This window comes from Lolium perenne, chromosome 1, assembly GCF_019359855.2.
Source record: "Lolium perenne isolate Kyuss_39 chromosome 1, Kyuss_2.0, whole genome shotgun sequence".
NCBI lineage: Eukaryota > Viridiplantae > Streptophyta > Magnoliopsida > Poales > Poaceae > Lolium > Lolium perenne.
In genome coordinates, this window is record NC_067244.2 from 193212722 (window position 1) to 193284810 (window position 72089).

The window sequence follows — 72089 nt, forward strand, 5'->3', positions numbered from 1 at the left end:
GTGAAGCCTTAAACAAGGAGAGACCTTGCTCTGATACCAATTCAAAGATCGAGATGTCGCCTAGAGGGGGGGTGAATAGGCAATTACAAACTCTTGCGGATTTTGTCTTGTAAGAATGCGGAATTAAACTATCGTTTAGTTTACAAGCACAAACCCTAAATATGCTAAGCTCAACTAAGTGTAACAATAGCAACTAGAGCTAAGCAAGATAGGCACAAGATATATGTAGCACAAGTGATAGCAAGATATATATATATACTTCAAGCACGATGGCTATCACAAGGAAAGAGAGCTCGGGTATAGAAATAACCGAGGCACGCGGAGACGAGGATGTATTCCCGTGTTCCCTTGCTTTGCAACAAGGTACGTCACGTTTGGAGGAGTGGAGGTCCCACGAAGGATTCCCCGCGCCACGAAGGCTCACCCTATTCTCCGAACCACACCCACGAAGGATAATGGCCCTTTCCTTATGGTTAGCTTTTCCTCCGCTCCGGAGATGGCAAGCTCCACAACCACTTCACAAGCTCCACGAAGGAGAAGCCCGGGCCCCTTCACAATCTTCCACGAAGAGATCACCGGGACACCAACCAAGCCAACTAGGAGGTCACCCTCCAAGAGTAACAAGCTCACGGTCTCTCACTCGAACAAATCGTGGTGGAGAGCTCAACACTATGCAATGATGCAAAGCAAGAACACCGGAGGTGTTCAAGTCCTTCACACTCAAATCCCACCAAAGCAACGAATGCTAGGATGAGATTGGAGAGGAAGAACAAGGGGGAAAGTCAACCAAAGACTCCAAGATCTAGATCCCAAGAGATTCCCTCACTTAGAGAAGAAACGGTTTGGTGGAAGTGTAGATCTAGATCTCCTCTCTCAAATCCTCAAATATGAGCAAGAACGGTTGGAGGAATTAAGGGGGAGAGCAAGTTCTTCAAATAGCAACAATGGAGGTGAGAGAATAGGAAGAACTAGTTGCTCAAGGTGGAAGAAGAGCTATTTATAGCATGGGAGCAAATAAAACTGTTGGGGGGAAAAAGACAAGAAAAACGGGCAAAAAACAGCTCTAAAAAGTGGCCCAGCCGGCTGCCAGGCCGGCCGGATTTGGCGCTGAGGCGGCCGGTGGCCCGTCCGGCCGGACCTGCCCAGCAGCCGGGCGAGGCGCGCGCGCGGCGGCGGATAAGGAACCGGCGCCCGGTCCGGTTCAAAAGCCGGCTGGGCCGGGTGGTGGCCGGCCGGCCCGGTGGGAGACCGGCTCGGGCCGGGGGAGGCTGCCAGCCCATCGGATGCGGCCCCGGATGGCACAAGCCTCCAGGCCGGTTTTGGCCGGGTGGGCCGGCGCGCGGCCCGGCAGGCCGGGCGGCCGGCCGGCAGCCTCTCCCCCTTTTTCTTTTTTTCTTTTCTTTTCTTTTTATTCTTTTCCCTTTTTATCTTTTCTTTAATAACAAATGCTCCCGAACTCCGAATCGCATGAAACCAATTTTGTTTGGAAGATAACAACGAATGCTATCTAATAGAAAGTGAAAACCCAAGAATATGTAGGAGGGGATTTTATCATGAATATAAAAGGTACAACCTTATATCATGAATAACCGGTAAAATCACCCAACCTCGAAAACGCAATAGAAGATGCATGTGAACTCCGTTTTCGATGAACTTGGGCTTGTTGTAAAGCTAGCAACAAGCTCAAGAACCTCACATAGAGAAACACCAAGAAGCAATAAGGATATGCAAAGTATGCAAAGGGTTGAGCTCCCTAAGACGATGTGATCAAGTTACCCAACCGAAAGCCCCTCTTAATAGTGCGGCTATCTATCCTATAATCCGGTCTCCCAACATCCACCTTGAGACCGGTAAAAAGAAAACCTAGCAAGGCCATACCTTTTCCTTGCGCATCCCGCTTGATCTTGATGATAACTCTTCAAGTTTCACTCAAGCCGGAATGCCTCTCTTGACCAATGTTGCTTCGTGACGACTCACAAATGCTCCCCCATACACTATGATGGGAAAGCTCCATTGATGCACATCTTCACAAGTCCATTATCATCAAATGGACGGCAAGCTTCAAGTATGTGATTCACTTGAGACGCTCATCTTGAACTTGCCCAACTCAACCTTGTATCTTCACATACTCACATAAGATAGAGCATGGCTAATATTGAGTCCCACATAAGAACTCCATCTTCATTTCTTCTTATTGATCATATCACATATATATATCTTCATACCGATGATCTTGATGCCAATACACAAGATATACCTTTATCTTCATGGCATCCATACTTGAATCCAACACATGGAGAGCAAGTAGTACCTATGGAATATTCCTTCATATAAACTCAATGAAAACATTAGTCCATAGGGGTTGTCATTAATTACCAAAACCACACATAGGGGCAATGTACCCTTACAGTAGCAATGATATTAGTATGAACGCTTTGAACACCATTGTTGCTAATGATATGGAAAATTCTAAGCTTGGGGAAGCTGATTTTGATGAGCATGATATTTTTAGTCCCCCAAGCATTGAGGAGAAAATTTACTTTGATGATACTTTGCCTCCTATTTATGATGATTATAATGATAGTGGTCTTTTGGTGCCGCCTACTCTGGAGAGTACATTTTATGATGATTATACTATGCCTCCTACACTTGATGAGAATAATAATGATAGCTACTTTGTTGAATTTGCTGCCACTACAACTAATAAAATTGATTATGCTTATGTGGAGAGTAATAATTTTATGCATGAGACTCATGATAAGAATGCTTTATGTGATAGTTATATTGTTGAGTTTGCTCATGATGCTACTGGATATTATTATGAGAGAGGAAAATATGGTTGTAGAAATTTTCATGTTACTAAAACACCTCTCTTTTTGCTGAAAATCTTGAAGCTGCACTTGTTTTATCTTTCTATGCTTGTTGCATTATGCTTCATGAATTTGTTTATTTACAAGATTCCTTTTCATAGGAAGCATGTTAGACTTAAATTTGTTTCATGCTTGCTTTTTGATGCTCTCTTTTGCTTCAACTCTTGTTATTTGCGAGTGCATCATTAAAATTGCTGAGCCCATCTTAATGGCTATAAAGAAAGCACTTCTTGGGAGATAACCCATGTTTTTATTTTGCTACAGTACTTTTGTTTTATATTTGTGTCTTGGAAGTTGTTACTACTGTAGCAATCTCTGCTTATCTTTATTTTATTGCATTGTTGTGCCAAGTGAAGTCTTTGATAGAAAGGTTGATACTAGATTTGGATTACTACGTAGAAACAGATTTCTGTCTGTCACGAATTTGGGCAGGGTTCTCTGTAGGTAACTCAGAAAAATCTGCCAATTTTTGTGTGTGATCCTCAGATATGTACACAACTTTCATTAAGTTTGAGCATTTTCATCTGAGCTAGTCTGGTGCCTCTAAAAAATTCGTCTTTGCGGACTGTTCTGCTTTGACAGATTCTGCCTTTTATTTCGCATTGCCTCTTTTGCTATGTTGAATGGATTTCTTTGTTCCATTAACTTTCAGAAGCTTTGAGAAATGTCCAGAAGTATTAAGAATGATTGTGTCACCTCTGAACATGTGAATTTTTGATTATGCACTAACCCTCTAATGAGTTTGCTTTGAGTTTGGTGTGGAGGAAGTTTTCAAGGGTCAAGAGAGGAGGATGATATATGATCAAGAAGAGTGAAAAGTCTAAGCTTGGGGATGCCCCCGTGGTTCATCCCTGCATATTTCAAGAAGACTCAAGCATCTAAGCTTGGGGATGCCCAAGGCATCCCCTTCTTCATCAACAATTTATCAGGCTCCTTCTCTTGAAACTATATTTTTATTCGGTCACATCTTATGTACTTTACTTGGAGTGTCTGTGTGCTTTTATTTTCGTTTTTGTTATTTGCATTCTCTGAATAAATGCTTGTGTGGGAGAGAGACACGCTCCGCTGGTTCATATGAACACATGTGTTCTTAGCTTTTAATATTCATGGCGAAGGTTGAAACTGCTTCGTTAATTGTTATATGGTTGGAAACAGAAAATGCTACATGCGGTAATTGGTATGATGTCTTGAATAACTTGATACTTGGCAATTGTTGTGCTCATATGGATCATGTTTAAGCTCTTGCATCATGTAGTTTGCACCTATTAATGAAGAACTACATAGAGCTGGTTAAAATTTGGTTTGCATGATTGGTCTCTCTAAGGTCTAGATATTTTCTAGTAAAGTGTTTGAACAACAAGGAAGACAATGTAGAGTCTTATAATGCTTGCAATATGTTCTTATGTAAGTTTTGCTGTACTAGTTCATACTTGTGTTTACTTCAAACAACCTTGCTAGCCTAAGCCTTGTATTGAGAGGGATTACTTCTCATGCATCCTAAAACCTTGAGCCAAAAACTATGCCATTTGTGTCCACCATACCTACCTACTACATGCTATTTATCTGCCATTCCAAAGTAAATTGATTGAGTGCTACCTTTAAATTTATATCCTTTGTCTTTGCAATATATAGCTCATGGGAAAATAGCCTAAAAACTATTGTGGTATTGAATATGTACTTATGTATCTTATTTCTTATTAAGTTGCTTGTTGAGCGATAACCATGTTCCTGAGGACGCCATCAACTATCTTTGTTGAATATCATGTGAGTTGCTATGCATGTTCGTCTTATCTGAAGTAAGGGTGATTTATCATGAGTTGAATGGTTTGAGTATGCATATTGTTAGAGAAGAACATTGGGCCGCTAACTAAAGCCATGATCCATGGTAGAAGTTTCAGTTTTGGACAACAATCCTCAGTCTCTTATGAGAATATTATTTGTTGTTGAATGCTTATGCATTAAAGAGGAGTCCATTATCTGTTGTCTATGTTGTCCCGGTATGGATGTCTAAGTTGAGAATAATCAAAAGCGAGAAATCCAATGCGAGCTTTCTCCTTAGACCTTTGTACAAAGGCATAGAGGTACCCCTTTGTGATACTTGGTTAAAACATATGTATTGCGATGATAATCCATGTAAATCCAAGCTAATTAGGACAAGGTGCGGGCACTATTGGTAATCTATGCATGAGGCTTGCAACTTGTAGGATATAATTTACATAATACATATGCTTTATTACTACCGTTGACAAAATTGTTTCTTGTTTTCAAAATAAAAGCTCTAGCACAAATATAGCAATCAATGCTTCCCTCTGCGAAGGGCCATTCTTCTACTTTTATGTTGAGTCAGTTTACCTATTTCCTTCTATCCTAGAAGCAAACACTTGTGTTAACTATGCATTGACTCTTACATACTTGTATATTGCACTTATTATATTACTTTGCATTGACAACTATCCATGAGATATGCATGTTGAAAGTTGAAAGCAACCGCTGAAACTTAATCTTCCTTTGTGTTGCTTCAATGCCTTTACTAAGAATTTATTGCTTTATGAGTTAACTCTTATGCAAGACTTATTGATGCTTGTCTTAAAAGTACTATTCATGAAAAGTCTTTGCTATATGGTTCATTTGTTTACTCATTGTCTTTACCATTGCTTAGAATCGCTGCATTCATCTCATATGCTTTACAATAGTATGATCAAGATTATGTTGGTAGCATGTCACTTCAGAGATTATTCTTTTATCGTTTACCTAGTCGAGGACGAGTAGGAACTAAGCTTGGGGATGCTGATACGTCTCCAACGTATCTATAATTTCTGATGTTCCATGTTTATTTTATGACAATACCTACATGTTTTGTTCACACTTTATGATGATTTTATGCATTTTCCGGAACTAACCTATTGACGAGATGCCGAAGTGCCAGTCCTGTTTTCTGCTGTTTTTGGTTTCAGAAATCCTAGTAAGGAAATATTCTCGTAATTGGACGAAATCAACGCCCAGTATCTTATAATTCCACGAAGCTTCCAGAACACCCGAGAGGGACCAGAGGAGAGCCACAGGCCCACCACACAGGTGCCCGGTGCGGCCCAGGGGGGCGCCCCCTATTGTGTGGCGCCCCCGTCAGCCCTCCGACTCCGCCTCTTCGCCTATAAGAAGCCCCCTGACCTAAATCTTCGATACGAATAAGCCACGGTACGAGAAATCTTCCAGAGCCGCCGCCATCGCGAAGCCAAGATCTGGGGGACAGAAGTCTCTGTTCCGGCACGCCGCCGGGACAGGGAAGTGCCCCCGGAAGGCATCTCCATCGACACCACCGCCATCTTCATCACCGCTGCTGTCTCCCATGAAGAGGGAGTAGTTCTCCCTCGAGGCTAAGGGCTGTACCGGTAGCTATGTGGTTAATCTCTCTCCTATGTACTTCAATACAATGATCTCATGAGCTATCTTACATGATTGAGATTCATATGAGTTTTGTATCACTATTCATCTATGTGCTACTCTAGTGATGTTATTAAAGTACTCTATTCCTCCTCCATAATGTAATGTTGACAGTGTGTGCATCATGAAGTACTTGGTGTAGTTTATGATTGTGATCTCTTGTAGATTATGAAGTTAACTATTACTATGATGGTATTGATGTGATCTATTCCTCCTTTCATAGTATGATGGTGACAGTGTGCATGCTATGTTAGTACTTGGTATAATTGCAATGATCTATCATGCACTCTAAGGTTATTTAAATATGAATATCGAATGTTGTGGAGCTTGTTAACTCCGGCATTGAGGTGCTCTTGTAGCCCTACACAATTAGTGGTGTTCATCATCCAACAAGAGAGTGTAGAGTGTAGCATTTATCTATTTATTCTGTTATGTGATCAATGTTGAGAGTGTCCACTAGTGAAAGTATGATCCCTAGGCCTTGTTTTCAAATACTGCAATCATCGCTTATTTACTGTTTTACTGCATCTCTACTTCCTGCAATATCTCCCACGTCAACTGCATGCCAGCAAGTATTTTCTGGCGCCGTTACTACTGCTCATATTCATTCGTATCACTTGCATTTTACTATCTCTTCACCGAACTAGTGCACCTATACATCTGACAAGTGTATTAGGTGTGTTGGGGACACAAGAGACTTCTTGCATTGTGATTGCAGGGTTGCTCGAGAGGGATATCTTTGACCTCTTCCTCCCTGAGTTCGATAAACCTTGGGTGATCCACTTAAGGGAAAACTTGCTGCTGTTCTACAAACCTCTGCTCTTGGAGGCCCAACACTGTCTACAGAAAAAGAAGCGTGAGTAGAGATCAGAGCGCTCCCCAAAAACCTGATTTCCCCTCACCCGTACAGGTTGACGAAGAAGCAGGGTTCCGGAGGCCTACTGTCCCGGCAGTCGGTGCACGCCGACGGACGGGATGAGGAAGACGAAGGCGGCAGCGCAATGAACTGGAAACAGGTAGTCGCGAATGCGTCTGGTAGATGCGGCTAGGGTTGTGCAGGATCTTATGTAGTGCGGTTCGGGAAGGTCGTGGGGTGCAGCCCACGTCCGAGTCGGCACAGCCACGATCCAGAAAAAATCGGAAGACAAAACGGCTGAGTAACGCGTCCGTTAATGACTCAAAATTGATTACACAACTAATTTCCCAAATAGCAAAAATATAAGCTCGGCTCGGCGAGATTCCCGCAACCCACGGCGCGTCATGACGAGGCGAGGCGGGCGGCGGAGGAGGAGTGCGCGAGGGTTCTCTCTCTTCTCACTCACTTACTAGGAACAACCCACCTTATATACCACTCCAACTCTCTCCCAACTAGCAATGTGGGACTAAACTTTAGCCCCCACTAGTGCTGCCACTGATTTTTGGAATGGGCCATGTGAGTTTCAGAATTTGATAATGGGCCATGTGCCAAAGGCCAAATGCACAAAATTCCAGCAATCCCCCACAAACTCTCATTGGAACATTTCATCAATAAGTTTCCAGAACATTGTTTTATATACCGGTATGTCATGGAGACTGTTAAGTTGAACTTGCACTTACAAGTTTTCTGCGCACTAGCTTCATACAAAGCCTAGACCGATACTAGGTTGCCGCGAGACTTCCTCGCGGTTTGGAGCTTATACGTCATACTCCAGGGCCTTTCATGAGTTTACTAGAGAGCACCCAACTCCCATAGATCGCGACATTTAACAATCAGACTCATATAGGTGTGTTCTTCAAAAGATCTTCTGCAGGACAACATCTCTGCTAATATAAGCCACTTACAACACATTAAGATAATTATCAACCTGCCATGCAGATTAGGAGAGTATTGCATCTTATGGAGTGGTAAAATTTCTATAGGGATATATACTCTCCTCCCAGGTGACCAACAGATTGTCTCCCAACTCTAATTCACGGGATCTCTGATCACATAGAGTGGGTTACCACCATGGGCAACTCATAGTGTGGGTCTCATACCCATCTCCCTCGATGCATTTTCTATCACATTTCGTGATAATCCCTTTGTGAAGGGGTCTTCCAGGTTTCTAGACGTATGGATATAATCTAACGCTATAACTCCGGAGTTTCTCATTTTCCTGACAGTTTTCAGTCTCCTCTTCACATGCCTTGATGACTTCATATTACCCTTAGAACTGTTTACTTTGACGATCACAGTTTGATTATCACAATTCATAGGAATAGCGGGTATTAGTTTCTCAACCACAGGTAGGTCCATCAAGAGCTCACGAAGCCACTCTACCTGAACAATGGTTGTGTCTAATATTGTGAGTTCTGCTTCCATAGTTGACCTCGTAATGATGGTCTGCTTGCAAGACTTCCAGGAAACAGCGCCACCTCCAAGTGTAAACAAATAACCACTTGTGGCCTTAGTCTCATCAGCATCAGATATCCAATTTGCATCATTATAACCCTCAAGTACCCTTGGATACCTAGTATAGTGAATGCCATAACTCGCAATGCCTTTCAAATAGCGCAAAACTCTCTCAAGAGCATGCCAATGAACATCTTCGGGTCTAGACACAAAACGGCTGAGTTTACTTACAACAAAGGATATGTCAGGCCTCGTGGCGCTGGCTAAATACATAAGTGAGCCAATGATTTTCGAATATCACAATTGATCTCTAGCAATTCTTTTATTCTTACGAATTATCACACTAGGATCATAAGGCGTTGGAGAAGATTTGCAGTCGCTATACCCGAAGCGACTCGGGATCTTTTCCACATTGTGCGACTGAAGCAATGTAATCCCGCCATCGTCATCCTTCAGCAGCTTGATGTTTAAGATCACATCAACTACTCCCAAGTCCTTCATCTTAAAACAATGAGATAGGAACTCCTTGACCTCCTTAATCACAGTAAGGTTGGTCCCAAATATCAACATGCCATCGACATAGAGACAAAGAATAACTCCCTTGCCCCCACCATGGTGATAGTATACACACTTGTCAGCTTTGTTTACAACAAAGCCTTCAGCGGTCAAAGTTCTTTCAAACTTCTCATGCCACTGCTTAGGCGCTTGCTTAAGCCCATAGAAAGACTTCAGTAATTTACACACCTTTCCTTCCTGACCATCTACTACAAATCCATCAGGCTGCTCCATATAAATTTCCTTTTCAAGCTCTCCATTTAGGAAAGCAGTCTTAACATCCATTTGATGAACGAGAAGACCATGTGAGGCAGCCAAGGATAGTAGCACTCTAATGGTGGTCAATCTGGCAACAGGTGAGTATGTATCAAAGAAATCTTCACCTTCTTTCTGGGTATAACCCTTGGCCACAAGACGTGCCCTGTACTTTTCAATAGTACCATCAGGCCTAAGCATTTCTTGAACACCCACTTACATCCTACAGGCTTGCACCCATAAGGACGATCAGTAATTTCCCAAGTTCCATTAGCTAAGATGGAATCCATCTCGCTACGGATAGCTTCCTTCCAGTAGTCGGCATCCCGAGATGCATAAGCTTCTGAAATAGAAGTGTGAGTGTCATCCTCGAGGTACACAATGAAATCATGTCCAAAGGACTTTGCAGTCCTCTGTCTCTTGCTCATTTTGGGAGCTTCATTGTCATCCTCCACAGGATTATCAAAGTGTTCTATAGCCATGGTAGGTTCAGGAAATAATTCATGCGTAGATGAACCGGGCATCTCCTGAATTGATGAGCTAGACGTTTCTTTCATAGGATAGATGTCCTCAAAGAAAATCGCATCATTCGACTCCATAACTGTACCAACATGCATGTCGGATACCTCAGATTTTACTATCCAAAATCTGTAGCCAATGCTATGAAATGCATATCCCAGAAGAACACAATCCAGGGTTTTTGGTCCAAGCTTGCGCTTCTTGGGTATCGGCACGTTTACTTTCGCCATACAGCCCCAAGTTCGTAGGTAAGAGAGTTTCAACCTTTTCCTTTCCCATTCCTCAAAAGGGCTAATGATTTTGTTCTTTGTGGAGACACTGTTTAGGACATGACATGCAGTCAATATCGCCTCCCCCCACCATGCCTTGGATAGACCCGATGTATTTAACATGGCGTTAACCAAATCAGTTAGAGTACGGTTCTTTCTTTCGGCCACCCCATTTGACTGAGGTGAGTAGGTAGGCGTCCTCTCATGGATAATACCGTGTTCCACACAGAAAGAATCAAACTCGTTGGAGAAATACTCTCCACCACGATCAGACCTTAGCCGCTTGATCTTTCGATCAAGTTGGTTTTCTGCTTCAACTTTAAAGATTTTAAAGTGATTGAGAGCTTCATCTTTAGATTTCAGGAGGTACACATAACAATATCGAGTAGATTCATCAATTAGGGTCATGAAATATCTTTTCCCTCCTTTTGTCAATTCACCATTCATTTCACAAAGATCCGAATGTATAAGCTCCAGTGGTGCCAAGTCTCTTGCCTCCGTAGTCTTGTGAGACTTACGTGGTTGCTTAGCTTGCACGCATACTTGACACTTGGATTTCTTGACAATAGCAAATTTCGGAATTATATTCATATTCGCTAGCCGCGCCATGCACCCAAAATTAATATGACAAAGTCGTGAATGACAAATATCGGACTCACTATCATTGCAAACATGATTAATAATTTGAGTACATAAGTCTGACAAAGATAAGCGGAACAAGCCTCCGCACACATAACCCTTTCCAACAAATTGTCCACATTTGGAAATTACAACTTTATTGGACTCAAAAACCAACTTAAAACCATCTCGACATAAAAGCGATCCGCTAACGATATTCTTATTAATGGAGGGAATGTGCTGCACATTCTTCAGCTGGATGGTCTTTTCCGAAGTAAACTTCAGATCCACCGTACCAACACCACGAACAGAAGCACGTGGACCGTTTCCCATCAACACGGAGGAAGTCCTTGCGACCTGATAAGAAGAAAACATAGAGACATCAGAACATACATGTGTATTGGCTTTGGTGTCTATCCACCAATCAGGAGAATTACATACTGAAAGGACAGTAGGAGAAATACCATACCCAACGTCCTTCATCTCAGTATCAATGCCAATAACAACATTTGCGGACTTGCCGCTGTTCTCACGCCGATCATGGCGTTCTGGGCAATCAGGAGCCCAATGTCCAGGAGCGCCACAAACATGGCAGTTCCCTTTCTTCTTATAAGGAGTCTTCCTCTTGAAGTTGGTTGAGTTGGAGGCCTTGTTCTTAACGTCAAACTTTCCTTTTCCATTGTTCTTATTCTTAGACTTGTGAGATTGGAAGTTCTTCTTCTGTACCACATTGGCACTAGAACCTCCCTCAAAACTACGAGTGCATGTGTCCTTTGCTCTCGCATTCTCTTCCACATGAAGCGAGCCAATGAGATCCGAAACAAAAAACCCTTGTCTCTTATGTTTCAGAGAAGTAGCAAAGTTCCTCCACGAGGGAGGAAGCTTGGCAATAATGCCACCGGCCACAAATTTGTCCGGTAAGGTACACTTAAACTGCTCGAGTTCTTTGGCAAGGGACTGAATCTCACGAGCCTGCTCAACCACGGAGCGCTCATCAGTCATCCTTTAGTCATAGTATTGCTCCATGACATACAATTCAGTGTCAGCGTCCAAGACCCCAAATTTGGCCTCGAGCGCATCCCACGCAACTTTACCATGGTCGAAAGCCATGTACGGGTCAACAACGTTGTCCCCAAGAATGTTGAACAAGGCCGCCTTAAACATGGCGTCGACCTTCCCAAACTTTCCCTGCTCCTCTGCAGAGAGAGACCCCTCAGGTCTAGCATCTATGGCGCTAAAACAGCCTAGGTTTGTAAAACCATAGAACTGTCTTTGTGCGCCACCTCTTGTAATGCATACCATCAGAGAGGGGAGGTCGAGTAGCGGCAGCAATGCTGCTTGAATTGATTTGCCTATAATCAGGTTTTTGGATTGTTGAATGTATAAAAAAATATCCATATGAAATAATCCGTACAAGTAATTGATAAATCATGACTACGAAAACAACAAATAAACTGATTGTGTAGACTAGTAAGGTAGATAAACATATCACATCTAAACAAGACAAACTGATCGTATCTACCACAGAAACTAGAAAAAAAATCTAACAGAAACTGAAAGAGAAACAACAAGATCACATACTTCGCAGCAGCGTCGTTGTCGCCCATGTTGAGGTTGCCGAAGAAGTCGTTGAGGTCCGGGAAGAAGTTGTCGGTGTGGAGGAACTCGTCGTCCGATGACGACATCGTGATGCCAGTAGTCGCGCCGGAGCGCTCCCCAAAAACCTGATTGTCCCTCACCCGTACAGGTTGACGAGAAGCAGGGTTCCGGAGGCCTACTGTCCCGGCAGTCGGTGCACGCCGATGGACGGGATGAAGAAGACAAAGGCGGCATCGCAATGAACTGGAAACAAGTAGTCGCGAATGCGTCTGGTAGATGCGGCTAGGGTTGCGCATGATCTTATGTAGTGCGGTTCAGGAAGGTCGTGGGGCGCAGCCCACGTCCGAGCCGGCACAGTCACGATCCAGAAAAAACCGGAAGACAAAACGGCTGAGTAACGCGTCCGTTAATGACTCAAAATTGATTACACAATTAATTTCCTAAACAGCAAAAAGATAAGCTCGGCTCGGCGAGATTTCTGCAACCCACGACGCGTCGTGACGTGTCGTGACGTGTCGTGACGAGGTGTGGCGAGGCGTGGCGAGGCGGGCGGCGGAGGAGGAGGAGTGCGCGAGGGCTCTCTCTCTCTCTCTTCTCACTCATTTACTAGGACTAGAACTTGGTAAAGCACCAAGCTAGAGAACAAATTCCTACTCTCGCGGCATCATATTACAAAGTGCTTCGCATCGGCAAGGCTCCACAAAGAGACCTCCTCTTTGATCTTCATGACAAGCATGTTTGCGGTTGACAAAATATTCCTAAATACTCGAGCAATACGATCCTTCCAAATCTCCCATGAAACAAGCATCGCTAAGGAGGCTATGGCCTTCCCATGCTGGCTTATTTTTTTAATCACGTCCCGCCACCATTTTTTGATGGAGTGAAGAGCGGTCCAATCTTGGGGTTGAATGTCAAGAAGACCGAGCCATGACTTCAAGCTTTCCCAAATGGGCCGAGTGAACCGGCAATGGAATAGTAGGTGTGCAGCCGATTCTTGCACTTGGTTGAAAAGTTCAAAATTTTCACAATTTGGCCGACCTCTCTTTTGTAGACGATCCGCCGTCCAAACATAGTTTTGAAGAACAAGCAATGCAAAGATCTTACACTTGGGGGAGCCCAAGGTCTCCATACTAAAGTAGTCACTGGGGAGGAGGTGTGTCCTAAGAATTGCATAGCCGAGTATTAACCGTCTTTGCCAAACTTCCAAGAAATAGAATCATCTGTGTCATGGTTTAGTGTCATGGTGTAGGTGCACACCTTGTAGCTTCTCCCATATATTGTATAATTGGGAAATGTGATCCACCGTAAGCCCTTCTTGGGTATTAATTTGGGACATCCAATAGTCATCATTCAAAGCTTTTTTCATAGAGCATCTTCTTTTCCTTGCAATATTGTATATAAAAGGAGGGCAGTAGGGTAGCAATGTCTCTTTAGGCTCGGGAGAAGGAGGAGAAAAGAGTTGGATCGGAGGCGTTGGAAGAGGGAGTCTATGTTGAATATATAAGCAAATATCCATATTAAATAATTCGTACAAGTAATTGATAAATCATGACTACGAAAACAACAAATAAACTAATCGTGTAGACTAGTAAGGTAGATGGACATATCACATCTAAACAAGACAAACTGGTCGCATCTACCACAGAAACTAGAAAAAGAAACTCTAACAGAAACTGAAAGAGAAACGACAAGATCACATACTTCGTAGCAGCGTCGTTGTCGCCCATGTTGAGGTTGCCGAAGAAGTCGTTGAGGTCCGGGAAGAAGTTGTCGGTGTGGTGGAACTCGTCGTCCGATGACGATGTCGTGATGCCAGTAGTCGCGCCGGAGCGCTCCCCAAAAACCTGATTTCCCCTCACCCGTACAGGTTGACGAGAAGCAGGGTTCCGGAGGCCTACTGTCCCGGCAGTCGGTGCACGCCGACGGACGGGATGAGGAAGACGAAGGCGGCAGCGCAATGAACTGGAAACATGTAGTCGCGAATGCGTCTGGTAGATGCGGCTAGGGTTGCGCAGGGTCTTATGTAGTGCGGTTCGGGAAGGTCGTGGGGCGCAGCCCACGTCCGAGTCGGCGCAGCCACGATCCAGAAATATCAGAAGACAAAACGGTTGAGTAACGCGTCCGTTAATGACTCAAAATTGATTACACAATTAATTTCCCAAACAACAAAAAGATAAGCTCGGCTCGGCGAGATTCCCGCAACCTGCGGCGCGTCGTGACGAGGCGTGGCGTGGCGAAGCGGGCGGCGGAGGAGGAGGAGTGTGCGATGGCTCTCTCTCTCTTCTCACTCACTTACTAGGAATAGAACAATCCACCTTATATACCACTCCAACTCTCTCCCAACTAGCAATGTAGGACTAAACTTTAGCCCCACTAGTGTTGCCACTGATTTTTGAAATGGGCCATGTGAGTTTCAGAATTTGATAATGGGCCATGGGCCAAAGGCCAAATGCACAAAATTCCAGCAATCTCAGCTCCCTGTGTAAGATGTTCATCATCAACAAAGAAAATTCATACGAGCAGGACGTATGGGTTTTAGCATTCGTGCGCGCTGAGCGAGGGTAAATTTTTATGTCTCTGTGTTGTGCTTGATCTTGCGTGCTCTTCCCGGCGCCCTCCCGCCGAACCAAAAAGGGTTGTAAATCCCCGGTGTCCACAGTCTCATGGACGTGACATTACCCAAAGATCATTTATGTGTGTTGAAAAATGTCCGTGCCCAAACATCACTTATGGGTGCCCAAAGTAAAAAAACATGTGTTTTTAAACCCTAAACCAAGTCGTGTTGTAACTATAGATAGATTTCTTCCATTTCCTTCTCAATATATTTCTATCCACCCCACCAATTATTAGCGTAGCCCTTCACGCCACCGACCCACACGGTCTTGAGTTCGGGTCCCATCCACACCCCACCTTTTTTTTGTTCATTTTTCACCCTTCTCATTTTCCCACCAAAACTAACCGAATGAGCCTAATTAGATGGAGTTGGCCCATTAGTCAAGTCGACACTCGGCTCTCAGCTCTGAGATAGGCCACAATGAAACCCCTTTTTTAACGGAAAGGCAGAGCACAACTGCATTTCACTGATCAAAGTTTCCAAATTTCTCATTTCTTTCAACCTTTTTTCATACAATTTCAAGCTTACAAATTCCTCCCAAATTCACACCTTTCCATACAATTTCAACATTACACCCAATGCGATTATCATACATACAAGACATGCCCAAATGTAATTGAAAAATTGTGATTGATCTTGAGCTTCCTAATCTTCTGGTTCAACTTCCTTAGCTCAACAACTACCTGTCTATCAATGTGTGATATGTCCTCCATCTCTTCTGCCGGAGCTCGCACTGCGGCTGCTGTCGTCTGTGGCGGGATGGGAAACCATTTTTCGTGCTCTTCTAGCAGTTCATTCATCAGCATTCGGGCGAGATCACTCGAGCCAAAGGAAGAAACATTTTACCTACATGAACGCAAAACAGATCATCGTATTTCTCAAGGATCCCGATTATGAAATAGTAAATTGCCCCGATTCTTACCCCCTTATCGTTGCACACGTAGAATGGACGGTTGCAGTTCTTCAGTGTGCATGAAATCCTCTGAACAACGTCCGCCCAGCACCGCAGACAGAGGAAAATTTTGGGCATGGGAGCCGCCTGTCAGGCACACATCCCCCAAATATACATCTTCTCCCAAAACCCCGTCCCCTCCGCCGCTCATTTCTCCCGCCCGCCGCTCCATCTCCCATCTAGCCTCCAACCCAAAAAAAAACCTCGCCACCGCGCCATGCCACTGAAGAGAAAGGCTCCGGCGAAGGCGCCGACGAAGCCGCGCACCATCGCGCCAAAGGAGAAGCCGATGAACATGTGGCCGGAGGAGTGGGACAAGGAGATGGAATGCCGCTCCTTCATACCGGCTGACCGCAGAAGGCGGCGCATCGCCGCTATCGACCCAGTGAAAGCGGCGGCCACTGCGAAAGCGTGGCTCAGCTTGGGCGGCGGCCTTAGCAACATCTCGAGCTCACCGTCGTCACCGGGTTACTACGCGGGGTACAACGCGGATGGGCCATCGACCTCGCAGATGCGGCTTTCACAGGTGGACAGCCGCGCCCGCTACTCGCCCGAGTACGGAGATAGCGACATGACGGTCGACCACAATGCACCGTTCTTGCCGGATTCAACGGCGAGGGGCAGCGACACCTTTCGCTTCCCCAACCTGAACTCGTCTCCTGACCTGCGCCGCACCAAGGGCCACGTGACAGATGGCACCAGCCTTCCCTGCCACCTCGTCCCCGACGACGGCAGGAGCACCCACCAAGTGTACGGCAAAGCGTCCGGCGTGTCCATGGGCGAGGATAAGGTGTGTTTCCTTACTTTTTATGTGTCATGTGCATCGTAGACACCGGCGGCGACTGAACGTAGGTAACTTGTTGCGTAGATTGCCGCCGGGGAGGAGATCCATATCTTGTTTTGCATCATGTATTGTTAGATGCTCCAAGCCCTCGACATGTACAAGTTTAACCAAGATGTCAAAGACTTCCCCTTCATGCATTGCTACAACAAGCTACAAGGTTGCAAGAAATGGGATGACCTCCTCCACACTCTAATGAAGGACGGGGAAGATGGGCCGGTCGATCCAGCCGACTGATGTCTACGGGTACTTCTATTCTTGTAGACAGTGTTGGGCCTCCAAGAGCAGAGGTTTGTAGAACAGCAGCAAGTTTCCCTTAAGTGGATCACCCAAGGTTTATCGAACTCAGGGAGGAAGAGGTCAAAGATATCCCTCTCATGCAACCCTGCAACCACAAAGCAAGAAGTCTCTTGTGTCCCCAACACACCTAATAGGTGCACTAGTTCAGCGAAGAGATAGTGAAATACAGGTGGTATGAATAAGTATGAGCAGTAGTAACGGCGCCAGAAAAGTGCTTGCTGATGTGTAGTTGACGAGGGAGGAAATGGTGGTAATATTGCGGACAGTACAGATGCAGTAGAACAGTAAACAAGCAGCGATAACAGTATTGGAAATAAGGCCTAGGGATCATACTTTCACTAGTGAACACTCTCAACATTGATCACATAACAGAATAAATAAATAGATGCTAGACTCTACACTCTCTTGTTGGAGGATGAACACCACTAACTGTGTAGGATTACACGAACCCTCAATGCCGGAGTTAACAAGCTCCACAATATTCGATATTCATGTTTAAATAACCTTAGAGTGCATGACAGATCAACATAACCAAACCAAGTACTAACATAGCATGCACACTGTCACCTTCACGCTACGAAAGGAGGCATAGATCACATCAATACTATCATAGCAATAATTAACTTCATAATCTACAAGAGATTACAATCATAATCTACGCCAAGTACTACACGATGCACACACTGTCACCATTACACCGTGTAGGAGGAATAAACTACTTTAATAACATCACTAGAGTAGCACACAGATAAATTGTGATACAAAACACATTGCAATCATAAAGGGATATAAATAAGCACTTCACTATGCTCTTCATAACAGTGAATAAGTATTCTGTGAAATATAGCCTAAGAGACCCACACAGTGCACACACTGTCACCTTTACACACGTGGGACAAGGAGTCTCCGGAGATCACATAAGTAAAATCCACTTGACTAGCATAATGACATCTAGATTACAAGCATCATCATATGAATCTCAATCATGTAAGGAAGCTCATGAGATTATTGTATTGAAGTACATAGGGAGAGAGATTAACCACATAGCTACCGGTACAGCCCTTAGCCTCGATGGAGAACTACTCCCTCCTCATGGGAGACAGCAGCGTTGATGAAGATGGCGGTGGTGTCGATGGAGGAGCCTTCCGGGGGCACTTCCCCGTCCCGGCGGCGTGCCGGAACAGAGACTCCTGTCCCCCAGATCTTGGCTTCGCGATGGCGGCGCCTCTGAATGGTTTCTCGTACCGTGGCTTTTCTGTATCGATGTTTTAGGTCAGGGACCTTTAAATAGGCGAAGAGGCAGAGTCGGAAGGGCGACGAGGCGGTGACACACTAGGGGGCTCGGCCAAGGCCTGGGCCGCGCCACCCCGGCGTCTGGTGGCCCAGTGGCCCCCCTCTGGCCTCTCTCGGGTGTTCTGAAAGCTTCATGTGATTCTAAGATGCTGGGCGTTGATTTCGTCCAATTTCGAGAATATTTCCTTACTAGGATTTCTGAAACCAAAAACAGCAGAAAACAGCAACTGGCCCTTCGGCATCTCGTCAATAGGTTAGTTCCGGAAAACGCATAAATATGACATAAAGTATGCATAAAACATGTAGATATCATCAATAATGTGGCATGGAACATAAGAAATTATCGATACGTCGGAGACGTATCAACATCCCCAAGCTTAGTTTCTGCTCGTCCCGAGCAGGTAAACGATAACAAAGATAATTTCTGGAGTGACATGCCATCATAACCTTGATCATACTATTGTAAGCATATGTAATGAATGCAGCGATCAAAGCAATGGTAAATGACATGAGTAAACAAATGAATCATAAAGCAAAGACTTTTCATGAATAGTACTTTCAAGACAAGCATCAATAAGTCTTGCATAAGAGTTAACTCATAAAGCAATAATTCAAAGTAAAGGTATTGAAGCAACACAAAGGAAGATTAAGTTTCAGCGGTTGCTTTCAACTTGTAACATGTATATCTCATGGATAGTTGTCAATGTAAAGTAATATAACAAGTGCAAATATGCAAGTATGTAGGAATCAATGCACAGTTCACACAAGTGTTTGCTTCTTGAGGTGGAGAGAAATAGGTGAACTGACTCAACATAAAAGTAAAAGAATGGCCCTTCGCAGAGGGAATCATTGATTGCTATATTTGTGCTAGAGCTTTGATTTTGAAAACATAAAGAGAGCATAAAAGTAAAATTTTGAGAGGTGTTTGTTGTTGTCAACGAATGGTAGTGGGCACTCTAACCTGCTTGCCAGGCAAACCTTCAAAGAGCGGCTCCCATGAATTATTTTTATTTTTGGGTGGCACTCCTTCCAACCTTTCTTTCACAAACCATGGCTAACCGAATCCTCGGGTGCCTGCCAACAATCTCATACCATGAAGGAGTGCCTTTTTATTTTAGTTTTATTATGATGACACTCCTCCCCACCTTTGCTTTCTCAAGCCATGGCTAACCGAATCCTTCGGGTGCCGTCCAACAATCACATACCATGGAGGAGTGTCTATTTAGGTTAATTAATTTGGGACTGGGAATCCCATTGCCAGCTCTTTTTGCAAAATTATTGGATAAGCGGATGAAGCCACTAGTCCATTGGTGAAGTTGCCCAACAAGATTGAAAGATAAACACCACATACTTCCTCATGAGCTATAAAACATTGACACAAATCAGAGGTGATAAATTTTGAATTGTTTAAAGGTAGCACTCAAGCAATTTACTTTGGAATGGCGGAGAAATACCATGTAGTAGGTAGGTATGGTGGACACAAATGGCATAGTTTTTGGCTCAAGGTTTTGGATGCACGAGAAGCATTCCCTCTCAGTACAAGGCTTAGGCTAGCAAGGTTGTTTGAAGCAAACACAAGTATGAACCGGTACAGCAAAACTTACATAAGAACATATTGCAAGCATTATAATACTCTACACTGTCTTCCTTGTTGCTCAAACACTTTTACTAGAAAATATCTAGACCTTAAGAGAGACCAATCATGCAAACCAATTTTAACAAGCTCTACAGTAGTTCTTCATTAATAGGTGTAAAGTATATGATGCAAGAGCTTAAACATGAGCACAACAATTTCCAAGTATCACATTATCCAAGTTATTATTCCAATTACTACATGTAGCATTTCCCGTTTCCAACCATATAACAATTTAACGAAGCAGTTTCAACCTTCGCCATGAAAATTAAAAGCTAAGAACACATGTGTTCATATGAACCAGCGGAGCGTGTCTCTCTCCCACACAAGCATTTATTCAAACAAAAACAGAAACAAAAACAAACAGACGCTCCAAGTAAAGTACATAAGATGTGACCGAATAAAAATATAGTTTCACTAGAGGAACCTGATAATGTTGTCGATGAAGAAGGGGATGCCTTGGGCATCCCCAAGCTTAGATGCTTGAGTCTTCTTGAAATATGCAGGGATGAACCACCGGGGCATCCCCAAGCTTAGAGCTTTCACTCTCCTTGATCATATTGTATCATCCTCCTCTCTTGACCCTTGAAAACTTCCTCCACACCAAACTCAAAACAACTCATTAGAGGGTTAGTGCATAATCAAAATTCACATGTTCAGAGGTGATAAAATCATTCTTACCACTTCTGGACATTGCCCAAAGCTACTGGAAGTTAATGGAACAAAGAAATCCATCCCACATAGCAAAAGAGGCAATGCGAAATAAAAGGCAGAATCTGTCAAAACAGAACAACCCGTAAAGACGAATTTCTAAGAGGCACCAGACTTGCTCAAATGAAAATGATCAAATTGAATGAAAGTTGCGTACATATCTGAGGATCACTCACGTAAATTGTCATAATTTTGTGAGTTACCTACAGAGAATTCAGCCTAAATTCGTGACAGACAGAAATCTGTTTCTGCGCAGTAATCCAAATCTAGTATCAACCTTGCTATCAAAGACTTTACTTGGCACAACAATGCAACAAAACTAAGATAAGGAGAGGTTGCTACAGTAGTAACAACTTCCAAGACACAAATATAAAACAAAAGTACTGTAGCAAAATAAACACATGGGTTATCTCCCAAGAAGTTCTTTCTTTATAGCCATTAAGATGGGCTCGACAGTTTAAATGATGCACTCGCAAGAAATAGTATTTGAAGCAAAAAGAGAGCATCAAGAGGCAAATTCAAAACAACTTTAAGCCTAACATGCTTCCTATGAAAAGGAATCTTGTAAATAAACAAGTTCATGAAGAGCAAAGTAACAAGCATAGGAAGATAGAACAAGTGTAGCTTCAAAAATTTCAGCACATAGAGAGGTGTTTTAGTAACATGAAAATTTCTACAACCATATTTTCCTCTCTCATAATAATATCCAGTAGTATCATGAGCAAACTCAACAATATAACTATCACATAAAGCATTCTTATCATGAGTCTCATGCATAAAATTATTACTCTCCACATAAGCATAATCAATTTTATTAGTTGTAGTGGGAGCAAATTCAACAAAGTAGCTATCATTATTATTCTCATCATCAAATATAGGAGGCATATTGTAATCATAATCAAATTTATCCTCCATAATAGGCGGCACCAAAAGATCACTATCATTATAATCATCATAAATAGGAGGCAAAGTATCATCAAAGAAAATTTCCTCCTCAATGCTTGGGGGACTAAAAATAGCATGCTCATCAAAGCCAGCTTCCCCAAGCTTAGAATTTTCCATAGCATTAGCAACAATAGTGTTCAAAGCATTCATATTAATAACATTCCCATTAGCATGCATATAAAGTTCCATGGGTTTTTTAATTCTCTCTTCAAACACATCATGTCCTAATTCAAGATAAAGTTCATAAAGATCTCTCATATTTTTGTTGTTTTTCATTATGCCTAACTGGTGTAAACAAGAAACAAAAAGATGCAATTGCAGGATCTAAAGGAAATAGCTTCGAGTACTTACAACGGCGGAAAATAGCTTAGTTGCCGAGATCCGGAGTGTGAGTACCTTTTACCTTTCTTCCCCGGCAACGGCGCCAGAAAAGTGCTTGATGTCTACGGGTACTTCTATTCTTGTAGACAGTGTTGGGCCTCCAAGAGCAGAGGTTTGTAGAACAGCAGCAAGTTTCCCTTAAGTGGATCACCCAAGGTTTATCGAACTCAGGGAGGAAGAGGTCAAAGATATCCCTCTCATGCAACCCTGCAACCACAAAGCAAGAAGTCTCTTGTGTCCCCAACACACCTAATAGGTGCACTAGTTCGGCGAAGAGATAGTGAAATACAGGTGGTATGAATAAGTATGAGCAGTAGTAACGGCGCCAGAAAAGTGCTTGCTGACGTGTAGTTGACGAGGGAGGAAATGGTGGTAATATTGCGGACAATACAAATGCAGTAGAACAGTAAACAAGCAGCGATAACAGTATTGGAAATAAGGCCTAGGGATCATACTTTCACTAGTGGACACTCTCAACATTGATCACATAACAGAATAAATAAATAGATGCTAGACTCTACACTCTCTTGTTGGAGGATGAACACCACTAACTGTGTAGGATTACACGAACCCTCAATGCCGGAGTTAACAAGCTCCACAATATTCGATATTCATGTTTAAATAACCTTAGAGTGCATGACAGATCAACATAACCAAACCAAGTACTAACATAGCATGCACACTGTCACCTTCACGCTACGAAAGGAGGCATAGATCACATCAATACTATCATAGCAATAATTAACTTCATAATCTACAAGAGATTACAATCATAATCTACGCCAAGTACTACACGATGCACACACTGTCACCATTACACCGTGTAGGAGGAATAAACTACTTTAATAACATCACTAGAGTAGCACACAGATAAATTGTGATACAAAACACATTGCAATCATAAAGGGATATAAATAAGCACTTCACTATGCTCTTCATAACAGTGAATAAGTATTCTGTGAAATATAGCCTAAGAGATCCACACGGTGCACACACTGTCACCTTTACACACGTGGGACAAGGAGTCTCCGGAGATCACATAAGTAAAATCCACTTGACTAGCATAATGACATCTAGATTACACGCATCATCATATGAATCTCAATCATGTAAGGCAGCTCATGAGATTATTGTATTGAAGTACATAGGGAGAGAGATTAACCACATAGCTACCGGTACAGCCCTTAGCCTCGATGGAGAACTACTCCCTCCTCATGGGAGACAACAACGTTGATGAAGATAGCGGTGGTGTCGATGGAGGAGCCTTCCGGGGGCACTTCCCCGTCCCGGCGGCGTGCCGGAACAGAGACTCCTGTCCCCCAGATCTTGGTTTCGCGATGGCGGCGGCTCTGAATGGTTTCTCGTACCGTGGCTTTTCCGTATCGATGTTTTAGGTCAGAGACCTTTAAATAGGCGAAGAGGCGGAGTCGGAAGGGCGACGAGGCGGTGACACACTAGGGGGCGCGGCCAAGGCCTGGGCCGCGCCACCCTGGCGTCTGGTGGCCCAGTGGCCCCCCTTTGGCCTTTCTCGGGTGTTCTGGAAGCTTCATGTGATTCTAAGATGCTGGGCGTTGATTTCGTCCGATTCCGAGAATATTTCCTTACTAGGATTTCTGAAACCAAAAACGGCAGAAAAGAGCAACTGGCCCTTCGGCATCTCGTCAATAGGTTAGTTCCGGAAAACGCATAAATATAACATAAAGTATGCATAAAACATGTAGATATCATCAATAATGTGGCATGGAACATAAGAAATTATCGATACGTCGGAGACGTATCACCGACGCCTCCACCGGGTGCCCCATTGGCAACAAGAAGGCCATGCCGAGAGGAATGCGGCGCCGGTATTGGCTGCCATGGATGCCTCCCTTGAGAAGATGATCACCTCATTCTTGGTGGAGAACAAGGAAGCGGCGGATAGGACCGTTGTCGTGTGGAAGGTAATCCTCGACAAGCAAGACATGAAGATCGAGTTGGAGAGGGAGAAGGTGGAGGCGGCGAAGATGGAAGCTCACGCCGCTGCCATGAATGCCACCAATGAAGCGACACAACTTTCGTTGGCCAAGATGTCTCAAGAATCCAAGATCTTGATGGTCGACATGGAGAAGATGGACCCGTTGGAGCGGGCGTGGCACGAGATGTACCACGAACGCATCGGCCAAGAGGTGATGGCGGCGCGAGCTGCATCGGCGTCTCCCCCGGCACCCTCCACGTTCATGTCTCCACCGTCACCCTCCATGTTCATCTCTCCGCCGACACCGACGACGTTCATGCCTCCCCCAACGACCGTGGATCCTGTTGCAGGGACGGAGCTGCCGCCGGGGCTCGCCGCTGATGAGGAAGTTGTCGAGGTTGAGCTGCTTGTGACCTCATTCATCTGATCAGCTGGCTTGGAAGCTGACGGTGATTTTATGGTCGTATGTTGGCCCAAACTTCATATTCAAAAACCTATTCGAATTTGGTGGTCGTGTGTTGGCTCAAATTTTAAATTCGTAAACTTATTTGAATTTGTATGCTTTTTTTTGATTTTTGAAATTCAAATCATCTAGTGGGGCTGTTGTATGGGGCGCACCGGTGTGGGAGCAGCTCCCCAAATGGAGGATGGTGTGCCGGCGCGCCCCATACGACAGTGCTAGGGCGACTATTTGGGGACGTCGATGGAGATGCTCTAACTTTCTTATCGTATTCATTTACAAAATCTGTTGCATAAATTGAAATGATTTCGGTTCTGATTGTGTTGCATAAGCTGTGAAAACGTGCATGTGCAATGCACACTAGTTGATCCTTTCGAAGCCGCCGGTAGAACCGCGAAATCGAAAACCATTCTCGCCGTCCCGCGCTCCGAAACCCACCAGCCTTCCTGTTCCCGCCCAGCTTTTTTTGCAACGCCAGCGATCCGCGCCTAAACACATCTCGGCCGTCCACACCAGAAGCGCCTGGCGCATCCTGTTTCTCCATCTCGGCGATCCGTGACACCGGGCGTTCCACCAATCAGAGCCCACCTCTCCCTCTCTATAAAAACAACACCTCCGTCATCTTCTCCCCACATCGCATCCCACTTTCCAGTACACACAAGCCACCAGCGAAATCCCCACTTTCCCCTCCCGACCTCGAAGCAGCGATGGCGCCCAAGGCCGAGAAGAAGCCGGCGGCCAAGAAGCCCGTCGAGGAGGAGCCCGCGGCGGAGCCGGCGGCGAAGGCGCCTGCCGCGAAGAAGCCCAAGGCCGGGAAGAGCCTCCCGGCGGGCAAGACCGCCGCCAAGGAGGGCGGCGAGAAGAGGGGCCGCAAGAAGGGCAAGAAGAGCGTCGAGACCTACAAGATCTACATCTTCAAGGTGCTCAAGCAGGTCCACCCCGACATCGGCATCTCCTCCAAGGCCATGTCCATCATGAACTCCTTCATCAACGACATCTTCGAAAAGTTGGCCGGCGAGGCCGCCAAGCTCGCCCGCTACAACAAGAAGCCCACCATCACCTCCAGGGAGATCCAGACCTCCGTCCGCCTCGTCCTCCCTGGCGAGCTCGCCAAGCACGCCGTCTCTGAGGGCACCAAGGCCGTCACCAAGTTCACCTCCTCTTAGATCTCGTTGCCTGCCTGTATCTAGTAGTAATTGTAGTTGCCCTGCCGTGACTCTAGTGGTTGTCTGTCTCTTGTTATCTGCAAGTAGTAGTGCTAATGTTGGATGGGAATGTCTGAATTTGCCAATGTTTTGTTGGCTGGTTGGTTGTGAGAACTGAATTAGTAATGAACATGCTTTTGGCAAGCTGAATTGCAACTTGTGTCTGGTGGTAAACGTTGTTGGCTGTTGTGACTCTAGTTGTTGTCGCCTCTGATTATCTGCAACTACTAGTAGTAGCACTAGTGCTGTATGAGTGTGCTGGAGATGCCAATGGCCTGTCTTGGTTGTAATATCTGATTTATTGATGGATATGATCTTGTTAAACCAAGGTTCAAATCTTAAGGAAGCATTTCTGGCAGTACCTAGTTGCATACTTTTGTGACAATTTTCAGATTCGGTATTGTCCAGTGTACAAAGTTACTAGGTCTTGTACTAGTGTCTGCTATGTGTTTGTGCCTGGTGGTTTTTATAATTTTAGATTCGTGCTTCTCCTGTGTCCATTAGATTCAGAACTCTGTCCAATTGTAGGCTCAAGTACTTGCTGTCAGTGAGCATGGTTAGCATGTTGAGGAGTAATAAGATCAACCCAATGGTTCGCCTTGGGGTATCTTGTTCTTGTTTTGATAGTATAACCAACTACTCTGTCTGGACTAGTTACCATTACTTATCCACTTGCAATCAGTTGAAAGCAGCTTGTGTTATACATAAGCATGGTACTCTGAAATTGTGTAGTGTTGCTGTCCATTTGTTGCCAGATGGTATTGTCTAAGCACGATGAAGTTCTACTGTTCTTGTTTACTTAATGGCATCGCTGTTTAGTTACAAGAAGTTTGTGTGCACAGTTAGCCATTACAAATATATAAGCACTAGAAGAATAGCAGTTAACTGCGACAGTTCTTATATCTATCTCTGTGACAATTTTTCGTCAGCCTGTTTTTCTGAAAATAGTAGAGCATAATGAGGTTCTGCAAATTGTAGCCCGGACATTTGCCAACCTTTTGTTGGCTCGTTGGTTGTGAGAACTGAGTTATTGATGAACATGCTTTTGGCAAATTTTATTGTAAGATGTAAGAATTTGTTGCTTGTAGTCTGGCGGTAAGCGTAGTTGGCTGCTGTGAGCCTGTGACTACTGGTTGTCTCTGGTTATCTGCAAGTAGTAGGAGGAGCACTAATGCTGGACGAGTGTTGCTGAAGATGCCAATGGGTTGTATTGGTTGTATGAACTGTTTTATGAATGGATATGATTTTGGTAAACTGAGTTTCAAACCATAAGGAAGCATTTCTGCTAGTACTAATTACTGAATTATTGTGACAATTCTGAGCTTTGTGATTCTCCTGTTTGCAATGATACTAGGCATTGCATTAATCTCTGTTATGTGTTTGTGCCTTGTGGTATTATATATATTTTTAGATCCGTGGTTCTCCTGTATCTTCATTAGATTCAGAACTCTGTCCAATTGTAGGCTCAGTTGCCTGTTGTCAGTGAGAACCATTGTTGCTTAGCGTGTTGAGGAGTAGTAAGATCAACCGCCTTGGGGTGTCTTGCTCTTGTTTTGATATTAGAACTGACTATATGTCTGAACTACATTGCTTATCCACTTGCAATCAGTTGCTGTTGACCTATCTGGAGCAGTCTGTTGTAATGCATAAGCATGTTACTCTGTTTGAAATTGTGCGAGTGTTGCTGTCCATTTGTTGCCGGACGGTATTGTGTAAGCAGGATAAAGTTCTACTGTTCTAGTTACTTAATAGTATCGCTGAGCATATTACTCTGAAATTGTGCGAGTCTTGCTGTCCATTTGTTGCCGGACAGTATGGTCTAAGCAGAATGAAGTTCTAGTGTTCTAGTTTACTTAATGGCATCATTGTTTAGTTACAAGAAGTTTGTATGCACAGTTAGCCATTACCAATATAGAAGCACTAGAAAATTACTGGTTAACTTTGGCAGTTCTTATATCTGTCTCTGCGTCAATTTTTCGTCAGCATGATTTTCTGAAAAAATTTAGAGCATAATCTTCGTCCCAAGAAGTTTGGTAAATTTTGGCAACGTTTTATCAGCTCCTTGGTTGTAATAACTGAATTATTGATGAATATGCTTTTATGAAGCTGAGATTCAGAAAACAATGATGCATTTCTGCTACCACTAGTTACCAATTTCTGCCTAGAGTTGATATTCGCCGGTGTTTTTGCCTTTTTTACATTTTGTTGGTCTAGAGCTGAGACAAAGATATCTTCTCTGAAGTTCTTTGTAGCAATGTAAATTTTTATATAGCTGGTCCTCCCAGTCTGTTTGATAACGCAGTTAACTGGGGAGAGTCTGTCTACTGTCATGGAGCACCGCTGTGCATTGATGCAATAATGTTCGTTGTCATTCAGAGGAGGAATGAGAGCAAACCAATTGTTGGCCTTGCCCCAACACCTCGCTACAAAGCACCCCGGAGATACATGACCCAGGGGAGACAGCCTAGTCTTGGTCCCTGGTAGTCGCATGAAGAGAACGAATCTGGGCAATCGCCTCCTCCACCATTACGCGGTCCTGGCTCCTAGCTACTAGCTTCCACACCTGCATATAGATAATCATTTTGTACAACTCGTTAGCCGGTCTGCCCGGTAAGATATGCCCCTAATGTTTGGCTCTTGAACGGGGAAATTGATGATAGAAGGCGCACCAACTGGGGGGGTTATCGTAGATTTTGCCGGACAGCGCAGCTGCCAATCTCCTTCCCTGTAGCTCTGTTGCTCTTTGTTCCACGTTAGTTTTGCTTATCTCGCAGAATCACTTGTTGACATCGATTTGTGTGTATGCAGATGTGCATCTCCAATGTAGAGTGTGGTGAAACTGGTACACATCTTGTCCTGACAGAGTGCTTCTAATCTCCTGGTGGGAAGTTTGTAGGCTTGCAGCTATACTTGTGGTGGCCGGAACCTGGAAGATGTTGTTTGTGATATGCTAATAAAGAAAGAGGAGGCCTTAGCTGGCCACACGCAGCCAACCAATCAGAACGAAGGAACGCCCCCGCCACGGATCGCTCCCACGATCCGCGTGCCTCACCCGAAACAAAATCTCCACCGTCCACTGCTCGCGAATCCAACGCACCAAACTCACCTATGCTCCTCCAAAAACACAGCGCCAAAATCCAAAAAATTTCCGCGCCCACCCGCACCGCCACCGCTCTTTAAAACGCCGCCCCGCTCCCCTCTTCTTCCTCACTCCAAATCCCAATCCTCACCCACATCCTCCCTCCGCCGGCGACGCCACCATCCCCGAACCCCGATGGCCCGCACGAAGCAGACGGCCCGCAAGTCGACCGGCGGCAAGGCGCCGAGGAAGCAGCTGGCGACGAAGGCGGCGCGCAAGTCGGCGCCGGCCACCGGCGGCGTGAAGAAGCCGCACCGCTTCAGGCCCGGCACCGTGGCGCTGCGCGAGATCCGCAAGTACCAGAAGAGCACGGAGCTGCTCATCCGCAAGCTGCCCTTCCAGCGCCTCGTGCGCGAGATCGCGCAGGACTTCAAGACCGACCTCAGGTTCCAGTCATCCGCCGTGTCGGCGCTGCAGGAGGCCGCCGAGGCGTACCTGGTGGGGTTGTTTGAGGACACCAACCTCTGCGCCATCCACGCCAAGCGCGTCACCATCATGCCCAAGGACATCCAGCTCGCGCGCCGCATCAGGGGCGAGAGGGCATAGAAAGAGGGCCTCGTGCTCGTTTGCTTTCCTAGTGTCAGTCAGATCTGGAGGTGTAGGGATGTGCTAGTTTCTTACCGTGTTAGCCTGTCGTATGTCGTAGTATGATTCAAAGTATGTGCTGTGTTATGTTGTGTTGTGTCTCTGATGTAACCATCTCGTTACCATCATATCAATGGGAAATCTGTTGTTGAGACATCTGTGCCTGGTTTTTTTTGCTTTGTTATTTCACCCAATGGTTCTGTTCATCACACTACCTTCTGAAAAATGTTATCAAGATCTCTTTGGGTCTCAGTTTCTGCTAGTCTCAGTTTCTGAAAAATGTTTTCACTGAATCTGATTATGCAGTTTGTATGCTCCAATCTAGTTCGGCGGGTTCTCTGCTGCTGTTCTGTAACTCATGCATCTGGTTGGGCTCCTCAAGATGTTCTTAATAACCAATGTCCATTTTTCTGATCTCACCATATGGTTTGGTTTATCCCAATTGGTAGATTTCGCTGATGAAAACCCTTTCAAAATTGCTGGGATTTCAACTTAATTATTGACCTGGCTTTGCACTTTTCAGCATGGCAATGGAAAACAACATGCAGTTTCCTCCTGGTCAGTGCTCTGTTCAGATCTTGATAGGCAAGCAAAATACGTAGGACGCAAACTCTAGTTTGAAACCTTATTGCCAGATGCTTCAGTTACCAGACCACATTCTTAAGCTGCACTTTAATTCTCTTCTACTTAAATTTGCTGAAGTTCCCCTTTTGTACTAAAATGCTCCTAGAATTGTGTAGTATACTCTAATTCAGTCTGATAGAAAAATTACGCAATTGTTTTTGCTGATAAATCTACTCTTCTTTCTGAAGAGAAGATGTCAAAGCTAAGTACCCATCGATGTAAATTTTGATTAGGCTTGGCAGATGAGAATGAGATCTGTAGGAGTAGGACCCGAGTTTTCTTATATACACGACTGGTCCTGGTAATCTATTGCCCTTCAGTTTAGTAGATTTTCGGCCGATGGTTATACTTCTGTATTCTAGTAACTTGAAGTGACTAAATTTTTAGAGAAATACTACGATTGATCTTAGCGAAAAGATAGAAAGGTGTATAAGGGGAAATGTTATGTTATTGTAACATAAATTCCTATGTAAGTTGTCCCTGACTAAATGGACAGAATGATGTATCATATACAGAGCAGACATAGAAACAGAACACTAACTGAGCACTGTTTTTTCTCTGGTTTAGATTTGTTAGACTTTCATGGCAATCGCTATTATAACAATGGGCAGTTCTCTTTTAGGCATTGCTCTGCTCAGATCCAGATGTAGTGCTTCAGTTTACCAGACTGTGTATTAAAAGTGAGGCGAAATTATCTTCTACTTAAATTTGTTGACGTTTCCTTCTTGGACCAAATTCTCTTCAGAACTAAATCTGATTCAGTTCGACAAAAAAATTGCACAACTGTTTCAATATAAGATAATAGTGATCTGTCTCAACACATGAGCTCATTTCAACTACCCAAGGGGAGATTTCAAAGGCATCCATCCATCAATGTAAGTTTGGATTAGGCTGAGCAAAAGGTATTGTAGGAAGTGAGTTTTCTTATACACACGACTGGTCCTGGTAATCAATATCCCTCCAATTTTGTACATAAGTGACCATGTTTCCGGGTGATGGTTAATTGGTTATCCTCCTGCATTCCAGTAAGCTTACATAATGATATCTTCAATCTTTACCAAGTTTGTACAAGACTAAAAGATAGTATAATTACGTATAAGATACACATCAGATATAGAAACGAAATACTAATCTGACCACTGATTTCTCTACTTCAAATTTTACACTTAGCGCCACCTTGCAGTTACATTTTGTATTCTGAATCTTTCCAAAGGTATTTGTGCTATGACCTAGTTTATCATTTTCTTTACATGACCCGGTTTATCAGTGAAGACACAAAATTGAAACATGCTTGTAGTTGTAACTTCTACCGTTCAATGTTCCTAGTATTCAAAATAGCTTTGGGTTTCAGCTTCAGTGAGTCCTGTTACCACGATTTCGCCACTACATTTGGTGGAATTGTTTTCACTGAATCTGATGATAATGTCGTTTGTATGCTCGAGTCTAGTTCGATGTGATTTCTGCTGACGTAACTCATGGAACCTGCTCGGGCTCCTCAAAATGTTCTTAAACACCAATGCCCATTTTTCTGATCTCAGCATATGGTTTGGTTTATCCCATTGGGTAGATTTCTCTGCTGAAAATGTTTTTCTGCTATTCCAGCTTAATTATGTTTTTGCTCTGCACTTTTCAGCATCCTCTGAAGATGAACAGGGCGTTTCAGCCTAATTTGTTAAAAATGCTTGTTCAGCTGAAAGCCAAGAGTTTCATATACTGGGTTACTGAATTTGTTAAAAATGCTTGTTCAGATGGGAATCAATGGTGACCCTGTTTGAGCGTACGATCTAATTTCAACAGAATCAGGTTTTGTGCCTTCTTTTGAAGCAACATTTCTAAGATGTCTCCCCATGACCTCCTCCCTTGAGTCCCCAGATCTAGGGCCGGTCGGCCCCTCCCCTCTCCTCCCCGACGGTGGCCGGCGGCGAGTAGGGCGAGGGTCCCCACCCTGTACAGCTGTAGGAGTAGTTAGGGTTGCTTCCCTGTGTTTTGGGCCTATGCCCGTTGCCTGGAGTGCTTTGTCGGAGATTTGGAGCCGACTCCGGCGACCTAGGGCGGTGTTCTTCGTCCTCGTGGTGTTCCTATGGTTGGAGACGGAGGCGAGGATGGGAGGCACCGCAGGCATCTCCGATATCAATAAGGCTCTGGTTCAGGGATTTGGCATGGTCTTTCTGCTCTTCTCAGGGTCTCCATGGTGGAGGAAGGAGGACGGGCAAGAAGACTTTTGACACTGCATCTGGGAGCTCATCATCGGCGGCGCATCGTCGGCCCAAGGCCGCTATTCCGCCGATCTTCATAGCCGAAGGGCGGCTGCTCCGAGTTGGCCTTTGTCAACTCATCTTCAACCTCCAGGCCAGAGCGCCATTTCGGAGGCCCATCCTCAGCTTCGGCGCAGCGTTCAACATCAACTCTGACCCAAGTGGTCTCGTCCTCGGTGTCGGAGAAGATGGCTGTGCTTCGAGGCTTCGTCTGCGCGGTGGAGAAGGGCCAGATTGTGTTCCTCTTTCTAGATCTAGGGTCCTTTTGAAGTTTCTGAGGACCTGGTTGTAATTGTGTTTTCTTTCAAGGTCACCGATGATAATAAAGCGGTGTCTCTAGGTCCTTCGGGACCTTCCTCTGTTCAAAAAAAAAGATGTCTCCCCATGATTCATGAATGAAGTTTTGGATTAGTCTGCCATTTGGAAGCCTTCAAGTATGGACTCATCTTTAGCGTTTTCCTTTTTCTGAAAGGAGAGTTCTATTATTCATAATTCATATCACAGGGCTGCTATTTATATTCTCTTTCAGAAGACAGCAAATCAGCACAACTTAAACATGCTGTATTTCTAACAGTCTTTGAGCCGATTAAATTTTAATCTATTTAATTCAGGTAAGTTATCAGTTGGGACTCTACATCCAGCTCTAAGAAACAATACCATTCTGTGGCAAAATTTGCCTACAGAAAACTAGTTTATATGCAAATTATCAGAGTTCAGAAAGCTTGCTTCACCTCTTGGATCTCCATGTCTCCGCTTATTTATATGCGACTTGAAATAGTTCCGAAAGAATTTGCTTCAAGTAGCTGGGCAGAGTAGCACAGGAACTGATTATGCTGGAATCATAGATCAATTCCAACTAGTTGCGCCTTCCATAATTTTACTCGAGGAAACACTCATTCTTATATTGAAGTCATCAGATGGTTACATTGTTTGCAAAAATTTCATGCCCCCGCAGGGAGAAACAAGATACATATTCAAGTGAAATCTAGATATTCGACACTACAAAGGATAGAGGAAACTCTTGCCACAAACATGGTATCTTTCGCAGAGCTTCTTCAATGTACCTACTGAGTGCTGCATCGCGTTCAGCTTGGTATCCATGAACATGGCCTGCAAACATGATGCTTGTCTTAGTCTACATTTTCAGAATATATATATTTAGCAACAACAAATTAAGACAAATAACACATCTAAATTTTCTGTTATACCTTGTAGTTATCACCATACTTCTCTATTAATCTGCCAATACAAATACGTTGAACTTTAGTCAAAGGCTCCAAAGGCGCAGATTTGCCATCCCTCCTTTTCTTCCCAAGTGCAGATTTTAGATCTGTATTGCATAGTAACAATCCCATGAGATCATACACAAGCATAGCATCCAAATATGTAACAAGCATAGCATCCAAATATGTAACAAGCATAGCATCATAACAAATGTATTTTAATCGATGAGGACAACTTACAGAAAAATACAGCAATATGCAGCCAAACAGATATTTAATGGTACTTGGATATAGCAAAACCATTTCAACAGAAAAATTTCGATGCCCATTGCTTGTATTTCACAGATTACCGCTCAAAAACCAACCAAAGATGTCTTCCAAATACTGAATTTGGAAACAATAAAAAATTGAACTTGAATTTTAAGCGGTTGTGCATTTCCAGTATCCTAAGCGGACTGTGATATTTGAGAAATGGTGAGCCATTTGCCAAATGTTATTTTGTGTTTCTTGACAGTAATTATCTTGCTATCCCCATCGGACAACACTTCTTCTTTCAAAATAATGCTAATTATTTTCTGAAGCTTTGCATCATGCTAATACACCCTTGAGATAGCAAGCTGAGTGTAACTGGATGTTCTGAGAGGTCAGTGCCTCAGCACCTAACCTTCACCAGCTTCTGCACCCGTGGTTTAGGTGTAATGATGCCAAGAGGGACGATTTGGGTAGCACGAATGAGATAAGAAAACAGAAATTTTACAATGTCTGCTATTTTTATATAGTACTCTTTACTAAGTAGAGTACCACTACTCTGAACAAGCTAAGGAACTAGGACTTCAAACTTGCTGATTACAGCTCTGTTGTCTCCTCAATCATGGACTCCAGTGCTAAGTTGAATGGACGCCAACTCCTGGGATTACTCAACTTCCATTGCCTGGTGAACTACAGAACCAGTATTTGAACTGTCTGCTCGACTTCCTGCACTAATAGTAGCATCTTTCTATATGCATTACCCCACAAGACACCCACACTCAAGCATAAATCTCATAAACAGGCATGACACAATCCAAAATACTCTAATCAAACCACTAAACACAATAATCTATGGGGACATGGTTCAGTTACCATCAAATTTGAATATTATGCCACTTTATTAAGTAGCATTTGCTTGGGTTTGAAAAAATGAAGGATTGTATTGACAAATGTTGGCCCGGCATGACCATTAATTTATCTACCATCTATCAAAGCTTGCTGGGCCGTGTCAAGTGTGAAAGAAAGATCATACAGCAAATAAACATCTCAAACAAAACACATGTCAGAATGTGTTGCCCAGTATAAGTTCACACCTTGACCATTTCATTGTTGTGGCAGGTGAACGTATCATTCACAGCACAAAGGAAATCAATTTTTGTAGCTTGTCATCTGTATATGACCAAACATAAACGAAGAAAAACAAGAGCTAATCCACCGCCACTTTTTTGACAAATCGCACTGTGTCATTCCAATACCTATATGAGAATGTGCTGCCCAGTCTTAGTTCACATCTTGACCATTTCATTGGTCTGGCAGGTGAACGAATCATTCACAGCACAAAGGAAAACAAATCTCGTGGCTTGTTATCTGTATATGCCCAAACGTAAACGAAAAACAACAAGAGCTAAAACCACCGCCACTTGGTTGACGAATCCCACTGTGCCATTCCAATTATCTTCACCCCGTCCCCCCTCCCTTAAGTTCGGGCATTTACCAAAACTTAAAATTAATACGACACCCCCCTAAAGTTCCTATCAATATAACCAAATTAGCCACATAACCCAAGGAAAGTGGAATTTTGTAGAAGTGTGAAGTAAATGAGGGCAAAAAATAACCCCCCCAAGGAAACTGGACATAGACGATGAATCCGCTAGCTAGTGAGCCGACCCAAGCTATCAGGTGAGGCGAAGGGAGGGGAGTGGAGACTGACCATCGCACTCGTCTTCGCTTCCGTTGTCGATGTGCCCGAACTCGACGGTGGCGGCGCGAATTTCTTCGAGTTTGGGGTTCTGCAGGTCCTCGCTCTGGACGAGGCGCGCCGTACCGCGGGAGTGAGCGCCGAGCAGGTTGGGGTTGGACACCACCCCGAAGGCGGCGTAGTTCTTCACCACGGTGCCTTCCGCGTCCCAGCTCGGCGCATGGCCGCCGGCGGCGGCGGCGGCGAGCGCCTCGGGCAGGTCGAAGGCCGGCTTGAACTCGCGCGGCTTCTTGCGCGGCAACCCGACGCGTACCTTGGTGCGGGAGCGCTTGAACTTGCGCCGCGAGCCCCCCATGCGTGCTAGGGTTTGGAGGCGGGGTGGTTGCTAGGGTTTTGGGTTAGAGAGCAGGGGAGGGGAGAGAGACGGGGAAGAAGAGATTTTGATGGGCCTTCTGGAGAAAATTAGAACAGGCTGTTAGGTCGTGGGCTTTCCTATCCATGGTGGTGGGGTTTGTAGGCGAGGTATGATGGGCCGCCCACTGTGCCCGAGAGATTTGTAATCATTTGGCCATGCTTTGACACACACACACACAAAAACGATTCTCACCCTAAAAAACGATTCTATTAAACTTGTAAAAATGTTGGAAGAGATGAAGTATTAGAGGGTAAGAGGTGGATGTTGATAAGGTGCACAAGTTCGTTTACAAAAAACTATGAAACGGTATCTGAAAATCTTGGTAGTTGATAAATTTATTTATATTGTGCAATCTTCGTCTTATTAAAGTCTGTTTTACTTTTTATAATGTGGTCTTACTACATGAGACAATGCACCATGTCCATAGAAACAAACAATCTGAAATTTGTTTATAATTGGTTTCGAGAAAGCGTATGATAAGATTAACTGAGAGTTTATCTTTCCGGTGTTGCATATGAAAGGTTTTCCAACATAGTTCATTAAATGGGATAGAGATGTTGTTCAAGGCGGTAGTGTGTGTGTTATGGTTAATGATAGATTAAGACCTTACTTATAAAACTAAAAAAAAGCTATGATAGGGTAATCCCTTTTCTCCCTTACTCTTTAATGTCGCGGCTGATGTGTCTTGCCCTTTCTAGTACAAAGAGCACAACAAAATGTTTAGATTAGAGGTTTGACTAGTGATTTGCTGGATAATTGGTTTGTCTATGGCACGATTTTATTGCTAGAGGATGATTTAGAGGGAGCTAGAAATCTCAAATTTATGATTTGCATTTTTTAGCAGCTAACTAATTTAAAAACCAATTCTCATCAAAGTTAAATTAATTTCTTTGGAGATGTTATTAGTAAACATGAAAAGTATGCTAGTATCCTTGCTTGCAAAAGTGGGAGTTTCCCTTTTAGGAACCTTGGAGTCCAGATGCATTACAAAAAAACTTGTTAATAGTGATTGGAGAGATTTGGAAGATAAAGTTGAGAATACATATCCTTCTTAGAAAGGGAACTTGGTTTCTATTGGTAGTAGGTTGATTTTGGTACAAACATGTCTAAGTAATGTTCCCCTCGCCACATGACCCTCGATCACACTTTACAACCCATCGTAGATCATAGTACAACAATTTGGGGCCCCCTACCAGTGGTCCCGCAAGATGCCACCAGCCTCCTGTATAGTGCATCTCTTCATATGCGGGAGGAAAAACGTACAACTGACTTCTTCGTCCTGCTCCAGACCTTATGGTTAACACGGTTATTATGGCGCAAGAACCACTAGAATATATTTATTCTTAATCATATGTGGATATAAACTCAGTTGCAATAGAAGCTCCACCATACTGATACCATGGTTCCATTGCCCACCATATAGTCATATTCATAATTGGAAAATTAATACTTTGCTTTCTAATGCATGAGTGATACGAATAGTACTTTGCAAGAAATTTGATAAAAAAAACTCAAATGACATGAGCAAGCGATGATCTTGCTTGGATACTGCAAGGTAGTGCAGTTGGATGTTTGAACTGACCCGGGAACTCGGGTTCTGAAAGTATCATCATTGTCCTGTAAGGTCAATGGTTAAAGATCTGAATGGTGCATGCTTTAGTGGATTTGGTGATATTACCCCCTTATGTGATGATTGTTGTTCAAATTCTTAAATTTGAGTTGCTATAATAATTTTACTTTATTTAAAGTATACGCATTTTCAAAAGAATTAGTAATTACTATTTATGGCTTTTCTAAAAAAACATAATTACTTTAGTTAATAAAGAAAATCTTTTAGTAATTTCCTCTTATTATTTTAAATTTTCTAATTAAGAAAATATAATTTTGGTTTATAAATTATTTTAAGAGTTTCCTAAATTTTCCTTATTTTATTACTTAAGAATAATTCCTTTATTTAATTATTAAAATTATTTTTATTAAGAAATTTGATGTTTTAAAGTTTATTAAAAAATAAGTTAAAGAATTAAATTGTAGGGATTTCTATTTCTGTGCCCTCGGGTCCTTAGTTGTGCTCAGTTTTTCCCAGCTCCTTAGTTTTTCCTCAGTTTTCCCCAAGTCCTTGTTTGAAACGCGCAGAAGCAGCTCAGACGGCAGGATTCCCGTTTAGTTGACTATTCCGTGCTGACGTGTGGGGCCGCGTCGTGTGGGCCCGCGTCGCGTGGGGCTGGTAGAAATGGACCGCGTGGGACAGGACGGGATAGCGTTTGGTTGCACGTGAGCAGGAGCTGGGTTTTGTCTCTCTCGGCACAAATTGGCATTTTCCCATTTAAGAGTACCTTTTCCGCCTCCTTCTCTCTGCCTTTTTTCACCTAATTAGTATCAAATCTAGAAAAGCTTGTATTTCTGTCTTTCTTCAATTATTATTTGTGCCTTTTGGCCCTCGTTGTTTGCCCAATATGGCAGCAAATCTAGTAGGGAGCCCAATCTAGTACTCCATCTGGTCCATATGTATGTAGTTAAATCTAGAAGCAAATCTACAGGGAATGTATGATAAATTCACACGGTCATATAGTAGAATAGGGATAGATAATAGGGATTCCTCCCTAGATAATAAGCTGCATACAGCAGCCAAACATAGTAACAGGTTCGAGGTTCTTCACAGCACGATCATACTAACAACATAATAACAAGGGATCCCTAGCTAACAACAAAATAGGAGGCAGCAGCAGCACACGTCCAGGACTCCGCCACCCCATCTGACTCTGCCTCCACTTGTTGCTCCTGCTCCCCTTGGGAGCCTTGGGCTTGAGCGGAGGCATGCGCCCGGCGGAGATCTCCACCCGCTGCAAGCTGTGGAGGTGCATGCCGAGCGCCCTGTGCTTGGCGCGGAAGGAGTGGACGTTCACCGTCGTGCCGACCTTCGGGAAGGTGTTGGCGATGTTCTCGGCATGCGTGACGACGCAGTTGTAGTCCGTGCCGCTGAGTCTCCTAGTGCAGAAGGGGCACCTGTAGACATCCTTGGCGAAGTAGGAGATGTACTGGCCGACCTGCAGCCTCCACAACACCTGGCGAGTCTTGACGTCCTCCTCCTCTTCGTCGCTGCCGACGTCGCTGCCAGACAGCTGATCCATATCAAACAGAAACTATGAGTGAATAAGTTGCAACGATGACTAACGTGCATGATAACAAAGTTAGGAAAAACGGAGTCAGCCTCAGTTAGAGTGGGCATGATTATATATCTACAGAGAAGGTGTTAGCGAACCAAAGCTCATGCACAACAGATTTGTACACAGCAATGGTTCGCTGAACCCTCCCTGTAAAAATTTATGCCCAACGATTCATCATACGCAAAGATCTGAACTTGAACACATTTCAGATCTGAACTTGAACATATTCCAGATTATTTGCAAAATTAAACGGTTGATATCTTTTGATTAGTGCATAAAATAACTGATTGAGATCCCATGATTACTTGCATAAATTAACTGATTGAGATCCAATTATTACTTGCATAAATTAACCGAACGGCCGAACCCCAAATCTTAAACGAAATCAAGAAGTGATCAAAACAAAATGGAATAAAATCGGCGCAAATATTAGCCCAATACTCATCCATCTACAGATCCATCTACACCAGCAAAAATAGGGTTCAAAAAGGAATGGGGAACAAAAAAGGAAGCAAACCGTAGTTACCTCGTTCCATGGGTCCTCCAGGGAGGTGTCGTAGGGGTTCGGGGGCGGGACGTACGACACCGACTCATAGGGGTCACATCCCGCCGGGATCTGACCGCCACCGGTGGCAGCAGCCTCCGATGCACCGGCGGCGGAGGCGACGGCCGTTGAGGGGATGGCGTCGAAGAGGGAGGCGTCGCGCTTCGAGCCTACGTCGACGATGGGATTGTCATTCTCCTTGTCCATCTCGCCGGAAGAGGAAGAGGGAGAGGGAGAGGGTTTTTTGCTTTGGAGAAGATGATGGGACGTGAGAGAGTTGGCGTTGCGTGAGCGAGTGAGAGTGACAGAGATAGTGCGAGGAGGCGTCTATAAAGGCGAGGGGTGGTTAATGCGACCTGTGTCCTACGCGTCCACAGTTGCACCTCTGCACGTCTTGGACTTCTGTAACGCGACACGCGTCCACGATTGCACGTCTCGACTTCTCCACCGCGACCCGCGTCTACGCGTCAACAATTGCACGTGTCCTCGAGTCTAACCCTGGAAATTTAGATATACTCAGGTATACCCTCGAGTCTTATACTAGCATTTTTTGTGTGCTCAGTTTTCCCCTTGAGTGCTAATACTGGCTAGTGCAATATACTCAGTTTTACCCTTAAGTGGTTGGTCAACAGAGAGTCAACAAATGAGATTAACAAGTTAAATGAGTCATTTAATGTGCAAAAAAATCCGAAAAAGAGTGGCACTTACTCATGGAGTCTTTACCACAAATTGCCACTTCTCAAATCATAGATAAATCAAGTTTTACCACAAATTGACACTTCTCAAATCACCTAGTAGCTATGAAGGTGCATGGTTTTCCATAATCAGCCCTTCCCAAAACAGCTTCCCCCAAAACATACTTTGTCTAAATGAGGCCACAATTCTCACACTGATGTATATTGGTATTGCAAATAGTTTGAGGTAGGCCAAGATGGGTTTCATTGTACAAAACACGCATTTTCCATTTTTAAAATCTCAAATTTGAATCCCTTAGTCTGTTTACTACTCATGTGTCCTTGGTTTCTTAATAGTACTCAGTTTTGCCCTCTCGCTTCACAAATTCTCGCAGACGTGCAACATTGCCCTGATTGGTCTAGCCCATGTCACGCGGATCGTGCCCGCCGACCGTTGATCGTATGATCTAGGGAACGGGCAGGATAACCCCTCTCCCTCTCTCTGTCGGCGGTTAGCTTCCACCCTCTAAGTATGCTAAAGGGCGGTTTTCTGTATTATTTTTCACGCGCTAAAAATTATAAACTCTTTTAGGCGTTACTTTTCACGCAAAAAGTGATAAACCATCACCAATTTGTTGTAGCCATTACTTTTCACGCAAAAAATGATAAACCATCACCGATTCCCTTTGTTGTAGCCATTACTTTTCACGCAAAAAATGATAAACCATCACCGATTTTATTGTAGCCATTAATTTTCACGCAAAAAATGGTAAACCATCACCGAGTTGTTGTAGCCATTACTTTTCACGCAAAAAATGATAAACCATCACCGATTTGCCGTAACCATTAATTTTCACGCAAAAAATGATAAACCATCACCGATTTCTTGTAGCCATTACTTTTCACGCAAAAAATGATAAACCATCACCGATTTCTTGTAGACATTACCTATCTTTGTATAGAATGATAAACCTATCACGTATGATTTTTGAGGTCATTTAGAGAAGGTAGAAAAAACCTAATTTGTTACAAAAGCTGGTTTCAGTGAGACCTCTCATGATGCCATACCTATAACAACAAGGAATATCTAAAAGGGAAAGTTTCAAAAAATTTGAAATTTAGGGTGAAAATGATGCCATACATGATACTTTTTTTCGAGGTTTTGACCTGAAAATCAATTGGTATTATAAAGGGAAATAAAAAGTTCGAAAAATGTAAAAACGAAACAATCTATCAATTTATGTATAGAAGATCAGCTGTATGAAATTTGAGGTTATTTAGAGAAGGTAGAAAAAATCACCTTGTTAGAAAAGCTGGTTTCAGCGAGACGAAACGGCATGCGCTTAAGCAAAGTGATTTTTTCGAACATCTCCAAATGACCCCAAATTTTCCATACATGATGCCATACGTGTAACAACAAGGAACCCTATCTAAAAAGTGTCAAAAAAGTTTGCCCAACCGTATAGCTCTATCAAAAAGAACCTCACCATGGCGCTAGTATAATTTTGGGATAGTTACAAACTTTCGTTACCTAACCTTCAACATGAAACTTGTTTCAAATTCATTTTGTCCTACAAGAAACAAATCCCACCTTGATTCGAGCACCACAGCCTCCAAACGATGCCGATGCCGATATCGGCATGGTCAGAACGGCTATGCTCGCCGCCACTGCTAGGTCAACGTCGGGATGCACCCTAAATCCCGTCCCCTCATTCGATCACTGACACACCAGAGATACCGCCGAGGCCAATGCCGAACGTACATGCTGATGCCAATGCCGAACATGCATGCACGCCGCTGTGGGCACGGCCACGCCGACCCGCTATGTTGGACGCCACAGACCACCGCGAGGTCTTTCCTTTCGCCACCACACTCACCTAGCACCCACCTATACACGCCAGAAAGGAGAGACACTGGTTTTCTCTACATTGCTCGCATTTGTGTCCGACACGGTCAGTCAAAGTTTTGAGGTAGTCGTCGATGTCGTCGACCATTTCTTCTCTTCTTTGCATGGTTAAACGCGTCTAGTTCATATCTATCTAATGGGTCTGGTCTCGCCTCATGCAGTTCTTTGTGGACGTCGATCTCATCTCGGCACCCCGCATGCCACCTCCTCCGTGCCATCGCTGTAGAGCTCCGTTTAAAAATCTAATCCTACCCGTGTATTGCCCCTTGTATCAGCGTCATGGCCCCACTTGTCATTCGATATACCAAGCCCCACTCGTTCGCGTTTTGGTCAGGGATACAGCGATGCTTACGGTCAAACAAAGATGGATGGTCTGACGTGTCTTTGCGGGCTCTACATGGCCCCACTAGTCAGAAGATAACGGTCAACCGTCGGGCAACCGGCCGTTACATCACGTGTGATGGTTTCAGACAAAGGCTTGGGTAAAACTGAGGAAAAACTAAGGAGCTGGGGAAAACTGAGCACAACTAAGGACCCGAGGGCACGAAAATAGAAATCCCTAAATTGTAATACATAATAATTGATATATTATGTTCCCTATTTTTATTTCATTTTTGGATTTTTGTTTGGGATTTTCAGGATATATTGGGTTTTGGAAAATACTAAATGCCCTTTTGGGCCCACTGGCCAAACCAACCAACTAGAGAAACCGCGCGACGGAAAAACCCTAACCCTAATTCCCCTCTATGGCTCCCGCGATGTCAAATCACCCTCGTTGTCATCGCCTTCCTCCGGTCGACTCCGGCCACTGTGGCCGTCATTTCGTGTCGTGTTCGACATTCCACTTGCTGCTCCATCGTCTGGTCCACATCGATTTGACGGACGCATCCTCAACTACTCACGCGCATCCCTACCTGTATCTAGGGTTTCGGTTGGGTGGTGGTGCGCTTCATCGTCGGGGATGTAGTGGGGCTCCTCGACGCTGGTGGTGGCTGATGTCTACGCACGCTTCTATTCATGTAGATAGTGTTGGGCCTCCAAGTGCAGAGGTTTATAGAACAACAGCAAGGTTCCTTTAAGTGGATCACCCAAGGTTTATCGAACTCAGGGAGGTAGAGGTCAAAGATATCCCTCTCAAGCAACCCTGCAATTACGATACAAGAAGTCTCTTGTGTCCCCAACACACCCAATACGCGTGTCAAGTTTATATGTGCACTAGTTCGGTGAAGAGATAGTGAAATAAAGTAATATGAATGATTATGAGTGGTAATTGCAATCTGAAATAGAAATGGCAGCAAGCAAACATGTAGCAAAACTGGTTGTAAACAGTGTTTCAATGCTTAGAAACAAGGCCTAGGGACCATACTTTCACTAGTGGACACTCTCAACAATGATATCATAATTTAATACATAAATATTATCTCTTCACTATGCTACTCTGAACCACTCTCCGGTTTGATAACAAACACAATTTCACTGCGTAGGGTTGCATAAGCACTCCTTAAAGTTCGCATTCCCAATCTATGGATGCCCCACGCTATCACTTTGAGCATACAAAGATGGTACTAACAAGAAACCACAATTCATAAGTATTGAGACACACACGGTATGCACACCGTCACCTTCACACCGTGGGACAAGGTGTCCCCCGAGATCACATAATAAAACCACTTGAGTAGCATAATAGTTGAAGAATAACATCTACTTATTGAACTAGATTACAAAGCTCACGATCACATAAAAATCATATCATGGGAGAGAGAGAGATTAACCACATAGCTACTGGTAAAGCCCTCAGCCTCGGGGGAGAACTACCCCCTCCTCATCATGGGAGGCAGCAATAGCGATGAAGATGGCGGTGGAGTCGATGGAGATGGCTCCGGGGGCAATTCCCCGTCGCGGCAGGGTGCCAGAACAGAGAATTTTGTCCCCCGAAACTTGTCTTCGATGGAGGCGGAGCTACATAACTTTTCGTGGGCGGAGGCTTGTTGATTTAGGGTTTTCGCGTCGGGAGGCATCTTATAGGCGGAAGTGCTGGTCAGTGGGCGCCCGAGGGCCCCACACCACCCCTAAGAGCGGCCAGGGGTGGGCCGCGCCAAGGCATGGTGTGGCCCCTCTCTGGCCCTCCTCCATCTCTGCTCTAGACTTCGTCTTCGTATCGGGAAAAATATAAGGTTTGGCTTTTTTTTCGTCCAATTCCGAGAATATTTCCTGTACAACTTTTCTGAAATACAAAACAGCAGAAAACAGGGAACTGGTGCTGTGGCATCTTGTCAATAGGTTAGTTCCGGAAAATACATAAAAGTGCCACGAAGTGTAAAAAAATATAGAAATTGGTATAAAAAAAAGCTTGGAGCATCAAAAATTATAGATACGTTTGCAACGTATCAGTGGCGGGGAGATGCGCTGATAGGCGCGTCGTCGGGTTGCGGCTTGGCGTAGGTGGCACCGCTATGACCCTCCTGTGCCGCTGTGCAGTCGACCTCTACTGCTCCAGGTGCTCCCTTCTTCTCCTCCTTTGTCCATCCTTCCAGTTCTACTCTAGTGGCTACTAGCTAAGGCTCCCGGGTTAGGTTATGCTCCAGTTCCTCATGTTCTTGTTCATTGTGTCTCTTTACCAATTTGTTGTGATGATCTGCTTGACTCGATTTTGTTATCCACTAGTGTTATACCATGATGCTAATGATTTGCTTGTATCCTACTTAGCTACTGGTTTTGTTGTACATGCTCTCGTCTATTGGCTCCCTGACTATAAGTTTTGCTAGTGTGGATTGAAGAATTCATACTGTTGCATATGATGGATGAACTGGTGCTAGGGTTCTGGTTCATTTGTTTTGTAGTGGTTATAGCTCACTCGTTGGTCATGGTCATGCTCATCTGGTTGTGCTCCTCTGGTTGCCTTAATGTTCTACATACTCTTGTTGATTCAAGCGCTACTGGTGCTTAGTGTAAGGGCACATTGCCCCTCGGTGTGTTTTTTGGTAATTAATGACAATCCTCTATGGACTAATATTTTCATTATCTCTATATGAAGGAATATTCCATAGGTATTTCTTAAAGTCCATATGTTGGATTCAAGTGTGGATGCCATGAATATAATGTTATACCTTTGGTATTGGCATCAATATCATCGATTTGAAATAAGAATATGATATGATCAAGAAGAAGAAATAAAGATGGAGTTCTTCTGTGAAACTCAAGTTAGCCATGCTCTAGCCTATGTGTTAAGCAATGAATGATCAAGGTATTATGATAGAGCATGAAGAGATACAAAGTTGACCAAGACTAAGAGTGAATACTGAATTCAAGTTGGTCAACACATGAAGCATAAATAGTGTACCACTTTGGATCATGTGATCTTGTGGTATGGTAAGCCTTGTCAATTATGCTTCATGAGCTAACCCACTATATATGTGCATTTGTGTTGTCTATGTGGGTTAGGTATCTTGCTATGGGCGTGCATCAAGAGTATGATCTCATATAGCCCAATGGAGGATGGCATCAAGGTTGAGAAGGGCAAGTTCAAGATGAGCATATCGAAGATACCATGCTTGAATCTTGTCTTCCATTTGGTGATAATGGACATGTGAAGATGTGCCTTAATGGAGCTATCCCATAGAGTGTATGGGGGGAGCAATTGTGAGTCTTCACAAAGCAACAACGATCAAGTGAGGGATTCCGGCTTGAGTGGGGCTTGAAGCGTTGTCATCAATATCAAGTGGGATGCGCAAGGTAAAGGTATGGCATTGCTAGGTTTTCCTTTTACCGGTCTCAAGGTGGTTGTTGGGAGACCGGGTTATAGGATAGATGGTCGCACTATCAAGAGGGGTTTTCGGTTGGGTAACTTGATCGCATCGTCTTAGGGAGCTCAATCCTTTGCATCCGTATATTCTTGTTGCTTCTTGGTGTTTCTCTATGTGAGGTTCTTGAGCTTGTTGCTAGCTTTTCAACAAGCCCAAGTTCATCGAAAACGGAATCCGTATGCATCTTCTATTGTGTTTTCGAGTTTGGACGTCTTTACCGTTTCTTGATGTTGTGAGGATCCCTCTCTAAAATCATCTAAAAATATTTCATGAGGAGTCTCAATATTTCTTCGTTATCTTTCCAACAAAATTGGTTTTATCTCAATCGGAGTTCGGGAACATCGTGAGAAGAGCTTTTAGTTCTCGGAGAAAAATCGCTATTTGAGGTGTTCATGTAACCCGGCATGTAGCCCGGCCTACCGGGTGCTGTTGCCGGTCAGCCCGACATCTGGCCCGGCATGCCGAGTGCTGCTGCCGGCCAGCCCAACACATGGCCCGGCCTGTCGGCTGGGCTGCCAGGTGGCCCGACACCTGGCCCGGCCTCATACCGGGTTGCCCGAATCTACCCCAAACAACTAGTTTTCTTCCTGGACTATATATACCCTTTCTTCCTCCTTGAGGAGGTAAGGTCAACCATTATATTTGCTCTCTCTCCTACTCCATTGTTGAACCTCAAAAGCTTGCTTCGTCTCTATCCCTCCCATGATTCTTGCTTCTTCTTGAGGGATTTGAAACAGGAGATCTAGATCTACAAATCCACCAATCCATTCCTCCACTTTGTGAGGGGAACTCTTGGGATCTAGATCTTGGAGTCATTTGTTGACTTCCTTGATTGTTCTTCCTCTCTAATTCCCCCCTAGAATTTGTTGCTTTGGTGGGATTTGAGTGTGAAGGATTTGAACACCTTTGGTGTTCTTGCTTTTGCATTCTTCCATAAGTGTTGAGCCCTCCATTACGATTAGTTCGAGTGAAAGACCGTGAGCTTGTTACTCTTGGAGGGGTGACCTCCTAGTTGGCTTGGCGGTTGGTGCTCCGGTGACCTCTTTGTGGAAGATTGTGAAGAGGTCCGGGCTTATCCTTCGTGGAGCTTGTGAAGTGGTTGTGGAACTTGCTGATGAATGTAAAATACATACATGAACCTTGTAGTTTATTGCACTAAAGTCTTTATTATATTGCAACTTTATTTGTTGGAGATATGCCCGAGAGGCAATAATAAATTAGTTATTGTTATGTCTTAGTGTTCATGATAAATGTTTACACCTCATGCTATAATTGTATTAACCGGAAACATTAATACATGTGTGTTGTGTAAACAACCAGAGTCCCTAGTAAGCCTCTCGTAAAACTAGCTTGTTGATTAATAGATGATCATGGTTTCCTGATCATGAACATTGGATGTTGTTAATAACAAGGTTATGTCATTGGGTGAATGATATAATGGACATACACCTAAATAAGCGTAGCATAAGATCAAGTCATTAAGTTCATCTTGCTATAAGCTTTCGATACATAGTAACCTAGTCCTTTGACCATGAGATCATGTAAATCACTTATACCGGAAGGGTACTTTGATTACATAAGATGCCACTTCGTAAATGGGTGGTTATAAAGATGGGATTAAGTACTCGGAAAGTATGAGTTGAGGCATATGGATCAAGAGTTGGATTTGTCCATCCCGATGATGGATAGATATACTCTGGGCCCTGATACGTCTCAAACGTATCCATAATTTCTTATGTTCCATGCTAGTTTTATGACAATACTCACATATTTTATACACACTTTACATCATTATTATGCATTTTCCGGCACTAACCTATTAACGAGATGCCGAAGAGCCAGTTGTTGTTTTCTGCTATTTTTGGTTTCAGAAATCCTACAAAGGAAATATTCTCGGAATTGGACGAAATCAACGCACAGGGTCTTATTTTTCCACGGAGCTTCCAGAAGACCGAAGAGCATACGAAGTGGGGCCACGAGGGGCCGTAACCATAGGGCAGCGCGGCCAGCATGGGGCCCGCGCCGGCCTATGGTGTGGGGCCCTCGTGCCTCCACCGACCCTGCCCTTCCGCCTACTTAAACTCTCCGTCGCAAAAACCCTATTACCGAGAGCCACGATACGGAAAAAGTTCCAGAGACACCGCCATCGCCAATCCCATCTCGGGGGATTCAGGAGATCGCCTCCGGCACCCTGCCGGAGAGGGGAATCATTACCGGAGGGCTCTACATCATCATGCCCGCCTCCGGATTGATGCGTGAGTAGTTCATCCTTGGACTATGGGCCCATAGCAGTAGCTAGATGGTTGTCTTCTCCTCATTGTGCTATCATGTTAGATCTTGTGAGCTGCCTATCATGATCAAGATCATCTATTTGTAATGCTACATGTTGTGTTTGTTGGGATCCGATGAATATTGAATACTATGTCAAGTTGATTATCAATCTATCATATATGTGTTGTTTATGTTCTTGCATGCTCTCCGTTGCTAGTAGAGGCTCTGGCCAAGTTGATACTTGTGACTCCAAGAGGGAGTATTTATGCTCGATAGTGGGTTCATGCCTCCATTGAATGCAGGACGGTGTGAGAAAGTTCTAAGGTTGTGGATGTGCTGTTGCCACTAGGGATAAAACATCAATGCTTTGTCTAAGGATATTTGTGTTGATTACATTACGCACCATACTTAATGCAATTGTCTGTTGTTTGCAACTTAATACTGGAAGGGGTGCGGATGCTAACCCGAAGGTGGACTTTTTAGGCATAGATGCATGCTGGATAGCGGTCTATGTACTTTGTCGTAATGCCCTGATTAAATCTCATAGTAATCATCATGATATGTATGCATCTCTATTTGTCAATTGCCCAACTGTAATTTGTTCACCCAACATGCTATTTATCTTATGGGAGAGACACCACTAGTGAACTGTCAACCCCGGTCCATTCTTTACATCTGAATACAATCTACTGCAATCATTGTTCTCTACTGTTCTTCGCAAACAAACATCATCTTCCACACTATACATTTAATCCTTTATTTACAGCAAGCCGGTGAGATTGACAACCTCACTGTTACGTTGGGGCAAAGTATTTTGATTGTGTTGTGCAGGTTCCACGTTGGCGCCGGAATCCCTGGTGTTACGCCGCACTACACTCCGTCACCAACGACCTTCACGTGGCCCTTGACTCCTACTGGTTCGATAAACCTTGGTTTCTTACTGAGGGAAACTTGTTGTTGTACGCATCACACCTTCCACTTGGGGTTCCCAACGGGCGTGTGCTTTACGCGTCATCAAGCTAAATTTCTGGCGCCGTTGCCGGGGAGATCAAGACACGCTGCAAGGGGAGTCTCTCACATCCAATCTCTTTACTTTGTTATTGTCTTGCTTTACTTTATTTTATTTTCTGTTTTGTTTGCTTTCTTTATATCAAAAACACAAAAAAAGTTAGTTGCTTTACTTTATTTCATTTGTCTTGTTTGCTTCTTATATCAAAAACACAAAAAAATTAGTTACTAGTTTTACTTTACTTAATTTAGTTTGCTTTACTTGTTTTTATTACTGCTAAAATGGGTACTCCTGAGAATACTAAGTTGTGTGACTTCACTAGCACAAATAATAATGATTTCCTATGCACACCTATTGCTCCACCTGCTACTACAGCAGAATTTTATGAAATTAAACCTGCTTTACTAAATCTTGTTATGAGAGAGCAATTTTCTGGTGTTAGTTCTGATGATGCTGCTGCCCATCTTAATAATTTTGTTGAACTTTGTGAAATGCAAAAGTATAAGGATATAGATGGAGACATTATAAAACTGAAATTGTTTCCTTTCTCCTTAAGAGGAAGAGCTAAAGATTGGTTGCTATCTTTGCCTAAGAATAGTATTGATTCATGGACTAAATGTAAAGATGCCTTTATTGGTAGATATTATCCTCCTGCTAAAATTATATCTTTGAGAAGTAGCATTATGAATTTTAAGCAATTGGATAATGAACATGTTGCTCAAGCATGGGAAAGAATGAAATCTTTGGTAAAGAATTTCCCTACCCATGGACTAACTACTTGGATGATCATCCAAACCTTTTATGCAGGACTGAATTTTTCTTCGCGGAACCTATTGGATTCAGCTGCTGGAGGTACTTTTATGTCCATCACCTTAGGCGCCGCAACAAAGCTTCTTGATGATACGATGATTAATTACTCTGAATGGCACACAGAAAGGACTCCACAAGGTAAGAAGGTAAATTCTGTTGAAGAAACATCTTCCTTGAATGATAAGATTGATGCTATTATGTATATGCTTGTGAATGGTAGATCTAATGTTGATCCTAATAATGTTCCTTTAGCTTCATTGGTTGCCCAAGAAGAACATGTTGATGTGAACTTCATTAAAAGTAATAATTTCAACAACAATGCTTATAGGAATAATTCTGGTAACAACTATAGGCCATATCCTGCTAGTGGTAATCCTAATGGTAATTCTTATGGTAGATCTATTTTGCCTAATGAGGAAAAGATGCTAGAAATTGAAAGAGCTACTAAGAGCTTTATGCAATCACAATATGAGCAAAATCAATTGTTTACTAAAACTATGAATGAACAATCTGCCTTGTTCAAAAATATAGGGAATCAACTTGAAAATTTGAATATGGAGATTTCTGGTTTGCAAACTAAGCTTTCAAATGCTGAAAACCGAATCTCATACATGTCTGAGTCACAATCTTCCTTAATTAATAAAATGGCTGCTAAACCTGAGGATAATGATAACAAAATTGCTACTATAGCAAACGCCATCCAAGTTCGAATTAATGAAAATATTAGATTAATGGCTGAATTGCATGCTAGGTGGGAAAGAGAAGAAAAAGAAAAACTTGCTAAAGAGAATAATGTAGCTAAAGTTTGGACTATTACCACCACTAGTAATGATGATGCTTCACATGTTGCTAAACCTCCTACTATCAATGGTAAAATAATTGGTGTTGGCAATGTTTCTACTCCTAATGCAAAGCGTGCAAAACTGCCTGAAACTGCTAAAACTGCTGAAATTTTTCAAAATATTGGGGACAATGATCCCATTGCTGTAGATCATAATGGTTTAGATTTTGATGATTGTCATATCTCTGAAGTTATTAAGTTCTTACAAAAACTTGCTAGAAGTCCTAATGCTAGTGCTATAAATTTGGCCTTTACAAAACATATTACAAATGCTCTCATTAAAACTAGAGAAGAGAAATTAAAACTTGAAACTTCTATTCCTAGGAAGTTGGAAGATGGTTGGAAGCCCATCATTAAGATGAAGGTCAATGATTTTGATTGTAATGCTTTATGTGATCTTGGTGCAAGTATTTCTGTTATGCCTAAGAAAATCTATAATATGCTTGACTTGCCACCATTGAAAAATTGTTATTTGGATGTTAATCTTGCTGATAGTTCTATAAAGAAACCTTTGGGGAGGATTGATAATGTTCACATTACGGTTAACAATAACCTTGTCCCCGTTGATTTTGTTGTCTTGGATATTGAATGCAATGCATCTTGTCCCATTATTTTGGGAAGACCTTTTCTTCGAACTGTTGGTGCTATTATTGATATGAAGGAAGGGAATATTAAGTATCAATTTCCTCTCAAGAAAGGTATGGAACACTTCCCTAGAAAGAGAATGAAGTTACCTTTTGATTCTATTATTAGAACAAATTATGATGTTGATGCGTCATCTCTTGATAATACTTGGTTCACACTTTCTGCGCCTAGCTGAAAGGCGTTAAAGAAAAGCGCTTATGGGAGACAACCCATTATTTTACTTCTGCACTTTTTTTTTATATTTGAGTCTTGGAAGTTGTTAATACTGTAGCAACCTCTCCTTATCTTTATTTTATTGCATTGTTGTGCCAAGTAAAGTCTTTGATAGTAGGGTTGATACTAGATTTGGATTACTGTGCAGAAACAGATTTCTTACTGTCACGAAATTGAGCAGCCCCGTCTGTAGGTAACTCAGAAAAATCTGCCAATTTACGTGCATGATCCTCAGATATGTGCGCAACTTTCATTCAATTTGAGCTTTTTCATCTGAGCAAGTTAAGTGCCCCAGAAAAATTCATATTTACGGACTGTTCTATTTTGACAGATTCTGCCTTTTATTTCGCATTGCCTGTTTTGCTATGTTTGATGGATTTCTTTGTTCCATTAACTTTCAGTAGATTTTTGCAATGTCCAGAAGTGTTAATAATGATTATGTCACCTCTGAATATGTGAATTTTTGATTATGCACTAACCCTCTAATGAGTTTGTTTTGAGTTTGGTGTGGAGGAAGTTTTCAAGGATCAAGAGAGGAGGATGATATACTATGATCAAGAAGAGTGAAAAGTCTAAGCTTGGGGATGCCCCCGTGGTTCATCCCTGAATATTTCAAGAATACTCAAGCATCTAAGCTTGGGGATGCCCAAGGCACCCCCTTCTTCATCGACAACTTATCAGGTCACCTCTAGTGAAACTATATTTTTAGTCAGTCACATCTTATGTGCTTTATTTGGAGCGTCTGTTTGCTTTTATTTTTATTTTTGTTTGAATAAACTCGGATCCTAGCATTCTTTGTGTGGGAGAGAGACACCCTCCGCTCGTTCATATGAACACTGGTGTTCTTAGCTTTACCTTTAATGTTCATGGTGAAGGTTGAAACTGCTTCGTTCATTGTTATATGGCTGGAAACAGAAAATGCTTCATGTGGTAATTGGTATATTGTCTTGAATAATTTGATACTTGGCAATTTTTGTGCTCAAATAGATCATGTTTAAGCTCTTGCATCATGTACTTTGCACCTATTAATGAAGAACTACCATAGAGCTTGTTGAAATTTGGTTTGCATGATTGGTCTCTCTAGAGTCTAGATATTTTCTGGTGAAGTGTTTGAACAACAAGGAAGACAGTGTAGAGTCCTATAATGCTTGCAATATGTTCTTATGTAAGTTTTGTTGTACCAGTTCATACTTGTGTTTGCTTCAAACAACCTTGCTAGCCAAAGCCTTGTACTGAGAGGAAATACTTCTCGTGCATCCAAAACCTTGAGCCAAAAACTATGCCATTTGTGTCCACTATACCTACCTACCATGTGGTATTTCTCTGCCATTCCAAAGTAAATTACTTGAGTGCTACCTTTAAAATTTCATTCTTTGTCTTTGCAATACATAGCTCATGGTAAAATAGCTTAAAAACTATTGTGGTATTGAATATGTTGCTATGTATCTTATTTCTTATAAGTTGCTTGTTGAGCGGTAACCATGTTTCTGGGGACGCCATCAACTTTTTACACCTTTGTTGAATATCATGTGAGTTGCTATGCATGTTCGTCTTGTCTGAAGTAAGGGTGATTTATCATGATCAAATGGTTTGAGTATGCATATTGTTAGAGAAGAACATTGGGCCGCTAACTAAAGCCATGAATTATGGTGGAAGTTTCAGTTTGGACACTAATCCTCAACCTCTTATGAGAATATTATCTATTGTTGAATGCTTATGCATTAAAGAGGAGTCCATTATCTGTTTTCTATGTTGTCCCGGTATGGATGTCTAAGTTGAGATCTATCAAAAACGAGAAATCAAATGCGATCTATCTCCTTGGACCTTTGTACAGGCGGCATAGAGGTACCCCTTTGTGACACTTGGTTGAAACATATGTCATGCAATGATAATCCATGTAAATCCAAGCTAATTAGGACAAGGTGCGAGCACTATTGGTATTCTATGCATGAGGCTTGCAACTTATAGGATGTCTTATACATAACACATATGAATTATTACTACCGTTGACAAAATTGTTTCTATGTTTTTAAAATAAAAGCTCTAGCACAAAAATAGTAATCCATGCTTCCCTCTGCAAAGGGCCATTCTTTTACTTTATGTTGAGTCAGTTTACCTACTTCTTTCTATCTTAGAAGCAAACACTTGTGTCAACTGTGTGCATTGATTCATTCATACTTGCTTATTTGCATTCATCATATTACTTTGTGTTGACAATTATCCATGAGATATACATGTTGAAGTTGAAAGCAACTGCTGAAACTTATATCTTCCTTTGTGTTGCTTCAAAACTTTCTACTAAGAATTTATTGCTTTATGAGTTAACTCCTATGCAAGTCTTATTGATGCTTGTCTTGAAAGTACTATTCATGAAAAGTCTTTGTTATATGCTTCAGTTGTTTAATCATTGTCTTTACCATTGCTTCGAATCACTTCATTCACTTCATATGCTTTACAATAGTATTGATCAAGATCATGTTGGTAGCATGTCACTTAAGAAATTATCCTTGTTATCGTTTACCTACTCGAGGGCGAGTAGGAACTAAGCTTGGGGATGCTTGATACGTCTCAAACGTATCCATAATTTCTTATGTTCCATGCTAGTTTTATGACAATACTCACATGTTTTATACACACTTTACATCATTATTATGCATTTTCTAGCACTAACCAATTAACGAGATGCCGAAGAGCCAGTTGCTGTTTTCTGCTGTTTTTGGGTATAGAAATCCTACAAAGGAAATATTCTCGGAATTGGACGAAATCAACGCCCAGGGTCTTATTTTTTCACGGAGCTTCCAGAAGACCGAAGAGCATACGAAGTGGGGCCACGAGGGGCCGTAACCATAGGGCGGCGCGGCCAGCATGGGGCCCGCGCCGGCCTATGGTGTGGGGCCCTCGTGCCTCCACCGACCCTGCCCTTTCGCCTACTTAAACTCTCCGTCGCGAAAACCCTATTACCGAGAGCCACGATACGGAAAAAGTTCCAGAGACGCCGCCGCCGCCAATCCCATCTCGGGGGATTCAGGAGATCGCCTCCGGCACCCTGCCGGAGAGGGGAATCATCACCGGAGGGCTCTACATCATCATGCCCGCCTCCGGATTGATGCGTGAGTAGTTCATCCTTGGACTATGGGTCCATAGCAGTAGCTAGATGGTTGTCTTCTCCTCATTGTGCTATCATGTTAGATCTTGTGAGCTGCCTATCATGATCAAGATCATCTATTTGTAATGCTACATGTTGTGTTTGTTGGGATCCGATGAATATTGAATACTATGTCAAGTTGATTATCAATCTATCATATATGTGTTGTTTATGTTCTTGCATGCTCTCCGTTGCTAGTAGAGGCTCTGGCCAAGTTGATACTTGTGACTCCAAGAGGGAGTATTTATGCTCGATAGTGGGTTCATGCCTCCATTGAATCTGGGACAGTGACAGAAAGTTCTAAGGTTGTGGATGTGCTGTTGCCACTAGGGATAAAACATCAATGCTTTGTCTAAGGATATTTGAGTTGATTACATTACGCACCATACTTAATGCAATTGTCTGTTGTTTGCAACTTAATACTGGAAGGGGTGCGGATGCTAACCCGAAGGTGGACTTTTTAGGCATAGATGCATGTTGGATAGCGGTCTATGTACTTTGTCGTAATGCCCTGATTAAATCTCATAGTAATCATCATGATATGTATGCATCTCTATTTGTCAATTGCCCAACTGTAATTTGTTCACCCAGCATGCTATTTATCTTATGGGAGAGACACCACTAGTGAACTGTCGACCCCGGTCCATTCTTTACATCTGAATACAATCTACTGCAATCATTGTTCTCTACTGTTCTTCGCAAACAAACATCATCTTCCACACTATACATTTAATCCTTTGTTTACAGCAAGCCGGTGAGATTGACAACCTCACTGTTACGTTGGGGCAAAGTATTTTGATTGTGTTGTGCAGGTTCCACGTTGGCGCCGGAATCCCTGGTGTTGCGCCGCACTACACTCCGTTACCAACGACCTTCACGTGGCCCTTGACTCCTACTGGTTCTATAAACCTTGGTTTCTTACTAAGGGAAACTCGCTGCTGTACGCATCACACCTTCCACTTGGGGTTCCCAACGGGCATGTGCTTTACGCGTCATCAGGCCCTCTCGGTGGAATGTCGTCTAATTAGCTTGCAAGCATGTGACAAGGTCACAAGAGATGACATACCACGGTAACGAGTAAAGAGTACTTGTCGGTAACGAGGTTGAACCTCGGACAAGTAAAGTATCGCGTGACAAAGGGAATCGGTATTGTATGTTAATGGTTCAATCGATCACTAAGTTATCGCTGAATGTGTGGGAGCCATTATGGATCTCCAGGTCCCGCTATTGGTTAGTGGTCGGAGAGGAGTCTCGATCATGTCCGCATAGTTCACGAACCGTAGGGTGACACACTTAAGGTTTGATGTCGTATAGTAGATATGGAATATGGTATGGAGAACGAATGTTGTTCGGAGTCTCGGATGAGATCCAAGACATCACGAGGAGGTCCGGAATAGTCCGGAGAATAAGATTCATATATGGGAAGTCATTTTCAGGGTTACCGGAAAAGTTCGGGATTCTTCGGTATTGTACCGGAGGTTCTAGAAGGTTCCGGAGGGTACCATAGTGGGGCCCACCTATCCCGAACGACCAACATGGACCGGATGGGGTCACATAGGCCCACATGGGCCAGGCACACCAGCCCCCCAAGGCCTATGCGGCTGGATCAAGTGGATAAGATCAAATCCCTTGAAAATAACGACTTAACTTGGGGGGAAAGTCCCCCCCTTTTGGCCGACCCTAGGGCTTGTAGGAGGGTCCAAGGCAGCCCCCACGCCTATATAAGAGGGAGGGGAGGTTTGGGCGCCACCCACATGATTCCCCAAAACCCTAGCCGCCCCTCTCTCCCTCCTCCTTCTTCCTGCGCAGGCTTGGTGAAGCCCTGTAGGAATTTCTCCTCCACCTCCACCACCACGCCGTCGTGCTGCTGGGATCCCGAGGGGATCTACCACCTCCGCTGCACGTTGGAAAGGGGAGAGGAAGGACTTCATCGACACCGTACGTGTGACCGAGTACGGAAGTGCTTCCGGTTTGCAGCACTGGAAGGATCGTCTATATCAACCATGAGATCTGATCTCGTTAAGGATTTGGATCTACGAGGGTTAGTTTCTCATCTATCTTGTTGCTCTGATCTCATAGATTAGATCTTAGATTTTTCATAGATTGGATCTTGGATTTATTCGTCTTTGCGATAGAAAATTTTTGTTTTCCATGCATCGAACCCATCAGTGGTATCAGAGTCGTGTCTATGCATAGATTTGTTGCACAAGTAGAACAAACTGGATTTGTGGGCGTTGATGTTTTTGTTGTTTTTATTTATGTGTACTTTGCATCTTGCGGGATGGTGGGATGAAGCGGCCCGGGCTAACTTTACATGACCGCGTCTCATGAGACTTGCTCCACGCCTGACATGCAACTTGTATTGCATAAGTGGCTTTGCGGGTGTATGTCTCTCTCACCATAGTTAAGATTCAATTTACTCTTTCTATTGACAACACTAGTATCACCGTTGCGGTTTATGTTCGTAGGTAGATTGGATCTTACTCGAAAACCCTAAACCACGTAAAATATTCAAACCAAATTAGAGGCGTCTAACTTGTTTTTGCAGGGTTTGGTGATGTGATATGGCCATGATGTGATGATGATTATGTTTGATGTATGAGATGTTCATTATTGTATTGGAAACCGGCAGGAGCCTAATGGTTGTCTTTAAATTTCTTAAGACCTGCGTGTCTATTCATCATGTAATAGCTTTATTTCAAGTAGTTGTTATAGTAGCCATAAGTGATGGACAACCATGAAGCGGCGCCATGGACCTTGGTGCAATGCTGGTGATGATGGAGATCATGCTCATGTGCTTTGGAGATGGAGATCAAAAGCATAAGAAGAAAGGCCATATCATATCACATATTTTGAATTGCATGTGATGTTAATCCTTTATGCATCTTATCTTGCTTAGATCGCGACGGTAGCATTATAAGATGATCCCTCACATTAATATCAAGATAATAAAGTGTTCTCCCCTCGTATGCACCGCTGCTAAAGTTCGTCATTTTGAAGCATCTCGTGATGATCGGATGTGATAGATTCTACGTTCACATACAACGGGTGTAAGCCATGTTGCACACGCGGAAATACTTGGGTTTGCTTGACGAGCCTAGCATGTGCAGACATGGCCTCGTAACACAGGAAACCGAAAGGTTGAACACGAGTCATATGGATGATATGATCAACATGTTGATGTTCACCATTGAAGCTACATCATCTCACGTGATGATCGGATTTGGTGTAGTGATGATGGATCGTGTGCCACTAAACAACTATGAGGGATGTTGTATTAAGTGGGAGTTTATTAGTAATTAGATTAAAACTTTAACTAATTATCATGAACATAGTCTGAATAGTATTTTGAATTAAATTGTAGAATTGGCATCCGTTATCTACCATGCGCTAGTCTTGTAATTGAGATAGAAATACTGTTAAGTCTGACAAGTAACTTTACAGACTGGTACTGTATTGTTAAAGAATCGGGAAATGATTAAGTCATATTGCAAACTTTTGGAACCTCACGTTGTTGATTCAAAGAGCAATGGTTTTAGTTAGTACCTAAAATCATCTTGTCTCCGTGAAACTTGAAGTTCAAATCCGTTTGAAATGTAAGGAGCTGAAAATTTTGTTTTCAGAAATAAGCGAGGTATGAGATATACGTGATATCTAAGACCTTATTGCAAGATTATAGAATATAATCTAGTGAGACTACATAAACTCATAAGTTTTATGGGAATGTACGAAGGTTGAAGACGCTAGGCGTCCCGATCCTCCAACTAGTTGGGCACTAACAATATTCGCATATCCATGAAGTGATCATCCTTAGTATGCACCGTTTCTAAGACTCGTCGTTTCGAAGCATCACGTGATGATCAGGTGTTATAGATTCTACGTGTGCATACAACGGGTGCAAGCCAGATTTGCACATGCGAATACTTAGGTTAAACTTTACGAGCCTAACATGTACATACATGGTCTCGGAAAGACGTCATGATTTGATGGATAAAAATTATGAGTGAAATTGTTCATCACACTAAAAGGTTACTAATAGTGAAATCTGGAACACTTGTCATGTGATGGTCAACTTCAAAGTAAGAACCTCAAGGTTATAGGTATTTAACCAATGGACCTAGAAGTAATTGATGGTGAAGTGTTTTCTGAAAATGAGGGAAGCTAAAAGAGAAACTACAAAAGATTTGGCAGAAAGAAAGAAAATACTAGAAAGTCTAGCTCAGGTGTATATAGATGATATACATGTTATGAATGTATTCTTTGTTTGGTCACACAATGAAATTCTTGGGTATTTGTACCATATTGATTGGTATGAGGTGTCATACGAAACAATGCAATACAAGAATATAATAGCATAAGTGACTGACAAGGAATATGGTAGGAATGCACGTCTGGAACAAAATAAAGTGTTATTGTGTTTGTCGTTGGCATTCTACCTTGCCCTTTAGATTTATAATAAAGAACGTTATAATTGTTGTTTTGTTCTGGTCAAATGAAAACAATGAGTTGTTCAAATTATGACAGTATTCCATGTACGATGGATAGGTTATTACAAATCTTTATGGTGAAACACACATGCATAACACTGGCGCTAAAATGCCATAAGGCAAATGATGTGAATTCCACTTATTAGTGGAACCGCTATTTAGGTCATGTTAGAAAGGAACGCATGAAGAAACTCCATTCAAATGGATTATTGGAGTCATTCGATTTTTGAATCGTTTCGACACTTGCAAATCTCTTCTAAAGATAATGACTAAAACACCGTTCATAGGCCAAGAGTTGAATGGGTAACTAGCTTAGTGGAAACATACATGATGATGTATATGGTTCTTAGGCATAGTTGTGTGCGGAAGATTCCTCTACCTCATGAAAACTTCCAACAATGAATTGAGTGTATATATAAGGATATATTCAATAAGGAAGAAGTTTGAAACATTTGAATCGATTCAAATGTATTTCAGCGTGAAGTGGAAATCATCGTAATAGAAAATTCAAATATCTATGATTGGATCATGGTCGAAATATTTGAATTACGTGTTTTAGCGAACATCAAAAACAGTCATGAAATTGTTCTAACACTCACGTTTCTAGGAGTATCATAGTGGTGATAAATTATCCGAGAGACGTATCCAAACCTTTTTGGGTTAATGATGAGATAAAATAAAATTACGCCATTATATTTTTGTGGATTATGCTTTAGAGACTACCGCTTTTACACTAAATAGAGCATCATCATAATCCGTTGAAATGACACCATACGAGTTATGGCATGGGTATAAACCCTAATAGTCCTTTCTTAAATTTTGGTATGCATAGCATAAGTAAATGAGTTCACAACCAAAACCGGATGAATGCCTTTGTTGTTGTCCCAGAGAACAAACTGGGAATTCTTTCCACTATGAAGTCAAAGACAAAAGTATTTGTTAATGTTACTTGCTTATTTCTAATAAATTGTTTTCTAGCGAAGTATTTGAGTGGGAGGACAATAGAACTTGATAAGGTTTATGAACCTGAGCATGATGATCAGAGTAGCGCAGCATCAGAAATGGTTCCGGAAGCGGCCACGACGATCATGGATCCCATGTCTACAAAGTGTTATAGTCATGGAGATCAAAGTACATATTGAACCTTGTAGACGTGGTTTACTTTGTGATCAAATAAATGATTTGTGGGCAAAGGATTGATTTTGAACAATGATAAACCAACTACATACAAAGAAGTTATGATGGGCCCTGACTCCGTTAAAATGGCTATGCGCCATGAAATCCAAGATAGGTGAATACTTTTTGAAAGTAAATGGATCTATAAAATTGATGGACTTGGATGGAATATCCTTGAAGAAGCTCGACTTGTCGAAAAGTTGTTTACGACAAAGTTCAAAGAGTTGAGTGCGATAAGATTAGATCTTCCTTAGCGATGCTTATAGTCTATGTGGATTATTCTAGTAATCGCTACATATTTCTTTTATGAGATATGATAGTAGGATGACAGAAAAACATTCCTTAACAGAAGTGTGTATAAAAGATGTATACTAGATACAAACCAAGAGTTTTGCTAGTCCGTGGAATACTAGATAGGTATACAAACTTCACTGGATGAAGTAAGTGTCACGGAGTTGGAATATCCTTGAAGATGCTTGCATTTGCAAGAAATTAAGTGAGAGCGTTGAGACATAGTTATAATATTATATGTGGATGACATATCATTGATTATAAATGATGTAATTATATACTTGATGTGATTAAAATGTTTCATTGAGAACTAACTTCAATGAAAAGATATGGACTGAAACATATTTAGCGTCAAGATCTATGAAAATAGATTGAAACGCATAATAACTTTAAATCAAAGTACATAGAATGAATATTGAAGTAGTTCAATATAAAAATATTAAGAAGGTGTTCTTTTCCATGTGAAGGTTTAACAAGACTTGAGTGTATTTGACACTCAATGAGTAAAAACACATGAGTGATTTTTAAATCACGAATAATATGTACACAATCAGATGTCTTGTGCTCTAAAGAGTTAGGAGAAAATATCAGAATGATCTATGTGATGATCATTGGGCAACAGTAAGAATATCCTTGAGTACTTTGGAAGAGCCAAGGGTATAAAGTTTTGTATGAGGTAATGACAAACAAATCGATGTAAGGCATTGCACCGATATTAGTTTGGTCACATATAAAAATAAATTTCAATCTCAATTAGGCTAAGTGTTCATTAAAAGGTAGCACAATGAGCTAGAAGAAGTCTATGGTAGATTTAGATGAGTTCTAAATATTGTGACGGATTCTACAAACAAAGGCAGAGTATGTCATTGTTTTGACAATGACCGAGAGTGTTTGAGTCGAGGAGTTCTTTGAGAACTTGGTGTAATTCCGATAGTGTCAAAACTTTGAAGCTATAATGTGTGTGACAATATTAGTGACATATAGGTTCCACCAAAAGACTGAACATAATGCCGACTCATTTGGAAAATGAGTGATGCATGGAGACGCAAATGAATTATAAAATACATACGTTTCTGAGCATGTCTGATTCGTTGGTTGAAACCTCTCCCGTGAGCAAAACATGATAAGCACCAGAAGGCCAAGGTGTTATATCTTTACAAATGTAAATTAGATTATTGACTCTAGTGCAAGTGGGAGACTATTGGAGATATGCCCGAGAGGCAATAGTAAATTAGTTATTATTATGTCTTAGTGTTCGTGATAAATGTTTACACCCCATGCTATAATTGTATTAACCCGAAACATTAATACATGTGTGTTGTGTAAACAACCAGAGTCCCTAGTAAGCCTCTCGTAAAACTAGCTTGTTGATTAATAGATGATCATGGTTTCCTGATCATGAACATTGGATGTTGTTAATAACAAGGTCATGTCATTGGGTGAATGATATAATGGACATACACCCAAATAAGCGTAGCATAAGATCAAGTCATTAAGTCCATCTTGCTATAAGCTTTCGATACATAGTAACCTAGTCCTTTGACCATGAGATCATGTAAATAACTTATACCGGAAGGGTACTTTGAGTACATCAAATGCCACTGCGTAAATGGGTGGTTATAAAGATGGGATTAAGTACTCGGAAAGTATGAGTGAGGCATATGGATCAAGAGTGGGATTTGTCCATCCCGATGACGGATAGATATACTCTGGGCCCTCTCGGTGCAATATCGTCTAATTAGCTTGCAAGCATGTGACAAGGTTACAAGAGATGACATACCACGGTAACGAGTAAAGAGTACTTGTTGGTAACGAGGTTGAACTAGGTATGGAGATACCGATGATCGAACCTCGGACAAGTAAAGTATCGCGTGACAAAGGGAATCGGTATCGTATGTTAATGGTTCAATCGATCACTAAGTTATCAGTGAATGTGTGGGAGCCATTATGGATCTCCAGGTCCCGCTATTGGTTATTGGTCGGAGAGGAGTCTCGATCATGTCCGCATAGTTCACGAACCGTAGGGTGACACACTTAAGGTTTGATGTCGTATAGTAGATATGGAATATGGTATGGAGAACGAATGTTGTTCGGAGTCTCGGATGAGATCCAAGACATCACGAGGAGGTCCGGAATAGTCCGGAGAATAAGATTCATATATGGGAAGTCATTTTCAGGGTTACCGGAAAAGTTCGGGATTTTTCAGTATTGTACCGGAGGTTCTAGAAGGTTCCGGAGGGTACCATAGTGGGGCCCACCTATCCCGGACGACCAACATGGACCGGATGGGGTCACATAGGCCCACATGGGCCAGGCACACTAGCCCCCCAAGGCCCATGCGGCTGGATCAAGTGGATAAGATCAAATCCCTTGAAAATAGCGACTTAACTTGGGGGGAAAGTCCCCCCCCCCCTTTTGCCGACCCTAGGGCTTGGAGGAGGGGCCAAGGAAGCCCCCCACGCCTATATAAGAGGGAGAGGAGGTTTGGGGTGCAACACATGATTCCCCAAAACTCTAGCCGCCCCTCTCTCCCTCCTCCTTCTTCCTACGGAGGCTTGGCGACGCCCTGCAGGAATTTCTCCTCCACCTCCACCACCACGCCGTCATGCTGTTGGGATTCCGAGGGTATCTACCACCTCCGCTGCCCGCTGGAACGGGGAGAGGAAGGACGTCATCGACACCGTACGTGTGACCGAGTACGGAAGTGCTGTCGGTTTGCAGCACTGGAAGGATCGTCTACATCAACCACGAGATCTGATCTCATTAAGGCTTTGGATCTACGAGGATTAGTTTCACATCTATCTCGTTGCTCTGATCTCATAGATTAGATCTTAGATTTTGCATAGATTGGATCTTGGATTTATTCATCTTTCATTTAGAAAATTTTTGTTTTCCATGCATCGAACCCATCATTATTATATTTATTGGGACTAACCTATTAATAGTTGCAAAAGTGCACAATTTCTTGTTTTAAACTTTGTTGTGTACGAAATAGGCAAATATTGAAGGAAACCGATCATTATGGTAAAATCTGGAGTTTCCTGAAGTAGGTCCTTGCAAACTTGTTTTCAAAGATGGCCCTAGGGATCCCCCGAAGATAGCATCAAATGAAAAAGTTTCATTGACAAAGTTGTGGGGAATTTCCATATCTTTAATTTGACATAAAGAATCGGAGTATGGATGCTCCCGTGGTCGCGATATTACTGAAGGGTACAGAGGCAGTTTCGTAAACCCAAAAATTGGTGACGTGATTGACACAAACTCTTGCCACATTTGATGGATTTGGCCAAGCCACGACTTTATGGACTCGTAAAGTATAGAGGGGAGTCTTAGGAATGTTTAGAGGTGCCCAAGAACCTTTGGATCAAAGGGGCATCAATCACATGGCCAAGATTGCATCTCCACCTCTATATATTGAGGGGAAACCCTTGTTTTGGAAACACCCATCTATTGCGACGAAAATCCTCCTCCTTACCAGCCACCAAGGAGAGGGAAAACCTCCTCCATACTAGCACCAAGTTCAAGGAAGAAGAAGGGGCAAGGGGCCGCTTCCCTCCTGTTGCCGGCGCCGCCCTCCTACCGTCGTCGGGGTGCCACCGCCTCCCGTGGCCACCGCCACAGAGATCTTCACCGCCATCTCCTCCACTGGTTGCACTTCTTCATCATCTTCATCAACATCTACAGCAACTCTTCATCATCCCCATCTGTAATCTCTTGGCAAACATGATGTATGATGCAATATATTGTTTTTCCCATGACCTATTGTATCTTTATGTTGATGTTTGAGTAGTGAATTATTCATGTCAATTGTTAGATAGTTTGTTGGTTGCATACAAGTATTTGTTATCTTCTATGATGGTCTTATGTATATTGACATATGAGTACACACATATGTCAAGGAGATGCATAAGGTTATCACCGTTGCATGTTGATAGGATGAGGGATATTGGGAGCGTCAGAAATCCGGTCCCGATTCTTTGATGCATGTTAGCGGGAGGTAGAATTTTGGGGACCTTTAAACTTACAACGGTGGTTGGACATTGTTAAATGCATGTCTTAATAATTCCTTTGTTTGCGTATTCCGATAGCCTTAGGATCAATCACTAGGGGTGTACTTGCACATGTATATGGCTACACCTATCTATGGCTCCTCTCTAGAAGAAATAACTAAAAGACTATCTTCGTGCTTCACTAATTATGACAACCACACAAATGAAATAGCAATTTGCCTGAACACTTGCTCTCACGAGTTACTCCACTTCACTTCATCTCATTGCATCTTACTTTATTGCATTTTACTTATTCTTGCACTACTTTTACTTCTTGCATTTTAATTTTAGCATATATAATTTTTAGTAAAACCTCTTCACACACACACACCATATCTCCTAGCTTTGCAATAAGTGGGTTATAGGGCTTTAGAGAATAGATAGTTTACCTTCAGCTCCTCGTGGGTTTGACACTCAAATACTTATCGAATTGTACTGTGATGATCCCCTGCACTTGGGGGTTATCATTCTCCCGCTTAAGAAATCGCCACCTCCATCGACCGTTGGTCCATCTTCAAGGTTGAACTTTGCACAACCCTTGGCAGACCTCGTAGCACCACCGTTGTCCGGCCCTGGATATCCATGTCTCGGGTTTCCCCTGGAAGCAACTCCAGTAAAGTTGAAGTAGACCGTAATGGTGACGCCTTTGACAACAGAACGGTGCATATACACCGCCTTCGCCCGCCCAAACCGGAGTCAGAGCACGGTTTTCGCCGACGGATGCACCACCCCACTCACCACAGGAACATCTGGCCGACCACCTCCGACAGAGGAGGGGGCCATCACAGAGCCACTGACTCGGCGACGAGGCCTCCACCTCCAACTCCCATCATCGCAGAAAACCCTAACCACCATGATGTAGAGGAGTGACACCTGGGGGGCATCATGGCCCGCCGGCCACCGCCACTCTCAGTCGTGCTGCCAAGGGGTCCGGATCGACAGTCGTTGGGGTCTCCCCCGCCGCCAGCTGCTTCACCGGCCGGAGCTTGACCGCTTCTAACCCGCACCATGGGTGATGCCGCTACCGGGCGCGATGCACCACAGCCTGCCCGGGGCCGCCACCCCGGCGCCCACCCAAGATCCCAGCGGGCCGCCCCGGACCAGCCCCGCAGCCGGCCAGAGGAGACAGCGTAGTGGATCAAGCCCACATTAACGTGCACGATAAGGGAGGCCCGCCATCGCCAACAGCCCTATGCTTTTCCTAGGTGCACGCCGGCGGTGGCAGGGAGAAGGACGGGGAGGGAGGATGGTCCGGGCGGTGGCGATGTAGGTAACCGCCCGTCAGGGCCGGCCCTGAGGGGGGGCAGGCGGGGCGGCCGCCCCGGGCCCCTGGATCCAAGGGGCCCCCATGTCCCAGATAGCTATGCATATGCACTTGCCTGCGGCTGGAACAAATCTTGGGACGACGCCATTAGAGTAGCAGGAGGTTTCCTATCGCTCGTATGGTTGAGGACGAAGCATTATCTCCACGAATCGTTATATGGGCTTGGATCTTGGGCCCTTCCCCTTTATTTAACTTGGCGTTCTTATTTAGCTAGAATGGGCTTTTCCCTTAATTAGCTACGAATGGGTTAAAAGAGGTGTGTCCATTAGTCAAGAAAAAGACCGGTCCACTAAATGCAACATCATTCGCTCAATAAAAAAAAGCAAATGCAACTTCAGTCGATGCGTTTCAAAAATTTCGATTGAAATAGGATCTAAACAAGGAAGAGCACTTGCCATTCATTGGTTATTAGAAGCATCCCAAAAACGTCCGGATCAAAATATGGCTTTCAAATTAAGTTCCAAATTAGTAGATGCTACCAAAGGAAGTGAGGGTGCCATACGCAAAAAGCAAATGCAACTTCAGTCAATGCATCAATTAATGGACATATGAGTTGAGTGAGTTGATATAAATAATTTGAATACACTTAAAAAATTGTATGTAATACTTACTATATACTACAAATATTGATCATTATATAGTGAATAGTAAGGGCCCTGACTTTTGGATTCGCCCCGGGCCCCTAAAATCTAAGGACCGGCCCTGCCGCCCGTGTCACCCAACGCGGGGGATGACGCAGGGGTCAGTGTGTATATCACCCGGTTGGGGTCTATGAGAGTGTGTGCTACGGTATAATGTTTTATTTCTTGTATGCTTGTGTTAGACAGTCGTTCTTATAGTTCGATTTTGGTAAAGTCTGGAAGTTTATCTAGCTTTAGATGGATGATGTATACATGACGAACCTAGAGGTCATCTCAATTTCAGAAATCGAAATTGGAGCCGCGTGGCCCCCTTTTACCGAAAAAAAAATCTATACAAAATAATACTAGACTGTCTAATATTTCTATGAAATTCTTCGAATGTCTGCAGAGCGGATGTCTCAAGAGAGGAGAGGAAAACAATGCTGTTTTGCCGAAACTGAAACAAAGCACATGGAGAGTGATATATCCAACATTGTTGCCCCTGTTTGTAGCATGGTCTAGTATTATTTAACTCCGTCCGCTTGAATGCATGCAACATAGTAACAAGGAAAATGTAGAGTATTTCTTCATTCATCAGTAGCATTATTATAGCATACAATTGTATCGGAGTGACGCTAAATCCTATGTGTCCGTTCCATAAAAAAGCAAACTTACGACAGCCAAAATTCAGTCTGTAGTCGCTCTGTATGTAGTTGATAGTCTATACACCAGCTTTGCCGTTCAGCGAATAAGTCACCTCCACACAGCACAAAGTCTTGTCAGTCTTGCAACAGATTTTTCCTAACAATGGAAGCAGTTCTCTCTGCAATTATGGGTGAACTAAAAAATCGGTCCATAACTTTCTTGGTCGACAAATACTGGAACCGGCCGGCGGCGCTGGACATGGAAGAGAAGCTACAGACCCTGCAGCGGCTGCTGCTTCGGGTTCGTATCATCATCGAGGAGGCAGAGGGGAGGCATATTGCAAACCAAGCGATGATATATCAGCTAAGCATACTGAGGAAAGAGATGTATAGAGGTTATTATATCCTAGACAGCTTCAGAAGCCAAGGCCATGGAAAGGACATGACAGAAGACGTTGCGGTGAGTCACACATTCTCCCTGTCTAAATTCAATCCTGCCAAGCGTCTCTTTCTCTCCTTTGGTGATACAAATGTTGAGAAAGAAGTGGAGCGAGTGCTTAACAACTTGAACATCATCATTGTTGATGTGAGTGAGTTCGTCACATTTCTCAAGAACTATCCTCCGTTGTACCGGCAACCTTACAGTATACACCTGTTCCTAGACAGGTGCATGTTTGGTCGCCAAATGGAGTTTGCGAGGATCATGAATTTCTTGATGCAAACAGAACCTCCGGGTAGAGAAAGTGTACAGGTCCTGCCAATTGTTGGTCCAATACATGTGGGGAAGAGCACCCTAGTTTCGCATGTCTGCAGCCATGAAAGAGTGCGCAGTCTCTTCTCTCAAATTGTGTTGGTCGGTGAAGACAATCTTGCAAACCAAAGCCTGAATTTCAAGGGCGATGTCCATGTGAGCAAGCATAGAGAAAGTGTATCAAGTGAAAAGGCAGCAATGCTAATTATCATCGAACGGTCAGAGGATAATGATGAGGCTACATGGAGAAACTTATATTTAGCTTATCACTGGTGGAAAAAGGGTCTTTGGTCGCGGTTGGCAACTGCCATTAGTCGCGGTTGCGCAACCGCGACCAAAGTAGCGCGACTAAAGGCCCCCCCCCCCTTTAGTCGCGGTTCCTTACGAACCGCGACTAAAGGCCCGTCCACGTGGGCCGCGAGGCGGCGCCGGGCGGAGGACCTTTAGTCGCGGTTCTTCTGGCCAACCGCGACTAAAGGCCTCCGCAGGGTTTAGGGTTTAGCCCCCCCCTCCCCCTAAATCTGGTTTCTTTTTAATTTGTATTGTTTTATTTCTTTTGGGTTTTAATTTTGAAGGAGTTTCACATATTCTACGGTACTACATACATGCATATGAATGTACAATTTCAAACAAATTTGAAATTAGAACCAAAAAGAATTCAAGAGGAATATACAATATATATTCAATATCGGATGACCATATACAATATATATTCAATATCGGATGACCATATACAATTTTGAACAAGTTTCCATCCATAATTTAGTGCATATGAAGTTCTACGTCATCGTAATGGTGTTCTCCTCTAGGATCGATGACTTCCCTCGCCAACCATCCAGCTAGTTCCTCTTGAAGTGGTCGGAAGCGAGCTTCTGGACTAAGCGTCTTCCGGAGGTTATTCCTCATGATGTTGTTCTCACACTTCTGGTCCCGCTCATTGCAGTATCTCCGGATCCTCTCACAAACATAGTATCCACATAGATTGGTCCCCGGTGGCTGAATATCCCCAGTCGTCCGCACTGCCATTTTAAATTGTAGCTCTTTTTTGAATTCACCGACCTTTTTATCTACGAACCGTCTCCAAACCCTACGAGGCAAAGAAAATTAAATGAACAAGAGAGTTATTAATTAGTTACTTGATATTAGGAAATGATGAACGAAATAGGCCGATCGATATAGAGCGCAAATGAATGAAAATAATTACTTTTGCATCATTTTTCTCATGTCGGCCCAAAGCGTCGGATCCATATTCAGAGAGTCGTGGACGAGAACTGTGGAGGTGTGAAATTGAATTACCATAAGAATCCAGTGGAACCTACGGACACGATACATGCACAGTCATGCATAACTCATCGATTAGTCACATACCATGCATGGAGTAAACAAAAGAGAATGTGCTCAAGACAGAAACACTCACCCAAAATGGTAAGGAAATAGAATATCACTTTTGAGTTCCTGTTTTCTAAAAAACCGCCACATGCACAATATATAATATAAAATATATAATTAACCATCATGCATTTGTTAAACTAACTAGCTACAAACAATATAAATTAAACAATGAACTACACACACATGCATATTTTATCAACGACACATCAAAGGTTCAAGTTGCTAACCGCGATCGAGGAGGAAAAAATAAATGAGAAAGCTCAAGTGTGGCTCCAACACTTCATATCATGTTTGTTTCATGCTCTTGGGGCATTTCATCAAACACCTTATGTGCATAAGAGGAACCAAAAGCAAACCTAACACCCACTTGTGAAGTTTGTGAAGAGAATGGCTCCAAATGGCTAAGTGTTGGCTGCTGGATGGGTATATATAGGGGAGGGGCTTTAGTCCCGGTTGGCCTGGCCAACCGCGACTAAAGGCCTTCGGGCACCTTTAGTCGCGGTTGGCCTGGTCAACCGCGACTAAAGCCCCCCACGTGCACCGGCTGGCCACCGAGCGCCCTGGGCCCAGGCCTTTGGTCGCGGTTCGCCTCCCGAACCGCGACTAAAGGTCCCATTAGTCGCGGTTCCTATAGCTTCGCGACTTATGGGGCTCACCGGAAGCCTGTTTTTCTACTAGTGTATGCTGATCACATCTCAACAGGGAGCAAGATAATAATCACAAGTCGATCTAGCAAAATAGTAGAATTTGGTACAACACAACCTCTTGTCTTGAGCTATCTGAACCCAGAAGCGTTTTGGTATTTCTTCAAGGTGCTTACATTTGGAAGTGCGGATCCTGAGTTACAACCTGAATTGGTTCCAATTGCCATGAAGCTCTGCATGGGGATGAATCAATGTTTCATAGCTGCAAACATGATTGGTGGCTTACTACAGTCTAACCTCAATGCTCAATTTTGGCGCAGAGCAGTTAAATTTGCAGGACTACATGTGCAAGCAAATACCTCCAGGTTTGGTGAGAGCCCGAATGCTCTTTTGCGGAGAAATAGACCTGTATACCTTCAGAGGGTGACCAGCAACGATTATTGTGTCATCCTTGACAATTATGAAACAAATTTTGATGACAAGGAAGTACCCAAGATAACATTCCTGGATGTCTTATATGGAAGTGTTGAATGTCTAGGGAGAACTGAGGTCCTGGCATGGAGATCTCGCATACCACCATACAGGAACCACATTTGTAGCTGTGAGATCCAAAAGCCACAGAGCATGGCAATTCCTCGGACAGATCCAGAAACTACTGTAACACCTCCACATTTGCTGTAGTACCGGTGTCTCTTCTCTTTTCGACAAGTGCTCAACTGCACCTCCTTGCTACTATACCAAATAAAGTTCCAACATTTTCTTCAAAAGAGACAGTATGTGTGTCCTTTTTATTTCAGTTATCATTAATGCCTTGTTCGGCCTAGCCATAGCATAGCAAAAACAAGAGCTCTGACAAAGAAAATGAAGTGGACGAATGAATCAAATTTTCGAAGCCAAGGGCAGAAGATCCACCATTCATTTCAACACCAGGGTGCTCAACACGCAACATTCAGAAGGCACTTCAAGAAATCGTTGTTTGATTTTCTTATCACAAGCGGGACCCAACTTAGTGCCTTCAGTTGGAGTATTTATCAGGTATGGTAGCCGCCGACTACGATGACATTATCCTACTCTTCTCTTGATTGCGAACATGCATTTAATAATTAATTGCCTACGCATTACGTGGATTGTCAGTAACCAGAACTCAACAACAAAATAACAGTAAATGATGGCATATGCCCGATCCTGGAATGTTTAAGAGAACCCAACACTGGCTCCCGCAGTTTTCTTACTCACACAAAGATATAAACTGAATGTTTTTATGCCACTTTCAAAGATATAACTGTGCCTCAAGCAAACTTCCCCACAAAATTAATAGATGGAAAATGTGAACCCGGTCAAAAATGATTGAGAACAGCTTAGTACAATTAGTTTTAGAAGTCAATTTAGTTTCCACGCTATCTCTATGAATCTGAACAAAAGGTATAAGTTACAAAAGTTAGAAAGATTATATGGTGTAGCATCGAAACAGTTTACATTTTGAGGAGAGAGCAGCATCGAAACACTGTAAGAAAATGCTGAATATATCATCCTGAAATATGAACCGACATATGCTAGCACTATGCTTCCCTGCAAAATATATATTGCCTACATTATGCATGATTACTCGACACATAATGTGCGCAATCACATTAAGACTATACATGAACAAAATATAGCAGATTAATGTGTTAGGTCTAAATAAGTTTTGAAGGACATAGAGAGAGTA

The 72089-nt window shown here is 43.0% G+C and overlaps 3 protein-coding genes across 3 annotated transcripts; 2 read left to right on the forward strand and 1 right to left on the reverse strand.

The window, feature by feature from the left end:
- Positions 1-25202: 25202 nt before the first annotated feature.
- On the forward strand, positions 25203-25936 carry LOC127317133 (histone H2B.1). The gene has a single exon (XM_051347657.2). It carries the CDS (start codon positions 25289-25291, stop codon positions 25745-25747), a length of 459 nt encoding a protein of 152 aa, XP_051203617.1. The 5' UTR covers positions 25203-25288; the 3' UTR covers positions 25748-25936.
- Positions 25937-28985: 3049 nt separating this feature from the next.
- On the forward strand, positions 28986-29664 carry LOC127317144 (histone H3.2). The gene has a single exon (XM_051347666.2). The coding sequence runs from the start codon at positions 29061-29063 to the stop codon at positions 29469-29471; it is 411 nt and encodes a 136-aa protein (XP_051203626.1). The 5' UTR covers positions 28986-29060; the 3' UTR covers positions 29472-29664.
- A 3600-nt stretch (positions 29665-33264) lies between these two features.
- Positions 33265-35993, reverse strand: LOC127317154 (uncharacterized). The gene is made up of 3 exons (XM_051347678.2): positions 35573-35993; positions 33598-33719; positions 33265-33499 (listed from the first exon to the last, which is right to left on the reverse strand). Exons 1-3 carry the CDS (start codon positions 35913-35915, stop codon positions 33389-33391), a joined length of 576 nt encoding a protein of 191 aa, XP_051203638.1. The 5' UTR covers positions 35916-35993; the 3' UTR covers positions 33265-33388.
- Positions 35994-72089: the final 36096 nt, after the last annotated feature.

Excerpts from the sequence above, each read along its gene's own strand:
- LOC127317133 (XM_051347657.2), top strand. The coding sequence starts at position 25,289 with ATGGCGCCCAAGGCCGAGAAGAAGCCGGCGGCCAAGAAGCCCGTCGAG.
- LOC127317144 (XM_051347666.2), top strand. The coding sequence starts at position 29,061 with ATGGCCCGCACGAAGCAGACGGCCCGCAAGTCGACCGGCGGCAAGGCG.
- LOC127317154 (XM_051347678.2), bottom strand. The coding sequence starts at position 35,915 with ATGGGGGGCTCGCGGCGCAAGTTCAAGCGCTCCCGCACCAAGGTACGC. Across the intron at positions 33,720-35,572 it reads AAGCGAAGACGAGTGCGATG|ATCTAAAATCTGCACTTGGG; the intron begins GTCAGTCTCCAC and ends TATGCAATACAG. Across the intron at positions 33,500-33,597 it reads AGTATGGTGATAACTACAAG|GCCATGTTCATGGATACCAA; the intron begins GTATAACAGAAA and ends TCATGTTTGCAG.